General features: G+C 37.1%; 1 protein-coding gene across 3 annotated transcripts; it reads right to left on the bottom strand.

Annotated features, from left to right (window-relative positions):
- Positions 1 to 17,842: 17,842 nt before the first annotated feature.
- On the bottom strand, positions 17,843 to 63,610 carry Tsc22d2 (TSC22 domain family member 2). Of its 3 annotated transcripts, XM_032898355.1 has the most exons (4): positions 60,805 to 63,607; positions 49,900 to 49,971; positions 19,602 to 19,653; positions 17,843 to 18,972 (listed from the first exon to the last, which is right to left on the bottom strand). In XM_032898355.1, the coding sequence occupies exons 1-4, from the start codon at positions 62,724 to 62,726 to the stop codon at positions 18,712 to 18,714; spliced, it is 2,307 nt and encodes a 768-aa protein (XP_032754246.1). In that variant the 5' UTR covers positions 62,727 to 63,607; the 3' UTR covers positions 17,843 to 18,711. The 3 variants fall into 3 exon arrangements, with proteins under 3 accessions (XP_032754246.1, XP_032754248.1, XP_032754249.1); XM_032898357.1 differs by lacking the exon at positions 49,900 to 49,971; XM_032898358.1 differs by lacking the exons at positions 17,843 to 18,972; positions 19,602 to 19,653; positions 49,900 to 49,971 and adding an exon at positions 40,760 to 40,911 and having other exon boundaries at positions 60,805 to 63,610.
- Positions 63,611 to 72,089: the final 8,479 nt, after the last annotated feature.

Below are 72,089 nucleotides of genomic sequence, written 5' to 3'. Positions count from 1 at the left end.
CTGCTCAGTGGCAGTTTTAAGATAGGATACCTGAGAAAGATGTAAATTTGTTTTCTCAGGTGTGATCATTTTCTAACACAGTCCTATACAAAACAAATAAGAAACAAAAATAAAACACAACGGTTTTTTTTCTACTCAGCTCCTGCTCCCAGAATGACGTCTTGGAGCTAATAATTTATTATTAAATGTCTAGGTGTGTGGGGCAGTGAAAGACTGGTTGAGCTGAGGTTTGAAACCCCAGGTGACCCTGAAAGGGATGTAGACACTTCCCTAAGCTCCCAGGAAACCAGGATGGTCACTGGCCAGCAGCCCTCCATCAGTCACATAAGGGCAACATCCCAAGCCCCTTCGCAGGTAGAGGACAGTGACCACAGATCATGTAGGTTCAAGACAGATCTCCATTATAAAGAGGTACCTAAAGGCCTAGAGGTTTAGCCAATGATTTTCCCTTCCCAGACATTCCTCCTTGCAAAAGATACTTAATCTCAGGTGGGGTACAGTTTTACTCAACCATTTTCCGCCATTAACATAAATGTCTTGAAACCATGAGCTACCTCTTTTCATGGGATCCCCCATGGGGAGTCATAGAGAAGCTCTTCACCTACTGGGCTGCCACCTAATCTCCTGCAGAAGACCTCCATGCGCTCCAGGTGGCAGCTGCCACCAAGCTCACACACACACACACACACACACACACACACACACACACACACACACACACACACACACACACACCCCGCCCACCCAAGGACTCCGGGAACAACTACAGCACCCTCTTTTCCCCCTGGGTCCTAGGCTAGATCCAGCCCCGTGGGCCCCCACTCGGTTCCCAGCTTTTTCACAGCATCTCAGTGGTGCCTGGATGCCTGGATGCTCAAGAGCCTGAGAACCTATGTCCCCGGCCTCCTTGCAGGCCTAGGGACCACGGAGCCAGTTCCGGCTGTGTCCCGCGCTCAGACCCGGTGCTTCCCCTACCCCAGAGTGGTGTCCCGAGGCTTCCCACAGCCGGATGCCCGCCCAGTGTGGGGTAAGCAGCATGGGGTAAGCACCAAACTTCGCAGCAGAGTGGACGAGGGACCCTACTAATCCTACATAGGTGAAGAGCGTTGACTCCTTCCCTGACTAGCTGGTAACTTATTGTGTCTCCCACATGATTAGTTACCTCTCCTTCCGTCCTTTGCCTCTTCTGCACCTTGCTCCAATCTCCTTGGCATCCTTCTCCATTCTAAACCGAGTTCAGATATGTTTTACCTCCCTTTCCTTTTAAACTCTATTTCCCAGAATCCTCTCTCTTCCTGCCAGTGTCCCACCCATTTCCTGCCTCAGCTCATTGGCCAATGACTTTTTTGTTGAGAGGTGATGTTTATAAGAGATTTTTTTCTACTATCCCATGAGGAATTTGTCCCCTTCAGCTTTCTAGCATTCTTTGCAAGCTTCTGGTTCTCCAATAGTTTAATATACAATTGATATATAGGACGAGATAACGAACACTAATACAATGAGATAGATTTAACTCTCGAGCTCGCTGTTTTGATATCAAACTCAAAACTCTTAAATATTAATTTACGTATATTTTGTCTGTGAGGTCAGGCATGCATGGTCCGAGGACCATTCAGTGTTGGTCCACCTTGCAGGCTCTGGGGATCTAACTTGTGTTTGCATGCAAATGACTTTTAACTCCTACTCTTAAATCTAGGATAGACTTCCCAAAAGTTTTGCTTGTCTGCTTTTTTTTTTTTTTTTTTTTTTTTCGGGGCTGGGGACCGAACCCAGGGCCTTGCGGTTGCTAGGCAAGCGCCCTACCGCTGAGCCAAATCCCCAACCCCGCTTGTCTGCTTTTAATTCAGTGAATACTAGGGGAGTAAGAGGAGAGGAAACACTCTCCCATCATTTCAACAACTGTTCTGTGTTTATAATCTACATTTCTATATATCATTTAACTGAGCCCTTAAAAAGACCTTGTGAAGCCTATCAATGTTCTAGCATAGAGTGGTAAGAAGTTCTAGCACAGTTCCCCAACTGTGGTCTTGACTTCTGTGACTGATTTTAGTGGAATTGCTTAACATTTCTCTTCAAATAAGTTGGTGTTGGCTATGGGCTTTCTGTGAACTGTTATTATGTCCATTGTGTATCTACTCTCTCCAGGACTTTTACCATAAAGGGTCTTGGATTTGGGCAAAGAGCTTTTGAGCATCTGATGAGATGATCATGTGGCGTTTTTACTTTCACTTTGTTTATATGAAGGAGTGCATTGATTGATTTTTGTGTATTGAACCATCCCTGCATCTCTGGGATAAGTCTACTTGATCATGTTGGATGATCTTTTTCTTGTGTTCTTGGATTTGGTTTGCAAGTGTTTCATTGAGCATTTTTTTGCATCTGTATTCATGAGGGTAACTTGTCTGTAATTGTCTTCCTTCATTGGGTCTTTATGAGTTGTGGGTATCAGGGTAACTCTGGCCTCATTAAATTGGGCAATGTTCGTTCTTTCTCTGTTTTGTGGAATAATTGAACATTGGCGTTAACTCTTCTTTGAAAGCCTGGTAGAATTTGATGCTAAAACAGTCTCACCCTGGGCTTTTAAATCTTATTATTTATTTTCTATGTGTGAGTGTTTGTGTACCACGTGCGTGCTGGCTTGCTGCCCGTGGAGGGAAGAAGAACATGTCAGATCTCCTGGAACGGGAATTACAGATGCTGAGAATTGAACCCTGGTCCTCTGAAAAAGCAGTTAGAGCTCTTAATGGTGAGCCATCTCTCCAGCTCCTGGCCCTAAGCTTTTTATGGTTGGGACACTTTTAATGACTGTTCTATTTCATTTATGAGTGTACCTAACATGCTTATCTGATCTTGATGTAGGTTTAATAAGTGGTACCTCTCTAGAAGTAATCCATTTCTTTTAGACTTTCCAGTTTGGTGGAGGACAAGTTTTTAAAGAGAGTCCTTAGGATTCTCTGCATTTCCTAAATTTCTGTTATGTTCCCCTTTTCACTTGTAATTTTGTTAATTTGGATATTCTTTCTCTCTATTCTTTAGTTTATTTGGATATGGGTTTGTCAATCCTATTGACTTTTCTCAATGAACCGGCCTTTGTTTTGCTGATTATAGTTTTATCTGTTTGTTTCTATTTTATTAATTTCAGCCCTGAATTTGATTCTTTCTTGCCGTCTACTCGTTTTGAGCGTGATGTCTTCTTTCTGTTCTAGGCTTTCAGGTGTGCTGTTTGTTAAGTTGCTAGCATGAGCTCTCTCCGGTGTTTTACGTAGGCACTTAGTGCTATGGACTTAGAATCACTTTAGAATCTCTTTCATTGTTTCCAATGGGGACATATGTGTTCATTTTCATTCAATTCTAGACATTCTAATTGGTTTTTCTTAATTTCTGTCTCAGTCCACTTTCATTCTGTTGAGAGTATTTCAGTTTCCATGAGTCTGCAAGGTTTCTGTTTCTGTTGTCCTTGATGTGTCTTTATACTCTGGTGGTCCAATAGAATGCTGAGTGTTATTTTAATTTTCTTGTATCTGTTTGAGATTTGCCTTCTGTTTGACTGTGAAAGTTCTATGATATGGGGAGAAGCAGGTATATCATCTTGTGTTTGGCTGAACTTGTCTGTAAATATCTTTAGGTTCATCTGGTTTGTACTATGTATTCACTCCAGTGTTTAGTTTTTGTTGGACCATCTGTCTATTGGTGAGAGTGTGGCTATTGAAGTCTCCCACGATCAGTGTTTGATGGTCAATATGTGATTTAAGCCACAATAGTGGTTCTTTTGCAAATGTTGGTGCCATTTTGCTTAAAGAATAGGTGCTATGAATTGCAACATCTTGGTGGATTTTTCCCTTGAAGAGTGTGTTGCATCCTTTCCTATGCCTTTTGAATAGTATGAAGTCCATGTTGGTAGATACTAGAATGGACACATCAGGCTGATTTTTAGGTTCTTTCCCCAACCCCTTACCCTGAGGTGATGTCTATCCTAAATGTTTAGGTTTGTCTCCTGGATGCAGCAGAAGGGTGGATTCTATTATTTCATCCAGTGTTTTTTTATTGGGGGAATTGAGATCATTGATAGTGAGAGATACTAATGATCAATAATTGCTGGTTCCTGTTATTTTGTTATTGGTGTTGGTGTTAGGGTGTGTGTGTGTCCCTGTGTCCCTTCTTTTGACTTTGCTTGTCTGAGGTTATTTATGTCCTCTTCTTTCATGGTTGTAGTTAACTCTTTCAGGTTTTCCTTAGAGTACCTTCTGTAAGGCTGGATTTGTAGATTTTGCTTCAATTTGGTTCTATCATGGAGTGTTTTACTTTTTCCATCTATGGTGACTGAGTGTTTTTTCAGGGCATAGAAGTCAGGGGGGCATTCATTTTCCCTTACAGTCTAAAACACATCTGTCTAGGCTCTTCTGGTTTTTAGTGTCTCCACTGAGAAGTCAGATTTAATTCTGATGGGTCTGCCTTTATATGCTAGTTGGTCTTTTTCTCCTCACAGCTTTTATTATTCTTTGTTCTGTACACTCAGTGTTTTGATTATTATGTGCTGAGGGGACTTTGTTTTCTGGTCTAGTCTATTTGATGTTCTGTGTGCTTTCTGAACCTTTATAGACGTCTCTGGTAGAAGTCAGGGAAATTTTTGTCTATAATTTTGTTGAAAATATTTTCTGTGCCTTTGACATGTGTTTCTTATCCTTCCTCTAACCCTATTTCTTAGATTTGATCTTTTCATAGTGGCCCAGATTTTCTGGATGTTTTTGTACCAGAAATTTTTATCTTAACATTTTCTTTTGTTGACATATCCATCTTTTCTATTGTGTCTTCAATGCCTGAGATTCTCTCTTCCATCTTGTATTTTGTTGGTGAACCTTTTCTCCGTAGTTCCTGTTTGAATTGCGGAAATTTTCATTTCCAGAATCCCCTCAGTTTGGGTTTTCTTTATAGAGTCTATTTCCATTTTCAGATCTTTAACAGTTTTATTCACTTCTGTCCATTCTTTGTGTTTTCCTGAATTTCTTTAGCAGTTTTCTTCATTTCCTTCCACTGTTCGTGTTTTCATCAATTTCTTTATGGATTTTATTAATTTCCTCTTTAAAGACTTCATCATGTTCACAAAGCCTGTTCAAAGGTCTTTTTCTTGTGCTTTATCTATGTTGGCACATTCAATCCTACTCGGAAGGGTTTCTGGGCTCTAGTAGAGGAAGCATGCTGTCCTGTGTGTTATTGATTGTGTTTTTGTGTTTGTGTCTAGCCATCTGGGATTAGGAAGATTATATAGTCCTAGGTGCTGATAACCTGGTCTTGTCTTTGTTGGGTGAGTGTTTTCTTCCTGGGTTTCTGTTCCCTCTCTGGTTTTTCAGAAGAGTATAATAGGTATGCGCTGCCTGCTAGGAACTTCTGTGGATCCTGTGGCCTCTTGCAGTTCCAGGTAAAATGTGCTTCTGGCTATTGGGTGCTGACACCTGGGAATGGGCATAGGCTGTGGGTCTGAGGGGATTCACAGGAGGGAAGAGAGCAGCGCGTTCAACCAGAATCTGCTAACTTTGTCTCCTTGGAATTGGAGCAGAGAGTGAAGAGAGGTCACCCCAGAAGATCTGCTGTAGAGCTTGGGACAAACCTGAAGAGTCCGATAGATCTGGAGGAGCAAAGGTGAAGGTATGTAGTCAAGTTACCCACTTGCTCCCCAGCAGGGATAGCCTTCGGATGAGCAGGGGTGTTCCCTGGAGTTGTGGGCTGGGATAAGACAATGAGGAGGTGGAGGGACATTGTGAGGGGAAAGCATGTGAGAGCCACAGGAGATATCAGCAGAGGGGCTAGGAAGGGGGTAGCAGCTAGGGATGTTGCAGAGTTAGTGATGAGTCTGGAAGGAAGATAAGAGTTGGAGAGAAGTGAGCAGGGGGTGGTAAAGGTTAGCTTATCTGTTTCTCTGGCCTGCTCTCCTGGTGGATTCCCAAGGATTCCTGGTGGATTCCCTGCTGGTATTGGAGCCTGGGATCCTGGGATGAGTTGGGAGAAGGGAGATTAGAGAAGATTGTTGTGATTCCTTGGTTATGAGATCAGAGAGGAAAGGGAGACCTTAGCAGGTATCCCTCTATAGAGCTGGGAGGAGCAGGAGAGTTGAGGATCTGGAGTTAGCCTACTGCTTCCTAGGCAGGAGTCAAAATAGCTTTTAAAAATAAACTCATCTTTGGTTTTTGTGTTTTACATAAGTATATTTTCAGAGTTAATTTTATAATTGTGGTATTCAGAATGCAAGGACTTTGCAAAGGGAGCCAGGCAAGTATCCTCTTACCCAAACAGCCCTTAGGTCTTCTTGACATACATCTGTACCAGAATGCATTCTTCCTTACTCCCCATCCTGATCTTACTGTGTAGCCTTGCCCTGTGGTACAAAAATGTCTGGGGCTCCAGAACAGGGATGATTGAAAGCACCAGTTTTGGTTAACTGTGTGGGTAAGAAATCCTTTTCTTAGGCAGAACTTCTGACCTCTGTGAGCACACTGCTCCAACAGCAAGACACTCCCCGCTCCCACATCCACACAAAATAAATACAATGTAACAAGGAAATTGCATTTAAGAAGGGATTAAGTAATTTATTTGAAAGGAAGGCCTTATTAGGCAGGGCTAACAGCAGTCAGATAGTGTGTACCGGCTGCTGTGAAGCAGAGCAAGGCTCAAAGCCCTGGGTTGGACGCTTCTGGTTAGGTGGACTTAGAATTTATGGAAGTCTCTAGAAGTAACCCCTATTTATAGGTTATGGGGCATGAGTGGAAGAAGAAAAGCTTACACAAAGTGGAACACTGTGGTTATACCTGTAGTCCTAACATGTGGGGAGGCTGAGACAGGATGATTGTAGAGAATTTGAGGTCTGTCTTGGGTACATAGCAAGACTTTAACTTAAACAAGCAAACCAAAACAACATAGTACATGGAGGTAGGGGGGATGGAGGGGAGGAGAGAGTGTGAGGTAGGTAGAGAGGGAGGGAGAGAGTGAGAGGGTGGGTAGAGAGAGAGAGACAGAGAGACAGAGACAGAGAGACAGAGACAGAGAGACAGAGAGAGAGACTGACCAAGGATAAAGACCAGGAGCTTGTCACCCATGCTGGACTGTGCTACTGAGGTGTATCCCATCCCATGTGTGTTTGTTTTTGATCTTGACATAAAGTCTGGTTAAGATGTTTAGGTAGGTTTTGTAGCCCAAGCAGACCTTGAAGCTGTGACTCTCCTGTCCTAGGCTCTTCAGTAGCTAGATTTTAGCCCTATGTCACCAGGCCTGGCAAATGTGTCCTTATGAAGGGCATGAGATTCTGTATTATATGTCCCTTCCCCTTTGTTGAATAGCAACTTTTTTTTTTTCCTGCACAGACTGGGTCTTATCCAAAGATGTTATCTTTCTAAGATTTCTTAGCAATTTAATGAGTGTATTTTGTCTACTTTTCTGTCTTTTAGCCTAGCAGCGTGACCTAGTTTTCTTCCTTAGATCTAGTATAAAACTGCAAACAATTCCTTGGAGGAAAAAATATTAAGTAAAATTGTCCCTTTATACTTTTTTTAAAAGGTCACACTAAGCTGTATATGAAAAAGGAGTAAATTGTTATTTGTAACTTACACGAAGCAGCTACTGGCCTTGTGATAGGGCAATTCACAAGCACCGTGTGGATGAGTACATTTATTCTAACCTCAATCGCTGCCTGGTAGGGCTCAAGAGCCTGTCCTGTGTTGTTTGGTGTACTGATGATTCCTTTACAAGTAGTGAAACTGTCATTTAAAAAAAGGAGTATGCACAACTTATTAAAAAATATTTTTAAAATCTTTTTTTTTTTTTCTTTTTTTTTTCTTTTTTTTTTTTCTTTTTCTTTTTCTTTTTTTTTTTTTGAGACAAGGGCTCATTATGTAGCCCAGGCTGGCATAGACTTACTAGATAGACCAGCCTGGCCTCAACTTGCAATCCTGTCTGAGCATTTCAATGATGAGAATATAGGTGTGAGCTAACACACTTGGCTTGAAGATCCACATTCCTGACAAAGGAGCAATCGGCACTGATTTCAAAGAGCAGAAGAAAGCCGCTTGGGGGAGGGTGTGTTGTTATGTGTTATCCGTTTTCTGTTCATCCTGAATGGCCAGCTGTTAAATACAGACCCGAGGTTTATAGATGTCATGACCCCAACAAGCCAGGTATACATCTTCAAAATGTTTGTTCCAGAAAATATGCATTTATCCCTTTGATCCTGAGCCCATGTAAGCACAGTGGGAGAGACATGGAATACCACGTCTCATAGATTCTAGTTGTACCTCTGTTCCAATCCAAGAATTTGGGCCAATGGCAGGCTCCTAAACATGTCTCCATACTTGTCAAATGAGCAAAAATTCTTGCTGTTCCAAGGTGTGGGGTAGTTTGCTGTTCTAAAAGGGTAAAGAGGAAATTTTTTTTTTGTCAAAATGGTTGTAAATTTCCCAGTCTTTCTCCAGAGCCTCTGGTCAAAAGTGATGAAAAAGATCATGGCTTTAACCAGGTGTCGAGAAAAGTGGTAAAAAAAAAAAAAAAAAAAAAAAAAAAAAAGCAGAAGCCAGCATGAAGGGCCATGTCCTACAAGAAGCCTATGAGTAAGTTATTACTGTGATACTTAATGATCAGAAAACTTCAGAATAAAAAAAATGTACAAACTGGAGAGATGGCTCAGCGGTTAAGAGCACTGACTGCTCTTCTGGAGGTCCTGAGTTCAATTCCCAGCATGTAATGTAACAGGGATCCAGTGCCCTCTTCTGATGTCTGAATACAGCTACAGTGTACTCATATACATAAATAAATAAATCTTTAAAAAAAACAAAAAAATGTACAAGGCTCATAAGAATCTTCATTTACTCCTTCATTAATCTGAGTAATTAGTGCCAGAATAGACAACTGTAACTGTGAAAGCCGAGTCCCTGCTCTCAGACTGCAGCTCTGAGGCCAGTGGTTATGGAGGGCTATCAAAGGGCGAAGGGGCCTTTTCATTGCTCAGCTTCTGCCTTTAAGTATTGATGCTCTCCTACCCAGAGTCTAAGCTGTTCATTTTAAATATCTGGAAGTCGCAGACATGATGCCGTGTCTCTTGTTCCTGTGCCTCCCCACCCCGGGCTGTCAGTCAGGACCCAAGGGGTAGAAGCTTGTTCAAGGGTGTGATTATCTGAGAAGACAATGCTTCCAGGAAGCTGCATTTCTGGATGGATCGGCTGGCATTAGAACCATTACTGAATGCTGAACTGGGAAGGTTCCGGAAGTTGTCAGTTGTGTAAAAGCCAAGATTCGGGCTTGGAACTCCACTTCTTCACTCTCTCTAGAGAATAGGACAGGGTGGTCTAAAAGGGTCCCACTTTCATTCTATAAAGGGACTCATTTTCAAAATTTGTCAGTGACGGTTTTAGCAACTGTTGGCTATTAATAGGGGCAGAATGGGGAGTTGAAATCAATGACAAGAATGGTGGATGAGAAGAGGACTACACAAACCTAGGTTCTTGCACAATCTTGCACAAGATTAAGCTAATGCTCTAACACTAAGTCCTTGACCTGAGTCACTTTTCTTGTGTCTGGAGAAAGCCCAAAAGGATGATAAATTGGTCTTTGTGGAGGCATGCTGAACTAACACAACAGAATCCATGGGTACTGATGTTGCTGAACAAGAATTGCCCTGATTAGAAATAGTTTGTATATGTTATCTTGGCATGTATGGGTGGGCTACTTGTCTGTGTAGTGACTCCCAGGTCCTTGGGCAGCTTCACTTGTTTCCAGCTGCTGCTGTTACTCTCAAAGTAGTGTCAGTTGTGCCTGGATATGGACTTCTTCTCAGCCTCTCCTAGTTACTTCTCGGTTGCTGTGACAAAACACCAAGGCAACGCAACTCATAGAAGGAAAAATGGGTTGACTTTGGGATTAGGGTTCCAGAGAGATGAGAGCCCATCACCATGACAGCAGGAAAATTTGGCAACAGGTAGGCATAATGGCAGGAATAGTGGAGAGCTCACATCTCAGAAGCACAAGCAACAAGCTTAAGAAATCCCCGATTGAAAATAGCCTAAGACTTTTGAAATGTCAAAGTCTTCCCTTAGTGGTGTACCTCCTCCAGCAAGGCCATTATTTCCTAAACCTCCCCAAATTGTGCCACCAACTGGGGACCAAATATTCAAATGCCAGAAGTTATGGGGGACATCTCATTCAAACCACCACACATCCCCTACCTTTCTTTTTGAGATAGAGTCCCATTCTGTAATCTGGGCTAGTCTTCAACTCATGGCAATCCTCCTGTTTCAAAATGCTCTGGACTCAGAAGTCACTCTGTGACTCAGCAGTTGAGACCATTTTTCAATTGCCAACTTTTGTCTTTAGTTCTTCCCTGGCTTCTCCCTACAGAGTACCAGAGGGTTGGAATTCCAAATGAACTCCCTTTATTTTCCCATAGAGCAAAATATCAGTTCTTTACATATTTATTTTTATTCATTTGTAGAACTCAATATATTAGCTTGAAACTGGAAGTAAAAGGGATAAAGTCCCCATCTTTCTTAGATGACTAGGTAACAGGGTGACTTTCCAGTCAACAAGGACAAGTTTCTCTTCAGCAGAGTGTCCCACAAGTGTGAGAGAAAGTGCAACAGAACTTATAGGCACATGGAATAATGATCGGTGATGGCAACATCCCAAGAGTAGAGGCAATCAGAAGCATACAGCAAACATGGTGTTTGAATCAATTCTGACAAAACATAAATTTGAAGCTTTGAGATCTGATTTAGAAATAGAGAACTCTACAGAAATGCAACCAGCAAAACTCAAGCTCCAGGAATAGCCACAGGAAAATAGCACAGATTACTAGAGGATTTCAAGGGCTGGGGATAGACACATGGACCCTTTAGATGAAGAGATTTTGAGGCATGACAACCATTTAAGATGTGCCATCAGTCTTTCCTTTGGTCCAGATTCAAACAAACTATAAACATGACAGAAGGGAGATGTGACCATCAGTGAATGCTGACTAGATTTCCTGTGAGACAAACAGATTGCTCATTTTGAGGTCGTGCAATGGTATAGTTACCAATATATATATTTGTGAATGTGAAGTGTGGGACATCTCAGGTTCTTCTCAAAGTAATATAGATCATGGGAGTAGTAGATAGAAATGTTAGTAATGTAAGATTGGCCATGAGCAGATATAGTTTAAATTGGGTGTTGAGTACATGGACATTTACTACACCACTTCTTTTGTATATGATTGGGGATCGCCACAACTTAGTGATTAAAGATAATGGTAAAATAAGCACTAGGGTGAGTGGACATGGGATATATAACTTTCCAATAATGAAACGGGTAGAGAATGAGTAACAACTATTGGTTGATTAAGCCAAGAGAAGGGAGAACTAGGAAGTTCCAAGAAAGTATTTTAAAGAGAAAGCACAAAATTACTTGGTAGAAATAGTCCAGATGTGCCAGCAATGATGATACATGGGAATGGATTAATTCACTTGTTAAAAGACAGATTGATTTAAAAACATAAAAAGATCTGCTATATGCTTTAAGAGACACTCCTACAAATAGAAGAGGAAAATGAGAAGTAAGGGCAGTGAGGAAAATTGAAAGTAAAGAAATGGAAAATGGTATCTCATGTCAATTAAATGATAATCAAAAATTAGGCATAGCATTCCAGCAAGAACACTGTAGTTGATTAGCCTCATAGGAACATTGGTGGCCTTGACAAGAACAGCTCCTGTGGCTCTGTGGACCAAGGCCACTACTGTGACAGCCCAGGAGAGCAGGGAAAGCAAAAGAGAAAGCTGGGGGAAGGAGGGGGAAATAAGACTTTGTTAGGGGAGGAGAGTTACATTTTATTATTTATTATATATTTACATGAATAATCCAGAGGAGAGGGGTAATATACAAGAAGTGGGGATGGTGTGGGGGCAGGGGGAAGGATGGAAAATATGGCAGACAGTAGTCAAGTGGGGAGGCTGAGGACAAGACCTAGAATGCTGGAGGAGATATTAGCAGTAGACAAGAAGAAAACACTATTTCATTTTATTTCTAATTTATTAATGTTACTACAGAAACAGTACATGAATGCAAATTCACAAACATCAAATATTACACTTTAAGCTAACGCACACCGCCAAACTACTGTAAACAGCTTGGTTAGTATCCTTCCAAACTCTCTATTTATATTGTACACAGATAGTTATTTGCAGAAGTACACTATACAGTATTGTGTATGGCATGTTTTTTTTAAACGTCAACAGTATCATGTGTATTACATGTATTTCCCCCCAAACTTTGACAAATTTAACATTGTGTTCTAGAGATCTACTGTCAGCATACAGTCCTTCATTCTTGTTCACTGATAACTAATATTTTATAGCATCTAGCATATTCCATTATCTTGGTAGATTTTGATTTTTCCAATTTTATATTCTTAGAAGCTGCCTTGTGAATATGTGTGTTTCTTTAGGGTAGATATTAAAAATTGGATCCATTGGGTAATAGGGCATCTAAAATTTCAACTTTACTGGACATTACCCAGCTGCCTTTAAAAGTGACTGTGCAAACTTTACATCAGGTTCCTGTTTTTCCACATTTGTCAGCTCTTAATCCTTATGTGTCTAACATTCACCAACTGGATCTGAGATAGTGTTTCATGTGCACTTTGCTTTGCTGAGGCCGAGCATCTCTTTGTACTTGTAAAACTATTCATTTTCATGCATATCAAGGATTTGAATTTCAGAAAGTAGAAGTCTCACTTCTAGTGCAGCTGGAATTTCTAATTTTTGTGAGAGAGCTAAGCTTACCTTCTTTACCCTCAAAGGTTACAGTTTCAATACTGCCTGTCGACTAAGCCATTCTTTCCCTACTGATCTGAACTGCAGGGCTTACCACTTACCTAGCATATAGCCTTGTATTTATCTCAGAATTCTCAGTCCTAGTAGAGATTCTTTTTTGGCATCAGGTACCTGAGTTATTAACTTCATTCATTGAATGATAGCTGATGAGAACAGCCAAAATGCATGCTGCTTATGAGACGAGACAATATAATTCATGACATGTAAATTCTAGTCAAGTTAGGTTAAATTAGATCAATTATCTACAAACCGAGAGTATTAAAAATGTGTAAACGTCTCTCTCAGATTAGTTCTTTTTTGGGGTGACCTCCCAGGCTCAGTATAGGCATGAAAAGTCTTCTTTTGTCTGATCTCCTCTTTCTAGAAGGATTATTTGATGCTAAAGCTTTTTGGTGATTTAGTTATTTCCTGGCAATGGCAAAAGATTTCACATGACACAGCAAATTATTACTGACTTAGAGATCCTTCCACCTAACAAACAAGGTCTATAAACCGTATTCATTGTGGACAAGGAACATGGTACTTCATCTTCTACTTTCGCATTGGATGAGGAGATCTTGAGGTTGGGGTTGGGAGCATAAATCATGTCCTAAACAGCTTTCTGTCCTCAAACATTCAGTATAGGGTTAAGCACCTCAGTTAAGATAGAATTAAATTGCTTTTCAACATTTCTAGGAAATAAAATACAAATGAAGCCCAAATTACTTCCTCAAACATCAGCATATTTATCTGTGAAGACTACTACCTTATTAAGGGAATTTATATATTTTTTCAGTGAGCTAGAACTAGACACTGGCCTAGTATTATATATGCCATGTGTGGGAGATGTTTCCTTCTCTCCAGTCTTCAGGTTTATCTATCAATGTAGTAATTGCAAGATGACAGAAACTGTGATCTGGAAGACATTTTGAATCGCAGTGGGCAAGAGCACTTTACGGTTATTTTATGGAAATAATGAAAGCATGCAAACAGTTGGCACTACGAGTAACCTTAAATTTTATTATGGGAAAGCCGAAGTGCATCATTTGGCTTGTCTTAATCTCCAATCATCTTTTAAAACTTAGCAATTTCTTTTCCTTCCTTCTTTCAGAGGAACATTATGGCTTCTGTGGGCAGGTCCTAGTCTGTAAACATATGGACTCTGGATCTATGAAAGGCAGTAAGGAAACACTCCAAACTGCCTAATTTATCAGGTTCCCTGGCAAGAAAAAACAAACAAACAAAACAAAACCCACAAAGCTAACTCACTATCCAATCATGTTGAACAAATTAAGTTTCCAAGTAGACTGTGCCATCACAAAATAACAGCTTATCTTGCCATCACTAATCACCAATCCCTCAAAGACTGCTCATTTTTTAATTCCATTAAAACAGAGAGAAAAGAAAAAGTGCAAGTCTGTGAACTTTAACTTGCTTTCTATAGTACTCAGTAATTCCTCCATTTGAACAAGACTGATATAGACCACTAAGGGAACTCTTGTATAATAATCCTTCACATATATAGGAAAGACACACATGGAAAAAGATTGAAATAGAGAAATTCGTAACCTGTTATGGAACTATGAGACAGGGATGTACCCTGGAAGATCAAATGATGGGCCAATTGGTGCAAACATCAGAGATTAGTATTAGAAAATTGAAACATGAATTATTGGGAGGGGGCTTGAGGCAGGGCAGGAGAGGTTTGTTACTGCATTAGCAAAGTATTGAAGAGAAGGTTGCAGGGCTGACCTGTTAGCGAATGAAAGACAATGTTAAAGGAAAACCTATTCTTAGATGTCAGTACTTGCACTGGAGTCAGAATCCATACTGTCTCTTCAGGAAGCAAGGGACTGGAAAGGCTGTGGAATTATGGTGACCAAAGTCATCAGAGGAAGATTCAATTGTTTACCATTGGGCGGAGTCTACAGAACCATAGCGTGACCAAATTCCTGTGTGCCCCACTCTTCGGTCAAATTCTTGCAATTCCTTCAACAGGAAACAAAGACCTTAATTTTGTAGAGATGCATGGTTCCTGGGCATGAGACTGACTAAACTTACAAGTATTGGCTGAGGTGCTTTTTTTCTCAAAGAACCAAAGAACAAAGTGCTGATTCTGGAAGTGGAATATTCACTGAGAAAGGGTTGAGAATTCTCAACTGCAATAAAAATTTCAATTTGCCCCACAGAAATGCTGTCTCACCACTTTTCTGGACTTTTCTAAACAGTCTCCAGTTTCCACCCACCACTCTTCCAATGAACTGAACTCAGCTTATCCCACTAGTCATCATTCACTGAACCATTCTTGTTAATAATGCCAAACTACCAACACTAATGAGGCAGTTATTTCTAGTTTCCCTCTCACAAAATTCTGTGCTCTTTAGGAGCCCTGTTTATGCTTTCAGAACTTTGAGCAGACTTTTCTTGTGTTTGGAACACACTCTTCCTCTTGTGACCTTCAAGTATTAGATGTCACCGTTTCAGGAACCCCTTGAGAAAGCCATCCTTTACTGTATTTCTTGTCTCACCCTATTGGTTGGTTTGTGTAGCCTCAATTCAAGTGTGAAGCCTGGGGACTGGCCTTTCGCCTTTCAACAGAATCACTGAAGAGAAATGAAACACATCCACTATAAAGGACCTGACATCTGGGATAAATAGTTTCCTCCAACAGTTAAAATATCAGAATGCTTAATTCTCCAACTCCCTACACTTTTTTGTTTTGTTGGCTAGATCTTAAGATTACATTAGCACTACCTAAAAATAATTTCCTTTGGGCAAAATTAGTTTGAAACTGTACGTGCAGTACTTTTTAGAAAATTAAGCCAACATAAAGCTTATGTATTAGCACCTGGTCTATAGGCTGACACAGAAAATTAAAGGTAGATGACATTCCTAAAAGACTTACTTCACAAATTGGAATTTCAACTAGTTGATAGTCTAAGTATTCAAAGACTCTAACCCCAACAAAGACCTAATCTAAATGAAGATCATTAACAAACCAATTAGGAAATTATTCAAATTCAAATATTTCCAAATAAAAGCACAATACCTGGTTCACTTTTGCTCCTGTCTCTGGAGTTCAGTGTGCCTCACGAAAGTGGGAAACAGATTTAGATGTAAACTTCATTACACAACTTAAATAGGGGTCAGGGTAGGCAATCAATACAACTTGTGTATCCCAGGGAAGGAATGACTATATAGGACAAGCACACAACTGCAGTTTTTGAACACCGCTCCTTAAGCATCACACCACTAAGCTTGTTTATTAATATTTAAAGCTCTTAATATACACTGCCAGATTTCATTCTGGAGAATACAGAAAAGCCCACCTTATAACATTAATTCCTACTATTTAAAAGCTGTAACTGATTTAAATGATTTGCATTTTTTAGAAGTCAATCCTTTAGGATTTTTTTTTAACCATTTTCTAGGATTTTTGCTCCCTTTAAAAAGATGCGAGTAGTAGCAATTGCTGTCACCATTTTTTAACCTTAGAATATTAATGATTTTCTTGGTGGATACTATATTTTGTTTTTCTATCCCTAGAATAAAAACTCATTTCTTTTTTTCACAAAAACATTTTTTTTCTTTTAAGTGCCAGGCATCAAACAAACAGAAGATCTTGTGCATTCTTGGGCAGCCATCTACCACTTAACTGTCTCCTTTTGCAACCCTTTTCTAACATTCTTTGTATGAAGTACCACACTATTAGCAATGAAGTGGGCATGGAGAGAAATCTTCAGGTTTATATTCCAACAGCAGTTTCACATCCTATCTTGCCCACAGTGGCTCTACTAGAATCTCATTCTGAATCCTTAGGGTTATTACATACTCAAGTCAACATACTTACCTATTCTTTTATGTATTTCTAATATTAATAATTAACATGAAAATTTTGCTTACTGAACATTATTTCTCGTAGCACAACTAGAATATAAAATATTTGGTAATCTCATGTATGTTTCAATTTTATGTCTTTTGTTCAAAGCTAGAATGTTTCAAATAGATAAAGAACATTTAACCTCTTCTAACATGGAGAGCAACTACTGTTTCTCATTAGGACTTAATTAGCTAGAGGGCTACCCATACAGGACATGTTAATTAAGACTTAATTGGCTAGTGGGCTACCCATACAGGACATGTTCATTTCTACAGGCACCTTTCTGAATTCAAGTAAAAGTTTTGGTAGACAAGGATTTCCTATTTATATTGTTAACATAATATGAATATTGAGTACAAATATTGCTCACCATTCTTGTGTTCTTTAAATTACTTTACTTTGAAAATTTAAGAACTATCATTGTCATTAACATCATGGGTGTTCACTTAAGGAATATTTTGAACTGTGAAAATACAAATCTAGTCAAATTCTGAACACATATAGAGCCAAATATTTGAACAAAACTGTAGTTTAATTTCAGAAAATGTGTTAAAATATATATTTTTACATCAATTTCTGACATACACTTAATGTGTTAGTATACACAAAATGATGCTTTCTCTTGAAACTGTATTTATGAAATGTACATTTTAATTTAAATACTCAGTATACACTGCACTTAATCTGCATGTTGCATTTATTAAATACATTAAAATCTGCAATGTAACAAAACGTTTTCTGCATATGAAATTCAAAACACCATTTTAAATGAACAAAAGATGGCTCACTTCATTTTTGTTTCTGTACAACTGGTGCATTGTACACTAGCTCAGCTCCACCATACGACCTGTTCGCTCTTTTTTATTTGACATTGTTCACAGACTAGTACACAGTACAATAAGAGTGCTGGATAAAAACATGAGGTACGAAAGTGGTTCAAAGATTACAGGCCATGCAGATCATGCTAGACAGCAAAGAAAATTGTGACCAAGAAAACACTAAATAAAAATACATAAAGAATGTGCATTATAAAACAAAACAAAACTCCATTACACAGCTTTGCTTCTTTGGTTACAAAGTAGGTTGAACAATTTCACAGCTTTTTTTATTCCCACCCAAAAAAAAAGAAAAAAAGAAAAAAAGAAAAAAAAAAGAAGAAAAAAGAAAAAAAAAAAGTCATACGAAATGTTGAAAAGCAGAGGAATCGTGGCAATTTCTATTAGAAAGTAGAAACAAATGAACAACGTTTTCTTCATGAAAATAGCCCAATTATTATTATATCACAATAACTGGTGACTACCTGTACAGGTGCACTGTGTTTTTCATACTTACAACTATACAAAATTTACATTCAAGCTGGATCTTTACTATTGAAAATAAATACCAACGGTAAATTGCCATTAGTGTTAGAAATGTGCCAGGATTCTTTTGTTCAATTATTGCCTAAACGTTTTTATTTATTAAATGTAATCCTGTCGTTCAATTCCTTTACTGATACTTATAATTATTCAAGAAAATTAAAAAAGTTCTGTGACATTGTTCATGTACAATATGAAAATAGCAGCCCTGTAATAAATAAAACACAAAATAAATGAAAACTTATGTAGGCAAATGTTACTGATATTGAAAGAAAAGTGGCTCTTTAGATGAACTGTTATTTATAATGCGACAGGAAGGCTCAAGGTACATCCATGGGTGGTAAGAAACATGGGAGAGCCACCAAAACTTTTAAAGATCCCACTCATGCGCACATGTAGAATGCAGACTCTGCTTGCTTTAATAAACCCCATCTAGTATTCTCCTCGTGTACTGATGACACAGAAGTGGACATCAACAGTGCTGCATGACATCTTAGAGAGGGAAAGCTCCTGTAGAACGATTGTCTAATACTGAAAAGGCCAAGCACACAGCCGAAGCATGGCTACTTGCTTTCTATAAAGTGGAAAGAACACCAGTGGCACACAAGGAAAGATTGCTTTCAGTTTTTCCTTAGCGAGGCTTAGGAAAGCTTTATGCTGAGGAGACATTCGGCTGCTGTGGAGGTTGCGTTGGCTGAGGAGGCTGTGCTATCATTGCTTGTTGTTGAGAAGTGCTACCAGGGTTGGCCTGTTGGGCTGGGAGTTGGGACAACTGATCATTGTTTGAAAGAGATTTTAACAGTGCATTTTCTCGTTCAAGTAAAGAGTTTCTTTCCACTAATTCTTTTATCTGCTCCTTTAGAACTTCCACTTCTTCTCTTACTGCATACATCAAATGGCTTTTCACCAGATCCTGTGAAGAACAAAATTAGGAACATCAAAAAAGAGTTGAGAAGAGTTAAGAGCTACTTCGTTCTAGGCTATCTGGCCTTATAAATGCTAAATGGTTCCTATATTTTTGTTTTTTAAAAGCGGTTTTCTCCTCTTGCTTTTTAATGTTTCTGTGATATCTAAACAGGGCCTGTGGGAGATGGAGTAGAAAAAGTCTCTTTCTCAGCTAGTACAGAAAGTGCTCCCAAAGTTTAGAGTGAGCATTTTAAAGTACAGGATAAAGACAACAGAGAAGTAATTGGCATTGGGATATTCCAATGCAGAGCTGTCTGATAATAAACTAGTTACAGGAGTATTTTAGAGACTGCAGTGCCACATAGCCTTTCAGATGAAAAGCACACTGCACTGAATTATGTATGTGTTTCCCTCTTATGGTCTGGATCCATGGTGTTGCACAAAGTATGACATGATCAGATGGAAGGACAACTAGTATGTGTGGATTAGAAGCTCTCCATGTTCTAACACTTTCTAAATTTTGATATTATAATAGGCAACTTTTGGCTTAAAGAAATTAGTTTTCTGCTATCTGGACTTAGGAGATTCCATCAGTCTGACCAAGTGAAGTGAAAAGACAACCGGGAACCTACTTACCATTGCTTGTTCTATTTTGTTGTCAATGGCTACAACACCGCCCCCAGATGCACTGGAAAAAATTAGAATATTTCATTAAATTATTCTCAAAACTTTAACCGTCCTTCCAATTCTTAAAATAATGTAAAAAATATTTGCGTTTACCCAATACTAAATGTGATGACTTTAAATATGATTTATTAACTATATTTTTATAATTCAATATTAACTTTTTAACATGAGGATCTTTAGTACATGGCTGTCTTCTAAAATCCTTTATAGTCCCACTATTTATAATTTGTCTATGACATAAATATGTCACTTTAAAACTTACTCCAATTTTAATTAGGAGTTTCTTTTGGGTGGTTTTATTATACTAAAATTTAGATAATGACTTCTATCAATTTTATATTTTAACATCTGGTTTTTAAGTATGTAAGAAGGGCTTCTAAAAAGAACTTGAGGATTTTGGATAAGCTGATTAAAATGGAATTCAATATTCTAGTAGATTATAGGTTACTTGCTGGCAGATATCACCTAAGAAAAGCATGTGTTTTTCCTGAAAATAATTCAGTTGTCTGGCTACTAAGTAGATATCCCAAGTTCAAATACGACCTAAGCATTTATATCACACAGAAGATTAAATAATTGTTCTTTATGATTTATATTCTCCCATTGTTTAAGTAATAAATGTAGCAAGAATCTATGCATACTTTTGTTGGCATTTTTGTAGATTTTTGAAAGACATAATTAAACTTTTTGTATTAAAATAGTCTTGTAAAAAAAACCTGATACTTCTTTGAGTTAACATGAGGTCTTTAAATATAATTTTGGAGTAAGACATTACTAAATATTACTTACAAAGTATATTTACTTGTCAAGAATTTGGGATTTAAAACTTTCTGAAACTATTTTACTTTGAATGGTATGAGCTATTAGTATTTTGTCAGGTTGAGGTTCAGAACCAGTCTTTCCATGTACCTTTTAGATACAATGCAAGTAGGCCTGGCTATCATGCCAGTTTCTGCTACTCATTCATTTACTTAATGTCCCTGGACCTCAGTTTCCCTATCTGTAAAATGAATGGGGTCAGTTCCTAAGCTTCAGTGGACTTGCCTCTTTGGTACTTTCAGCCAACACACAGAAAATGCTGTGTGTCTTTTTGAACACTAACAGTGTACCAGTTAACTTTTTTTTTTTTTTTTTTTCGGAGCTGGGGACCAAACCCAGGGCCTTGTGCTTGCTAGGCAAGCACTCTACCACTGAGCTAAATCCCCAACCCCACCAGTTAACTTCTTGCTGCTGCTAAGAAAGGTTACTGCATACTTTAACCAACACTGAGCTTTCAGTTACTGGAGAAATATGCGCAAAGTAAAAGAAGATTACATGTGACTAAATTACTGACCAACCGTATAATCTGTAAGGCTTTAGTATAAAAAAAAAAAATCACCACAAATAAAGATGGTGACAGGCATTTAAACTAGCACTTGCTTGAGAATCCTAGTTTATATTGTCTACTAATTAAGACTGTTAACTTTAAGTCATTTCATAGTGTGAAAACATCCTATTCCTTTGGTAGATGTGGCTTAATAAAGTATTTTAAAATGTTAACTATAATACCAGTTTTATACATTAACAGCTTAAAAATTTAAAAAGGAGTTTATTATTTCTCTTTCTTAACAATTAAAACAAGTCAATAATGTTTCCAAGCTACACTTTGAATGCTGACCTAACAAATTCTTGTCCTGACTTTGATCTCATTGCAGCAAAAAAGAAATGGATTTACAAGCTATAGAAAGATCATGTTAAAGAAAAGTAGTTTATTGGGTCTCAACATTTCAATTTTGTTGAGCACTGTATTCTAAATAAAATTAAATCACAAATACAATTACTATTTTAATAATAGTCAACAATTTATACTAAGTATAGTTTCTCAAACTAGTATGCACCAGTCATCTAGGGTGGGGTCTAGCATAAAAAGACTGCTGAGCTCTAAACCACACTTCTAACAAGTTCCCAGAAAATGCTGAGCCTGTTACCTGATTGTTTTGAGAACCACTAGCTTATAGTGAATGAAAAGTTACAGAAGAAAGGATAAACAAAACTAAACAAAACTCCAATCCTATTGGGAGGGGGCGGTTTACAGGGTCTTACTATGTAGCCCTTGCTGACCTGAAACTAGGTGAACCAGGCTGGCCTCAAACTCAAGATCTATCTGCCGCTGGCTTCCCAGTGTTGTTGTCAAAGGTATATACCATCACACATAGCAACCAATCCTACTTTTAAAATGGCTTAGTATATGAAATTCTTCATGACTTTGACCTTTGTGTAGATGGCCTCTAATCCTTTTTAAGAATTTCGGTCTTAGGTAATATTTCCAATCTGATACACATGTGTTCTCATGTTTCCTTCACTTTGCAGAAACTGCTTCTGGACCGAGATACCTGTAGTTCCAATTTATGTGGCTTTCACTTGTTCTTTAAGGTGCACAGGGCCATCTCTTTTTGTGCTACCCTTTGTTGTCCTATAGTATAGTCAAGTATTCTATCCCTCTCCTAGCCCAGCAATATGTATACTTTTAATTTTAAATAGTGTAGGAAGATACCATAGCACCATACTAAATTCCTGATCCTTAACAAACTCACTGTGAATTCTGGGAAATCAGTTTATACATCTTTTTTTTTTCCTACCTCCAATAGGCATTTAAGCCTCTGAGGATTAAATGAGTTTAAATGCTATTTTGCATAGTTCCTGGCACAATGAGTGGTCAACACAAGGTAGTAATTGTTTTTACTATACTAAGAGAACTATGGTTGATTTTATTAGATTGAGGTTCTTGCGGGAAGTTCCATTATCTTTAGAGAAGAAGTAAATAGTGCCTTGACACATAAGAGCTCAAATACAATTCTGACAGGAATTAGAGATAATCTGATTTCAAACACCAATTGCTTGTATTAGGAAGCCATGAAAATTCTCTGAATTCAGATAAATTAGTTTTCAAAGTGAAGTTCCTTTTAACCAGTATTAACTGGTTAACACTGCATCAACACTACCTGGGAACTTGCTAGAAGTGGCTATATCTGGATCTGCCCTAGAACTACTGAGTCAGACTCTCCTAGAATGAGAACAGCTAATGTATTTTAATAACCCCTCTGGGTGATTCTGTTAAAAACTTAGGTTTTGGGAATCACCATTTAAATGGCCAGATTTATAATCAAGATACTAACACTGTTGTCTTAAGTGTGGTTTCAAATGAGGTAAATGTTCTCTGTGGTGCTCAGGCCAGAGATTGTTTTCTTTAAAATGATGAATGAAGAAAAATATTTTTCCCTTCAGTTTTTCTTGATTTATACCTTGATTCCTTTTTACTACTACAGCCAGTAATAAACAGTTTCAAATTCTAAGCTCCTCAAGGGAATATTTTGTCTTTTTTGCAATCTGTTCATATGGTTTATCTACCCCTAAAATGTAGTGTTGGAATAAATACGGTGTAAGAATAAACCACGTGCTTTAGATTATGAGGTGGTAGACACACAGACACACACACACACACACACTCACTCAAACTGAAGTCCATTTTAAATCAAGTGCTATAATTACTATCAGAAATACTGAGAAAAAGGAAACGCTCAGAGTCTTCTTGCTTTAAGCTATTCTTGTAAACTAGAAGTGCAAAATGAAGCCAAAAGTTAATTTTCAATTATGGGCAACATCTTTTAGGGGAAAAAAATTCTTGATTAGCATTCATTAACAAGTTAAAAGTTTTAACAAAGACAATGAACAAAAATACAGGATGTTGAAAGATAAGAACTACTGAGCTAGATGCTTAGCCCTGAATTTAATGTTTAAATAAAGTTAATTATAGTTCTAGTCACAGAAAGAGCAGAAGTCAAAGTAACCATGCCACATTAGGTAGTGTGCCTTTTCATGATGATCTACTTCATCCCAGCTAGCTCCTACCAGCTGCTTTTCTTCCCAGGTTTTTCTTATTCTTTAGCAACTGGTCATGATCAAGTATGTGTAGCTTTATCAAGAAGGTAAGAAGGCAGAAAGAAACCTGGACTTTACAAGTGAAATGAGTGAAGACAATGTCATCTAATCTGATTTCACTCTTTAAATGACATGAGAAGTACCTTTGCTTAATCTATAATAAAGTAGACTGCCATGGAGTAGTTACCTGTCTAAAATAAGAACAGAACCAAAAAAGAACAATGCAAACATATTTCTCCAAGTGAACATAGTTCTTTGACACACAAAAGCTCAAATGCATTCTGACAGTAATTAGAGATGACAGTAATTTGATTTCAAGCACTAATGGTTTGTATTGAGAAGCCATGAAAATTCTCTGAATTCTGATAAACTAGTTTTCAAAGTGAAGTTCCTCTTAACTAGATGCAGCAACACTACCTGGGAACTTGCTAGAAGTGGGTATATCTGGATCTGCCCTAGAACTACTGAGTCAGACACCCCTGGAACAAGACAGCTAATGTATGTTAAAACCCCTTCCAGTTTCAGGTCTTTTCAATGTCTAAATGCTAATGAACAAAATGATAAAGCAAAGGAAGTTTATGACAATTCATTTTATGGCAGGCCTATAACTATCAATAAGCCTGGGCAATATTCACATTGTATTAAGTAAGGAAACTAACATGCTATGGTAGAATTCAAACCTAGACCTAATTTTAACATCTACAGCTTTTCTTCCTGAGAAAGACTGAAAGAAAGCACCTGTCTATAGTGACCTAAATAAATCTTGAACTGTATGTTAAAGAATGCTTTAAATAAGCACTAAGTGTTAGCTGTGAAACTGAGCATGGATCCAAAGATTAAGCAGTGTTTATAACATGTTATTTATCTTATCTAGCACATTCCCAGAAGTAGTTCCACTCTCAGAATAAGGGAGGCAACTTCTTAGAAAAGGCATTTATTTGCTCAATGATCTTTGGACAGTCAGTAGTCTGCCTATTTGCTAGGAACTAAAAAGTTCTTGTCTGTCATAGTTAATATATTAAAATTCTATGTGTCTGTAAATCGAAAACTATACAAAAGTTTCCCTGTTTTTACTCAAAGATCCTTCAAATTTTTTGTTAAGTCACACTCACAGTGACACAAATACAGTAAAGGAACTTCTTAAATTACAGAATTAAATCTTCTGTAATATGAGTCAATTACTTTGAGTAGTCAATTCTAATTCTTTATTCCTAAGCTCCCTTCTGCAAACCAGGTAAAAGTGACTCTTCCATCAATCATGATAGGAGCTAAATCCTAAACCCCTCAGAAATCATATGCTGCTTACAGTAAATTATTTATCAGCTTTATTTCTACCATTTCTCAATAGAAGAGATATAACAATAGCATTATTACTAAAACATTAATTGAAACCCAGGTAGCAGTTTGCCTGTCTTTTAAGAAATGCAGTTATTTAAGAGAGATAATAACAACTGTAAGTTGCTGATTCAAACTAAGTCTAATCAACATAAAGTTCTACAAAACTGAAGGTTAAATATACTTAAATACTTAAAAATTATTTCTTAAGATTATAATTACACCATTTCCTCCCTCCTTTTCCCCCTTCTTAAGCCCGCCCCACCCCCTGCTCTCTTCCAAATTCATGGCCTCTTTTTTATTTATTTTTGTTGTTGTTGCTGTTGTTTTTCAAGACAGGGTTTCTCTGTTTAGTCCTGGGTGTCCTCCACCTGACTCTTGCCTCTTGAGTGCTGGAATTAAAGGCATGAGCCACATGCCCAGCTTAATCATGGCCTTTAAAAAAATTAATGTTGTTACATACAAAGATACATACACACAAACATAATTCTAAGTACAACCTTTGTAGTCCATATAGTTTTGCTTGGATGCATGTTTTCAAGGCTTTCTGGTATTGGGTAATCGTGTGCTCTTCCCATGGAAGATTATTTCTCCAAATTCACAAGGGCCTAAAATACTTACAGTTTAACAGTTAAGGGCAATTAATTCTCCCCTCCCCTGAAAGGAGTCCAAAGAAATAAAATTCACATAGAACTAATCTCTAGGCAAATGCAAATCTTAATTTCCTGTCTTAAGAAGAAAATCTTATGGCTAAGTGATTACAGTGCTTATCTAACCTATGTCAAGTCCTTGGTTTATCCCTAGAAAAACAAAACAGAGTGAACATGCACATGCACATACACACCCACACAAAAACACACAGATTGAGGGGTAAATTAAGCTAAGCATTCATAAATTCTACTAATATAAAACAAATAATGTGTTTAATTTAATGATTAAAAGCTCCCAGAAAAATGTTCAACTGAGATTTTCATTAGTAGTGACCTAAAGTAAGAAATGGGGCGGGTTGGGGCTTTAGCTCAGGTAGAAGTGGCCTAGCAAGCACAAGGCCTAGTTCAGTCCCCAGCTCGAAAAAAAAAAGAAAAAAAAAAAAAAAAAATGGGCAGGTTTTAATATGTGATCTCACTCTGCATCCCAAACTGACTTCAAACTTATGATCCTCTTCCTTCAGTCTTATAAATACTGCGATTACAAACATGTGCTCCCATCCCTGGATCACAGTTAAGTGATTCTTTTTTATAGCTATTATTTATCTTGAGCAAGCAGATATGAAGGCTATTATAAGTTTTAGGTGTTATTATTTTCTCAAGTAACCAGAGTTAACAAAGATGTAAATGCTTTTCACAAGGAACCTTTGAGGTAAATATTTATGCAAAGACTGATATTCACTGTTAGCATTTTCTATAAAAATTTTGTTCACTAATCCTTCACTTTCTTTTTTAGAAAATTCATCAGCTAATTTTAGGTCAAATTCCTGGCCAGCCCTTGGTCCTGCTAATCCCCCAGTGGAGGGGATTGTTGGGGCAAGCAACGGAAAGGTAGTAGCTGGGTGGGAACACCCTCATACAAGGGAGGCATGGGGATGGGATAGGTGTTTATAGACAGGAAACACGGGAAAGGGGATAAGATTTGAAAATGTAAATAAAAAAAACCAAAAAAAAAAAAAAATTCCTGACCAGAAAAGCAAATGTTTAAAAGGAGAAAAGGAGACATATACCTATGTTAGGTTCCTAGTGTAGATATTAATATAGTCACAGAAGATTATTCATGGAAGACACTGGTGAGTTCACAAATCTCCTCTGTGAAATTTCTTATAGTAAAAATATTAAAGACATTCATATGGTAAAAAATAAATTGTATATATACATATATGTGTATATATACATATATATATATACATATATATATATATATCAATTCAATGTTCCTTCCTTAATTTAGCCCCCTTTTGTCTAAAGTCAACTATGTAATTTATATTAAGGGGTTCATAAAAAACTTTTAACAGTCTAATTATGTCTGAAACATAAAGAAAAGCGAAAATATGTCTTTTATAAGTTTCCTATATATAAAGTACTTAGAGCTATCTGAAAGATTCTGAGCCTAACAGAAAGAAGAATTCACATAGACAGCTTACAAAAATATTTGAAAGGCAAGACTGGTCTACATGAGACTGTTTCCCAAAACAAAACAAAACAAAGAATGTGGACAGGCAGGCAGGCAGGCACAGGCACACGCACGCACACACCAACACAAAGAACAAAAACCAGAAGACATGAAAAAAATCATAACATAATGTTTTTCAATTCAGACACTCAACCCAATTTTCCCTCTCCTTTATTTATTCACTGTTTGAACCAGTATTCCTATATCTAAAAATTTATCTCTCAGGTACAAATACAGCACATCTAACTTACAAGGCCACTCATTACAGCACTTTTATTCACTTATTTGAGATTTTATGTTTACTTTATGTGTATGAGTATGTACACAGTGCCTGTGGAAGCTCAAAGAGGGTGTCAGATCCCTGGGACTGGAGTAACAGATGTTGTGAGCTACCATGTAGGTTCTGGGAATCAAGACAGGGTCCTCTGAAAGAGCAGCCAGTGCTTCTCCAGGCACTATAGTACTATTTTAACAGTAAGAGTTCTATCAGTGGAAAAATGGTTAAATAACAGCTGAATGGTATTCATCTCTAAAAAAGCAAACACGGAGAAATGTTTTTCTCACAGCATAGCAATATATTTAACTGAACAGTACATATCTCTGGGTCAGGGGGTGTTTTTTTTATTTACTTAGGAGGGGACAATGTACAGAAGAACATCTTTAAAATTATTGTGTGTAAAATATATTATCACATACACAAAGAAGTGATATATCTTGTATATGCTGTGCAAATGTACAAAGAACCCAAATAAACATACCCACACAAACTAAGAAGGTGCATGTCTGGAAAGGTGGACAAATGGAGAACAGAGATAGATGACTAGTTTCAGTATATGTTGAAGAATATAGGAAAAACATTCAAAAATGACTTAATTTACCTTGTGTAGCATAAATGTAAGACATGAGTCGATGGCTACAGAAAAAACTAGCGGGAAATGGGGAAATGATGGAAGGAAAGGAGGAGCTATTGAGTCTATTGTCTCTAGGGATTACTTCATCCTGCAAAATAGGGCTTTTCCTTTTCCACTTAAAAAATGTGTGTATATGTGTCTGTATGCCAGTCAGAGGACAACGTGAGAGAGGACACTCCCTCCTTCTACCGTGTGATCAAACTCCTAGAGATCAAACTCAGTTTTTAAGTTTGGTAGCAGCACCTATATCCACTGAGTCACTGCCATCAGACATTTAACATTTTATTATTGTTGTATGTGTGAGGGCAGGCACACATGTGGAGACAAGACAACTGAGAATCTCCTCCTCCTGAGTAGGTTATAGGGATGGAACTGAAGTTTTAGGTTTACAAGGCAAATACTTGTACCATTGAGCCATCTCACTAGTCCAGAATAAGTCACTTTATTAAATATATGAAATAGACTTACTGTGACATCTATGATTGGCAAGACTTAGGTCCTTAGTTGAGGAGAGTTGAACATACTTAAGAAGATAGCTCATTACTGTTAGCATTGTCTGTCCAGTCTATTTACACAACAAAAATAGCTTAGTTGTAAGAAGATAAAACCAGGATTAATAGTATTTTTTTCGGAATCTTTCTATCAATTCAATATTTGGGATTAGTGGAGTCATCCTTTTATCTGTCAGTAAAATTCTGATAAAGTTTTTTTGTGGCGTTGCTTTGTCCCAGTGAGTGGAAAGGCAGAACCAACTACAAGTTCTCTGACCTCCACAGCTGTACCCATGGCACATGTGTATTCACACACAAAATAAATAAATGTAAACAAACTAGTGGAACTAAATATTTTTTAAATTAAGAGTATGTGTGAATTTTGTCTAGAAAACTGAAAATGATATAAAGTGATACTTGAGGAAATGTATCCAAATGATTCAAATAAAAGGGTTAATATTACTTGAAGTTAAATAATTTAATGTTATAAGAACATGGGATATCTATTCTCAAGATGAATGATGTTATTCACTACCATACCCCCCCAACCCCTTCCATCCTTTCCACGTGTAGTTGAGATGGCACTGAATTCCCAGTCCTCCTGCTTCCACCTCCCAGAACTAGGGCTACATGGCATGCATTATGATATGGCATACACCATGATGCCAGTTTTATGTTGCACCAGGGATAAGCTCAGAACTCTGGCAATCACCCTACCAACTGAACCCTCTACTTGCCTCTTATCCCACTAACATCTGGCAAGATTTGAGAAGACTTAAAGATTATTTCTTCCTTCTGAGTCAGACTAAAACAAGGAAGTGTGAGAAAGGGGTGGGAGGAGAGTGACATTTTCACTAAAGCTGGGGTGCTTACATTCAAAAAGGCTTTCTTGATTTCATTTTACTGTTTGCACAGCCGTAATTAGGTGTTTTGATGATATACTACTAAGAAGTGAATGCTACACACCAAGGGGCTTAAATTTTAATTAAAAAACTTGACACCATAGTGAGTACTTCTATATTTTAACACCATCCTTTAGGTTTACTGGGTGGAAGTTGGTAAGAATATTGGTAAACCTTAAAAGCAAAAACCGAGCATAACCTACATAGTTCAATACTTACTTTCTATTTCCTCAAAGGTATTAATTTTAATTAAAAAATGGCGTAAGCCCAACAGTAAAAATTCTTATATATCATAAATACCTAAGGAGTTAAAAGATTTCACTTAGGAAAGGAAACATTAAGAGCCAGGCATTTGATAGTAGAGATCAATCCTCTTCCCTTCCTAAGAGGAAATGATAGTATTTTTTCATTACCTAACCTTCACAGGCAGTTTTCATGGTATGCATCTGTGGAAGCAAATACAATCGAGAAAAACCATGGTGGAAAAGAGTGTAGAAGTAAGTACATACAAATGTAAAAGTTCATTTAGATTCCTGTTTCATTTTAGAAACCATGAACAGAATAAAACTTCAAACAGTACTAGGACCTAAAAATAACCTGCAAATAGCCATGTCCAAATAGCTTGGGGATTCTCAGCAGTGACAACAAGATGGCTCCTCTCCCTGCAAAAGGAACTAGGCTATCAATGAAAACCCCTTACATTTATTTCAAAAGGTAACTTTAAAAAATTTTTTTTTTCATTTTTTTAGGTAGTAGCTCATTAGCCTAGGCTAACTTTTAGCCTTTTATGTTCATGCTGAGGACAAAGGACAACTTGCAGGTGCTGATTCTCTCCTACTGTGTAATTGCAGAATATAGAACTCAGGCTTGGCCTTTACCTGGTGAGCTGTCTCATCATCCCAACTTTACACTTTGTATATTTTATATGTATGGGTGTTTTGCCTATATGTATGTTTGTTTATGCATCACATGCATGGCCAAAAAGGCCAGAAGAGGGTGCCAGATTCCCATGGAGCCAGAGTTAGGAGAATGGTTTTGAGTTACCATGTAGGGGCAGGCAATTGAAGCCTCATCTTCTGAAAGGGCAACCACTGCTCTTCAGCAGTGTGCTCACTGCCCAGCCCCAGGCCTTGATTCCTCTTGATCCTCTGCTTCCACATCCAGGGCATCAGGATCACAGGACTGAATTACCATATGTAGTCCTTAGTTCTTTCAGATCTCAAACACCTCATCAAATTTTAAATTGGAAATTCTTCATTTCATTAAACTCTCCTAAGTTCCTTTACTCCTATTTTTTTTCCTGGTGCCAAGGCTGGGGCCCAGTGTCTTCTGCATGCCTGGCAAGTGCTCTATTACAGAGCTTTCTCCAGAACTCCTACTCTTTGCTTATCTCTTTCTCCCCAAGTACTTGTGGGCTAATTTTTTTTTCTCTCTCAGCTCAGGTTCTCTCTTCTATAAAGGTTTAATTTTAAAAAATGTATACTTGAATCCTGTGTCACTTGCTGTGCTCTAATTCTGAGGCTTCTTTCTCTAAGTATACAATTTAATATCACTTCCCAAACTGTTTGCTGCATTTACTGTGTAACTTTCTTTATGATAATTCTTCCTAGATAGTAGACATCGACAACGCTATCATTTTACATTCAGACTAAATGAATATGGAAATAGCTCTGAATCTCTATCATTTTTAAGAGTATTTTGAAGCTAAATACTTGCCATTTTAAAATCTTACATTGATTTCATAAAAGCATGCACACAAACACTCATACATACAAAATAAAAATAAGTAAAAGGGGGGACTGGAGAGATGGCTTAGTGGTTAAGAGTACTTCTTGCTCTTGCAGAGGACCCAGGTTTAATACCCAGCACCCACATGGTGCTGTCTATAACTCCAGTTCTAGGGATTTGATATCTTCTGACCTCCATGGTCATCAGGCATACATATGATACACATATAGACATGAATGTAAAAACATCCATACATATAACAAGTGAAAATATTTAAAAGAAAAATCTTTAATTACATTGATTTGTTTATTTTCTGCCTATGAGAACACAATGGTTTATGGTCAAGGTGAGAAGACAACTTTTGGGATAATACATACTCTGCCTTTTCTATACCAAGAATGCCAACCAAAGAGCACTGATTATAAAAAAAAGTTTGGCAGCATCCAGGGTTAGTAGGATCACTAGATATGGAATTAATAAATACACCGTGTAGCTTGGTTTTACCTCAAGTCATTTGTCCTTTAGCAAATTACTCTTATTAGATATATATTGGTTTTAGAGTTTTATGAAGTAGTATCACCATGCAAATATTGTTTCTTTCCCTCTGTGTAGGAATTGGTAATAAGATGAATGGTAGAAAAAAAGTTAAAGAGAGTAGAAGCAGATATTCATAGGTATAAAACAGTACTGTGTACTTTAAGATTAAAGAGAATTTTATAACTGAAACACAGAGACCATGAAAGATCAAGCAGATGAAGAGGGAAATGGACTCTATTGTAAAGAAATGCAAAGAGGCAGGGGACAGAGACTAGGAGTATCTGGAATTCAATACTAGTAGTGTGTCATAATAAAGGTAGCAAGATTTGTAGATAAAGTAGAAAAGGGATTAAATGAGTTTAGGTCTCACCTGAATGTGAACCCTGGCAGAGAAATACAGAAAGAAGACATACAGTAGGTACCTAGAACTTCAGAGGACTTTCAGGCCAGAGCTCTAGATCTGAGAGTTCTAAGAATGTGGTAGCTAACTCGGCCTGTGGAGGAAAATGACCACGCTCAGAGTTAAGATAAAATGGGAAGTACACTGCAAAGACAAAATGTTATGGAGTAAGATAGGCTTGAGAAAGCATATATAGTTTTTAGAAATACTATTTATTCAATAGCCTCAAACTATCTCCTTTCTCAAGAACCTAAAATACTGTTTCTTTCAGCTTAAAAGCCATTTTTGAACAGATCCTCTCAATTCCATTTCTATATGAAGCTTGACCAAAATGGAAATCAAACTACTTCTTTGTAAAATAAAGTGAAATTCAAGTAATAGTAACATATAATAGTACATAGTTCTTACCCATTTTATAGCTATTATTTTTAGTTATGTTCACTTCTTGACAGAAAAGTTATTTAAATCTGTGTTCTAGAAAAAAACTCTTAACTCTATGGACAATACAAATGAGAAAAAAAAAAAAGGCACTAAGATCCCACAGCTAAATCACATTCAAAGGTTACTAATCTTTTTCTTTGCTACTTTATGTTCCTTCATTCATTACCTATCCCCATCTGAAGTACAGGGTAGTAATTTGTCAAGGGATTGTTTCAAAACTGGATTAAACCCAGAAGCATAAGAGAATATCTTAAAGAGTTCTGAATATGTAATTGCTTGCTTCTTGTTTGGGTTAAAATAATATCACCAAACAGGCATTATTCCTTAAGGAAATGAACAGTATTTTTTATCGGGGGGAATATCCGTTCACTTTATTTTACTTAGGATTTCTTCATGTAGCACAGGCTGGTCTAAAACTTGCAATCCTCCCCCTTCTTCCTCTGGAGTGCTGTGATTTCTAGTGTGTACCAATACATTGTGCTTCTTTGGGTTTTAATAAACCAATTTAGTTTTTAATAAACGAATCAATGTTTTACAGTTGAGATGTGTAAAAATTACAGTCTTAACTCTGAATAAACAAACACTTTCAACAAATAAAAGAGCACAGGTTAAGCATAATGCTGTTTAGGCCACCATTTCAGTACTACTAAAGTCCCCTTTCTCTGTTTCATGGTGGGGTAGCCATTCTAGGAGGTAAAACATCTTCTCTCATCTATTGTCTGAGTCAAAAACTGAATTTTCAAAGAATATTGCACTTTTAAGAGCATAGGCTTTTGAATTAAGAAAAGTTTCTTTCTTTTGTTCAAGATAGGACCTTGCTACATAACCCAGGTTAGCTTCAAACATGGAATTTTCCTCTTTCGGTTTCCAGTTTTTACATCTAAATTCTATCCATTTACTAAAGGGGTGTGTTCTAGAGAGTTAACACACTATGACCATCTCTATCTGTAAAGTGGGGATCACAGTTGAATTATGTTAATGGAAGCCTGTCAAGGGGGTCTTATGAAAATACATGATTCAATTAGTTCATTCTACTGTTTGATACAGTTACCTTGTCTTCTGACTCTGGTAAGACCAGCTTTTTAAAATTATCTTAAACTACAAAGTAAGAATTAAGGTCCTGAGGCCATGAAATATTAAGAAATTAATTATGATTAGTTATTAAAAACATGTTTACTGTTATTCCAAAGAATTTTAAACAATCTTAATTATCGCCTACTAGATTTTTTTTATATTGTTAGACAAATTTTAAGACTTCATACAATCCCCAAATAGATACAATAAAATTAACCTGATATTGAAATTTATATTAAGGCTTATAAGCATTTATATAAACTATACAGTAATAAATCTATCTAATCCTTAGATTATCAGAGTTTAACAGTATGAAATAAAATATAGTTACTGTGGAAAAAAAACACCAATGGTTACTGGAATGTAGCAGAATCAATTTAACATAAACTTTGCAAAAAGTATAACTCAAAATACCCCAGGCATTTTTTTAGTGTTATGTGAAATTCCAACAATAAATATTACAAAATGACAACAATAACAAACAATCCAGCAACATTGGGATACAGTGCTGCTTTGCTTAAATCATTTATTATCCTAGTCTTTTACTGCTCTAAACTTTCATAGTTAGGTGTCTAGTGCGGAACAATAAAGGCACTAGAAAAACTGCACTAGGAAAATATACAAGGGTTTCAAATTTTGTTTTCCCATTAAAGAAAAATGATACAAAAATGGTCAGCTTTTAACTACTAACAACTTTCTTGTTTAAAGCTCGATCATATTTCTGAAATGATAGTGAGGTATACTGGAGGTAACAGTAAAATTTAGATAAGTCACATGGCAGAATGTCATAATAGCTGTTCACATCAGCTTAATTAATTAATGTATTATATGGGGTGTGTCTGTAAGAAGTCAGATGACGACTTGTGAGATCTGGATTTGATTAGTTCTCTTTCTACCATGTGGGGTCCAGGAATTGAACGAGTTGTCAGGTATGGCAGCAGATACCTTTATTCACTGAATCATCCTATGGGCCTCTGCTTTATATAAAGTCTTTATGATGAATCCTAAATCTCTATCATGATCTGATATTTGTTATACTAATTTAGATAAAAAGATAAGTCTTCTGCGATGGGACCTTTCTTTTCAGGCCTACATTAGCTACCTCTGTCTTATCAATAGTCTTCCGATTCTTCACCATTCGATTTTGTTTGTTCTCTTTATCAAATGTTGCCTCTTAACTTAAACCGTGACAGTAGGAACTATCCAGCTCAGGGATCTTCTTATTATACACTCTGTATATAACTAATATTTAATGAATTTCCAAAGGAAACTATGAAACACAGCTTATAATATTTAATGTGTTACCTAATTAACACTTGTAAAGATCAGTTTGAACTGGTGCTATGTTGAGCTTGCCAGGACAAAGATATAAGAAACTTATCAGGTATTTAAATGATTAGAAATGACTAGAAGGGTCTCATAAAAACAGTAGTTCTATCCTGAGCATGGCGATAAAGGAATGAACGGTTGTACAGAAAATTCCTAATCTTTCAGATAATGAAGACTTTTCACATTATAATTATAGGTTCAGAGGTCAATATAGTGAAGATATGAATTTCATAATCGTATTTCATAAATACCTATCCATGAATTCCTCTCAACTGACCAATCAAAGGATTGATCAGAAATGTGTCTAAGAGGAAGTAAAAGAAATCAAGTTATTCTGAAGGTGAGCAGAGCAGGACAAAGATTTGGTTAGATGAGATAAAGATGATTCATAATGCTTTTAAAATGCCTCATAACAAATGGGAGTTCTTAGTAAAGAGATTTTGGAGCATGAAGAAATTCCAAGATACTTTACTCTCTACATTAGTAGATCTGAGCACAAATAACCCTATGAAGTCCCTGTACAATCAACAACTACATACAAAGAGAGGACATTCTTGTGATTTCTAAAATTAAAATTGTGATTTCTTTTAAGCAATACCTCCTTACCATTTTGAACTATGGTTATATTAGCACTATAACTTATATGACAACAAATGGAAGCTTACATTTATAATTAGGACAGCTATAAGAACAGCTAACTAGACCATGTACCTTCTTCAGTATTTTCACAGAATTTGAAGTGCAGTTACCATTCTTTTATATGTGCTTTGTGGTAGTAATCATCTTTTTGTTATCATCTAAATGATGCTGACTTTGTTTTTTTTTTCCTCAGGGCTGGGGATCGAACCCAGGACCTTGCGCTTCCTAGGCAAGCGCTCTACCACTGAGCCAAATCCCCAACCCCATGATGCTGACTTTGTAGTCATGCAGATCTCAAACATTGAGGGGCCACAAAAATGTCCACTGATATCCAAAGGAAGTCTTGAAAGCCAGGAAATATGTAGTAAGATTAGAATCTCAAAGCCCCCTGGAAAGGGCAATTATGTGAAGCTGTGCAAAAGTTATCCGGAGCTGACATGAAGGTTCCAGAAAGTCAGAGATGACAAGAACATAAATTAGCCAAGGAAAGCTATAGGCAAACGAACAGAGCCAGACCAGAGAGAGGCTGGGTGTGGCAAGCAACCAGCAAGGCCAGAGGGGTGGGGGCTAAGTGCATGAGTGTGTACATCATACCACTGTATGTGACAGATGCCACACAAGGAGCTAGAGGATTTAATGTCCACTGTGGGGGCTTTCTTGTTTTGTTCAGTTCTTCATGTCTATGTGTCCTTCACCATTGGAATGGCAATGTTTATACTGTGGGCAAACTGGAAGTATATTAACTTGTTTTGTTTTTAATGCAGTCTAATAGGGTATGAATTTGCCTGGAATCTTAGAGGAACTCTGCCTGTGGGATAATGGTGGAACTTTGATGTTTACTGAATTAATTTTGCATTAGAGACAGCCACAAGTTTTTAGAGACTGAGGCAGAGCAATTCGGTTTGGATATAAAGGGTCTCCCAAAGGCTTAGACCCTGCTGAGAGGTGACTACATCATGAGGGTGCTCTAATGGGCTCTTAGGAGGCAGAACCTAGTTGGAAGAGACAGATTATAGGGATATGATATTGATGAGTTTGTTTTATGTGCAAGACCCTTCCTTTCACACTTTTCTTACAGGCTCACTGCTTCCTTGATGGTACAAGATAAGCTAGTTTCCTCCTCTATGCACTTTCCACTATGATGTTCTATCTCTCTCTCTATCCAAAACCACAACTTGGATTGAGATCTATGAAGCTGTGAGCCAAAATAAGCCTTCCCTTAAATTACCTTCTCAAGTATTTTGTCACAACAGCAAACGAAATTTACTATCACATACGAGTTTTACTTTGTATTAGCTTAAAAAGTACTGAAAAGTTACACAGCTACCACTATTAGTACATACACTCATTATGTGTTTACGTGAGTATATGTGCATGCACATGCATGTATGCATGTGTGTGTATGTATTTATACATATAACTCTAAAGGGGAATATGTAAGGACTGGGACAGTAATTGTGCTAGAAAGTTAGATTAGGTGCAATTTTTTTCTTTTCTTTTTTTTTGTCTAAAATTTCCATAGTTTTATTTTTGAAAACATAAAAATATTACTAATAAAGATAAAGCATAAATGTATTCTCAAAAATACTTTAAAGATTTTCATATTCTGATTAGATATAAAGTTGAAAGTTGTTTGTATACCTTTAAGTGTAGCACTGAATAGTTTATCTGCAAGCAATGTCAAAGTAACTGCAATGTCTTTTGATTTTTAACTTGACTTGTTTTAACCAGCATCACTTTGGATTAAACTTTACCTTCCCTCCCTCTCTCTTCCAATTATGCAGTGATGCAGACTGAACCCAAAACTTTGGACCTTTAAGGCAATCAATATATCATAAAGCTATATTAACAGTTCTACTGTTTTGAGACAGGGTCTCATCAAATTTAACTATCCTCAAACTCTTCAATTCTCCTGCCTCTGGTTTGTAAGTGCTAGGATTAGAGATGTATCTCACTATGACTGGCTTTAAGTCACATTCAGCACACAGAACTTTAAAATGTTTAATAGTTCTCTATATTTAAGATATAAATAAAAAGTTATAAAGCTTGACGCTCCATGAGATGTAAAAATTAAAACCAAAAAGATATATGTAAATCATATATAACGATTAAATGCTTATATATCTCAAAGAAACTTTGCTTAATAAATGTTTCAGAAGTACAAATAAATTTCTCTATGGAATTATTTATAACAAAGTAAAAATTCACAAAGTAAGAAGTTCTCACCCATGTATTTCCCACTATCCTAGGAAATATATGCAATTAGAGCTTTTAAAACAGCCTCCTTGGGGGCTGGAGAGATAACTCAAAGGTTAAGAGCACTGACTGCTTTTCTAGAGGTCCTGAGTTCAAATCCCAGCAACCACATAGTGGCTCACAACCATCTGTAATGGGATCTGAAAATCAATCTTAAAAAACAAACAAACAAACAAACAAACAAAAAACCCAAAACAAAACAAAAAACCAGCATCCTTATTGTTTGCTATTTATAAAACTTGATTATTAAAGAGTAAATTTCTTAATAATTTCATTTAATACTATTCTAATAAGATTTTAATTTAATGTTTCACATTATTTAATTTAGTGTGTGTGTATGTGCACATATGAACATACCACAATGTGCATGTGGAGATCAGAGGACAACCTGTGGGAGTTGGTTTTCTCCTTTCCACCCTTATATGGATCATGGGGATTGAACTATGGTCATTGGGTTTGGTGTCAAACACCTTCACCCTCTCTATCTTGTGGGCTGAAGACTTTTTTGGTAAAAAGTATTACAATAGACATTTATTTGCTTAATAATAAGCATTAAACTTGAACAGAAGGTTTCCTAATGCGAAAATTTTGTGACACTATACAATTCTTGACATATATTTTGGAAAATACCTTACGGTTTAAATGGTAATTTTCTACTCAAGTTCAATGTGGATTAAAATTATGTATTCATAATTTTGTTTAATATAAACTTATCTACCAAGTTATCTAGGGTACTCTCCATGCTGGCATACTGAGAACCTATATATATTCCAATGAAAATTAAATGTGACTCCTAGTGCCACCATTTAATGACTATATAATAAATCATTTAATCATTCCATGCTTCAATTTCCTTCTCTGCAAACCAAGAAAATTTGATAGGAATGATGGTACACACTTTTTTTCTTTTGGAGCTGGGGACCGAACCCAGGGCCTTGCAAGCGCTCTACCGCTGAGCTAAATCCCCAACCCGATGGTACACACTTTTAATAATGGCCTTCTATAGGTGGAAAGAAGGAGCCTTACCCATCAGGGAAACTGATAGATGTCTATATAATTATGATTTTAAAAAAACTAAGTTAGCTATATATCTAACTAATAGTAGCAAAAACACAACTAGTCTGTAGAGAAACCGAATCAAAACTTAAACAAGGGCAGTATAAGAATTCCTACCCCAACAAAATGATAGGATTTCTCTGTGTCATCCTGGCATTCCTGGAGCTTGATCCTTGGAGCAGGCTGGGCTTGAACTCAGAGACCTGCCTGACTCTGCTTCTTTTTAAAACAGCCTCCCTGGGGCTGGAGAGATGACTCAAAGGTTAAGAGCACTGACTGCTTTTCCAGAGGTCCTGACTTCAAATCCCCAAGTGCTGGGATTAAAGGCATGTGCCACCACACCTAGCAGTATGAGCTCTGATTTGTTCTATCACTCTTCTGTCAAGATCAGTTATCAGTGAAAATCAGTAGGATCAATGCACTTGTTAAAAATTCCTCTTGTAAATCATGCACTTAGGTGACTAACAAGGCTTGCCTTTTAAAACAAAACTCACTCATTTTGTTAGCTTGTTATTTTTTGGAGAAGGTCTCACTATGTAGTTGCAGCTGTCCTGGAACTTGCTATATAGACAAGGATAAACTCAAGAGATCTGCCTACCTCTTACTCTCGAGTGCTAGGATTAAAGGCACATGCCACCAAGCAGAGCCAAACATTTAGTATTGATAGTAACTATTTTTGAAGATCTGATGAATGCTCTAAACTTTTATATAAGATGGGTGTAATTCACCCAAATTCTAAAATTTCATACAATTTTCAGTTTTTAATTATTAAAACATACTGTAGAGAAATTGATATTTCTGATTGAGTTAGGTAGATTTTTATAGAAAAATGAAAAAAGAAGCATATGAATAATAAAGAATGTACTTTGTTTTATTTCTTCCCACTCTCATGATTACTACTTGAAGAAATTTCAGTTTACAGAGTAGGTATAAAAACCACACTAGAAACAACTTGAGGATATTACTGAGAAGAAGTTTAGGCATGAGTGTGGCTAAGGGGATAGAGGACAAAGACCTATGTCTGCTTGAATACAAAGCTGAAACAGCTACAGTGGCTTGCTTAGTATCAATCCACACCTTTTAGCTTTCTTAGAAAATAATTCCAAATACTTCATGATAGCTTTGTAGTGTTTGTATACCATACCTCAATAAGAACATTTGTTCTTTAACTATTTAATTATGGACATCAAATTTAGCCCATACTTTTTTCCCTTCATTTTCAAAATATGAACTTCCGATTTAAAAAAAAAAAAAATCTTATTTACCCTAACCTAACTCCTACTAAAAACCCACTTCATTAAAACACAGCTTTAGAAAACAAACCAAGGAAGGTACATAAAACAAGTTGTTTTCTAAGCAGAAAACTCTGAAAGAAATTAATTTTCAGGATATAAAAAAGTATACTGACATCTAATATATTGTTTTCATATGACACTGGCATTATAAGTATTTTCAACATTAAAATGGGAAAAAACTGGCTGTGTTTAGAAACAAAGATGGCCTTTATCAAGAAAGTAAAATCCTCCAAAGAAATAAAATGTATACAGTATTTTATGAAGAAAATGGATATATTCCTTTAAAAAATTACTTCTAAAATATTTCCTGGAAAAATAGCTGCAAAGTATTTTGGGCTTTTACTATACTGTAAGTATCTGTGACAGATGCAACAAAAATATTTAGTGTCACTATTATACAGGATTTCACTTTCTTTTTTAAACTGCTTTATTTATTAAATACTACAGAGACAGGGCCTTGTACTTTGTGAGACTTTGAAATTATTACATAATCCAAGTATTTAAAATTCTAAGTTTAACTTATATTTTATACTATTAATTACACAACGTGCTCATTTTGTTCATATAGTCATCTCAATACAATAACATCAGGTATAATACATAAAATCTAATCCATTAAGTCTTACCAATTTATGACCTGATGAGACACTCTTGTGGACAACATTCAGTCCTTAGAAGCTAGAATAACCCTCCACCATGTGAGGGCATCACAACTTTTAAACTTTCGGCTTTCGATCATTATTATGTCACATTCCTCCTCCGATGCTGAATTCTAAAAAAAATTCTAGCAAAGAGTTTAAGTAAATAAGTGCTGTAATCAAATAGCCTTTAAAATCGTTTATAGCAAAGGTTCATGTTTTACCATGATTACACAAATGATATTTTTAGATGTAAAATAATTTGAAATACTTGATTTGACTAAAACTTAAAATTCCAACATGGAGTTTCGGGCCACCAGAATACTTGTCAGTGAAGAGTCAAATAGAAATGGAACCAATTAAAAGTTTAAGATCATGATCCAGAAATTCTGATTTAACACCATACAAACTGATATAGACAGTTTTTATTTAACACTATAGAATGCACTGGAGCACTACTCTCTGGCCCAAATCCATGGATGTTTCTAATCCAGCAAAATTGGCAAAATCATAAAAATCTGCATGGATCACTTCAACACTTGAGACAGCATTCCATGTTTATTCTGACATCTCTGTCTATACTCCCAATTTTTAAAGTAGACATGTTGGTAAGAACAAATTTCATCACATGCTTTATGTACAAAAAATAGTATATCCTGAATTAATCAACAGTGGTCCTGGAAATATCTGGGTAAAGGAGGAAAAAAAAAATTAAAGAAAAGAAAGAAAAAAAGAAAAAACAAAACAAAAAACCTGGAGAAATATTTTAAAATGGCCAAAACTACTTCGTTAAGAGTATCTTAAATTTCTTTTTGCCAGAAAGTTTCCTAATGGACATCTATTTCAATCCCTAAAGAATGACATCATTAAAAATCGGTGATCCACAGCAAAGGCAAAAGTTGTGGATAGAATTTTAGCTAAATTATACTCTAAATTTAATTAATGAATGGGTGGATTGGTGGGGAGCAAAGAGGAGGGAGAAAGAAAGAGACCCATTATTGAGGAAGATCAGTATGTTTAAAACTCCAGACAGTCTTGGAAAGGAAACTCTGCAACTATCTAAGGTATCTTACCTAAGTGTATGAGGTGTATTACCATACATAGATTTTACCTTTGAATGCAACTTTTCTATCATACATGACTATTTACAAATACAATCTTTCCAAATGTAATCTCACAACACATTGACTTCATTAAAATTATGTGAATTGGATTTTTTCCCCTGAATGCATAAACTTATAATGAAATCACCTGGTGAAGGCAAAAATCCATATTTATCCAAAGCTGTGACTGCTTTATCAACTATCACCAAATGTCTCTGAAAATTCTTAGTTATAATCCTAGCAATCAAAATCAGTATTTTTAAAGTGTCTAATTTTGATGATTTACTCTTGTCATGGGAAAAATCTCTCAAGAAGATAAAACATGTAGTCCTATTTAATAAACTAAATGCTTCTTGAAATGTGTATTGATAGCACTGGTAATTTGTTTGTCTAGAAGGCTTAATGTCATTTAATGAGCAATCTGCTTGACTCTTTGTTAAAGGGACTGCTAACTAACACACATTATTACAGTAAGTGCCTAGGAGGCTTTAGAACACAGAATTAAACTAGCCATACATAAAGCAAATTGTTATTTTTATTGATAAGCTTATAGTAGAAGAATAAATAAACATACAAATATAATCCCAGAGTCTAAAAACTATGTTTAAGAAATACAATTCCATTTCAATTTTTTCCTTTAAGCACACATTTTAAAGAATTAGTTATCATATAGAACAGGGTTGTATTTGAAAAGTTACTTCAAATCATTTAGTTCCAAATGGTAGAAAAGTCTTATTCTAAAATAAATTAGCTGAAGTACTTATTGATGAATAAAGATTAATCGGAGGGTTTTTGAAAATTTAATATTAGAATTCCTTTTATGGGTGCTTACATAGAAGTCTTTATCAACCATGATCTCACAATATTTCTGTTGTCAGGAAGAGAAATCCCACTTAACTGACAACATACTTTTCAAAGTTTCAAGTCAATAACCAAGTTTATATTTATCATCACTTAGCTCACTTTCCTTTATGAAAAACAAACAAAACGGGGGGAAAAAAATCAGAACAAAACAATGAGTAGGAAGGTACAGGTGAATGGCTTAAAATTTCCAAGTATTAATTTGAAAAGTGATAGACACTGAATAATAAGCTTGTTAAGAATTCCTCAAGTAACTTTTTGTGAAAATCGCTTGACATACTAGGTGTTAAAGCCAGGACTTTGAGTAGGTGAATGCTCTACCACTAACAGCCACATCCCTAACCTTTTGTTTGCCACTTGAAAAAATATCTTCAGAGTCATATACAAATCCATCTTCAAGTATAAACCATTAAAGTATTCCAAACATTCTATACGACTACCCATAAATAATAAATAATGTAGATAAAATTCATTGCTGTTCAGTTACCTATATTTTTACACATAGTTTTTCCATAGATTATGTACTAGGAATATGAACTTAAATATCTAAGATAAGCAATTAATCTAAATAGTCCTGATAGAATAAAAGCAGAAGACCACATGTTCCCAGAAATGAACATAGAAATTACAATAAATGTTAGAGTTGATCTAATATGACACAGTGAAAAAAAGCTTCTACATGCTGATAGACATTTTTTATTTTTGTGTCAACATGTATGTATATGTCATATGTGTTGAGGAATCAAGTGTCTTCCTCAATCAGTTCTCCACCTTAGATTTTGAACTAGGGCTTCTCATTGGCTGACCTTCAAGCTCTATGGATCCTCTCCAGTGCTGGAATTGAACAGGTGTGTGTTGCTGTTCCTGTTTTTTCCCCCACCCCCTTCAAAGTGTGAATGAGGAGAATCAAACTAAGATCCTCAAGCTTATGTGGTAAACATTACCCACTGAGTCATTTCCCTTGCCCATCCCCCCCTCCTTTTATTTCTTTTCCAGTGATAAAGATTGTGTTCAGAGCCTCACATATATTAGACACAAAATCATCCTTAACACTAAGTCACATCCCCCAGTCCTATACACATTTATAAAGGATGTAATAACAAAATAAAAAAATTGAAATTGGATAAAATTGAATAACAAAGTAAACAGAGGGCATATACTACTCAAGAATAAGTAAAGAAACTACATACTTTCTTAATGGGAAACTATATATTTAACTCTGAGTTGTTGATTTCCTTTGCGAACAGGGTTCTTGTGTAGCTCTGGTGGTCCTGGAAGTTGCTGGCCACAAACTGAGAGAGAACCACCAGTCTCAGCCTCCTGAATGTTGTTATTAAAGGCCTGCGCCTCCATGTCTGATGCAATATACACTTGAGTATATTACATACTTAAGTATGTATAAATAAGTAACTATGGACAGTGACAGTCATACTATCTGCACACACACTTTTAATATAGAAGATACCATTATTTTTGACTCAAATACTATAGAATTAAAAAGCTAAAAAAAAAACAAAAACCCAAAAGCAAAACAAACAAAAAACCCCAGTAGCATCCTACAAAGCTCTTCATATTTATAATAATGAATCTTCAAATTCTGAAGAGAAAAACTGTCATAACAAACATATTATTTTTAAGGATATCAGGTAAAGGATAATAAACTGCAATTCTTTTCTTCTATTAAAATGTATTTCTTCTAAAAACAATTATTTTAGAAATACCAAACTAAAAATCCAAACATAGAAACTAATTTTTGGTAATCCACAGCATTTATTTAAAAGTTCTCTTTATTGATCACCAAAACCAAAATATTCAACGACTTATTTGCGATATTAGTATGAGCATGTGTGTGCAGACACATAAAGAACACACCAGCTACAGTTTAAATCTCTTCCACTGCTCCAAATCTTAAAAAGAATTACAATTTCATGTGATATTTCTTTCTTCTCAAAAGGCTTACAAACTGTACCTGAGTTTAAATATATTAAAGTATGAACCTAAATCTTAAACTGTTGATGAATACAATGGAAAAACAGAACAACAAAAGAAAGGCACCCTTTCTTTTTACTTTAGTAAAAATTTTAGGGTGCATTTAAATTTTCTCTTATTCTGAGTCAACACTAAGAGGGTTCTCCTAACAAATCTCTGCTGTAAAGTTCTAGATTTTGTAGGTTAGTGAATTTACAGTTTTCCAGTCTTTAAAGTTCTTGTTCTCTTAAAATTTGGTGAGAAACATATGAATAATAAATACCTCCTTAATTTACCTAAAACTTCACTCTGAACATAATTACCATGATCTCTTGTAAGTAGGATGGATGATTTGTTTAGTAATTTAAACAAAGACAGGTGGTAAAGGAAGAAACAAAACCATTTAGCCTGGTAAGTTGCTAAACAGTTTCTGATTGTCATTTCTGAAGTCTACTGATGTGCAGAAAACAGGTATCAGTATACCAAGTGCTCTAAATGAACTACAGTAAAACTGAAAGTAAGCTTATAGTTAAAACTCCAGCAAGCAGACACTCTACCTACGAGCAGATGCAAACATTTTTTCTTTTTTTGTTAGGAAGCAATATTCCCAGAAAGTTCCCATTTCTAAATCCTTTTTCATACTATTTCTGTTCTGATCTCAAAATGCTAGGTGGTACTGCTTATAGTTCTGGCTCAGCCCTTTCTTTTCCTACTCTGTTCCTTGGAATCCTGGCCTCTTTTAAAGTTTGGACTTTAAATACAGAAGAAAAATACATCTTATTTCTCCATGCAGTTGTATACCTGGATCTAATGGTCTGATGACTAATCCATAAAACAGTTAAAACCATAAACCTCATCTATATATGTACTTTCTAAATTAATTATTTTGCTAATGCAACCTATAATATAAGCATTTCCTCAGTCAACTGGGTTTTTCAAGTCCTTTGGGTGCTTATAATCCATGAACTGTAAGATCTTACTGATTGATTCCTAATCCCAGACAATCATATTTTTTCTCTGTTCAATCAACCTCCTCTTCTATGTTGCTTTTATATTGGTAAGTCCAATTTAACCACTCTTACTATATTAACCCACACATATTAAGTAAGCTCTGTATCTTTACAATGATCCACAGTACTGTTTCTCTAACTGGAATGCTCCTTTTCCTCAGTTCTCTAACTCTAATACCAAACTATATCTACTTTTCGACCAAGAAAACTACCTTCTGGAGTAGCTTTGACCAATGACTCCAACTCTCCTTGTGAAGTGGAAACTGCTTGCATATTATAAAGGAGCCATCGTTTTCAATTATGTGGGTTATGTATCTTGTTATCTTTTCCCAGAGTTTTAACCCATTTCTTCATGAAGACAAAACACTTCAAGTGCTTATCCCTAAGGCAAATTTTTATAAGCAGTCTGGCTTCCTCCCTTTAGTCTAAATGTTCTTTTTCTAGCACTCCTTTATCTTCCTGATATGCTATTAAGAGATGGTAAAACTGCTATAATTCTTACACTAAACTTTTATAGATAAAACCTCTTGATGTTTGATTCCCAATGATTATTGAGACAGGTTTCTAAATTCTGAAAACAAAACAAAACAAAAAAACCAGATAGATTTAACAAGTCTAAGAATGAGCACAATTTTTAAAAGGTAGTCAAAATTTAGCATCACTAAAATGCCAGTATGTGAGGGTATTACAGAAAATTGACTTCACAAGGATATAACCTCCTAGAAAGCTAATTATATAAGCTATACTATTTACTTTAATGAACAGAGGTTAAGAAAGGACTGGATTATTTTTGGACTCTTCACATTTGTAAATACTTTCACCAACTGGCTCCGAGGACTCTGCAAAACTGACAAATATGGAATACAAACTATGATGGTACCTACGAAATGATGAAAAGGAAGGCTTCAATTTCAGTAGATAAGCAAATACTAGACACCTCAGAAAAGATGATCTGAATATAGACAAAGGCAATCTATTTTAAAGTCTCTCAAATTGTTAATTCTAACTTAAATGCAGGAAGAAACAAAGGAGAACTCTTAAGTTAATATGTAATAGCGTATCAGTTATTCCTATTTTGATTGTAAAAGACTTGATAAATTGAAAGTATCCTAGCAGGAGAAAAAGGTTTCAGTTCTTAAAATTGGGTGTAATCCTGGACCTTCAGATATTCTGGGATGTTTGAAAGTTGGTTTGAAAGTTGGCTTTAAAAGCTATCCCCAGAACTAGAGAGATGGCTCAATAGTTAGGAGCGCTTCCAGCTATTCCAGAGGACCCAAGTTTGTTTACTAGCATCCACCATAGCTCCCAAATACCTTTACTCCAGACCCAAATTTGATGTCCTTTTTCTGGCCTCCCGGTACCTACACACAAGTAGCATACCTCTCCCCAATAAAAATAAATCTTAAAAATGTTACCTCTACTGGATATCATTCCAAGATTTCAGAAACAGAAGCCTGAAATGTGGTATCAGGCAACACTGATATGAAAATTTATGCTTCAAAAAAATATGTAAATAGTATAGATAGATCATATAAAGGACTTATGGCCTCTTAAATCAGTGGTTCTCAATCTGTAGATATGATCTCTTGGGGGTGGCGGTTGTTACATATCAGATATCCTGCATATCTGAAATTTATATTGATTCATAACAGTAGTATAAATTAGTTATGAGTAAGCAACAACATAGTTTTATTTTGGGGGGGGTCTCCACAACAGGAGGAATTGTATTAAAGGGTCACACCATTAGGAAGGCTGAGAACCACTGTCCTAACTCTTTGTATGGTTCTACTTAACAACAGAATTAATTACCTTTGTAAAATATTTACCTGGCAAATTGTAAAAAAGAAAAAAAAAATACAAAGTCCCTAATTTACAGTAGTCCAAAATTAGGCTTTTTGGTGAGACCCAAAACAAAGTCAAAAGTTATAATTACCATTTTAAGTATTAAAAAATCTTTAACCCATCTGCTATGAATAAATAGAACCACAATGCTTTCTCAGTGTCTCTTAACAAGACTGCAGAGATGTGCCAAATAAAATGTATAAACTGTTCTCTGGTTTTGTTCAGAACTAATAAAGCTAGTCATTTTCCACTTTGGTTTCTGTGTGTTTGTGTGCATGCATGTGTATAATTACTCTATTACTGAGCCATATCTCCAGCCCACATTTTTTTTTTCATGTAAAGAGTTAAAAGGAAACTATTCTCAGTTTCCATTGTGTTCAGTTTGTTACCTTGGTACCAAACAGGCCAGCTTACAGAGAAGAATACCTACAATATTAAGCTCTGATTATATTGGCAACAGTACAAATATCCACTAAACTTTAGTTCTAGATAACAGGTTCCAAAAAGAAAAAAAAATACATACTCTGTGTGTGTGTGTGTGTGTGTGTGTGTGTGTGTGTGTGTGTGTAGCAGAGGTCAGCATCAGGTGTCTTACTCTATCCCATCTTATAATTCAAGGCAAGGTCTCTCACTGAATCTGCACCTTACTAACTGGCTATATTGGGTAGACCAGCAGGCCAGTAAGATCCCCGAGTGTTCTAGTGTCTGGATTGCTACACCTTTATCTTTCTTTTTTTTTTTTAAAACATTGGTGATAATTCAGGTCCACTGCCTTTTACCCAGCTCAAAAATAATTTTTTAGCCAATAAGAAACAATGTAGATACAGCAACTTGCCTCATTTCTGATATGTTAAACGGATTTGGTATCTATTAAAGAGAACAAATAAGTACTTCATTGTAACAACAAATTATGAGCAAGTAATTTTTATGGTTGTCTTATAATGAAACCTAAAGGACTATTTTGGTATTAGATCCAAATTATAGAAAGTAAAGATCAAACCTCTCTCGAAAATAATATAGCATTCATACTGACATGACAGCTTATGAGAGCTAGATATTTCAAATAATTAAACTGCATTAAAAGCTACCTTTATTATATTCAATTAGAGCACTACATTTCCTTTCTGGAAAAGTATAAGGTTCACCTCAAGTACTACTTGGGTGACTAAAACTTCAAGTATTTCACACTATAATCTACTTATGTATTTATTTATAATACTGTATACTGTTAGAGCAAAACTAAAAAAAACGACTTATACATGAACACAGTACTACAAATTTTAAAACTTCCTCTTCAAAATTATTTAAAACGATTTTTGGTTAAGTAAGGAACAAACCATCTACAAGATACTTTGCTTAGAAAATAGCCTTAGAGTTATACGCACAAATAAATCAAGCTTAAAAATTACAAGAAAGGTTTACCATTTTCCATTAAGCCAATGTAGACCATGTCTTAATATGACATGTACATGCACTTAGCAACTCTCTTTTCTAATGAAAGAGATGGAGTTGAGTCCATGAGTGTTATCCAAAAATATGCCAGAAGACACAAATGCGTTGCCAGGCAGAGTTAAAAGAATCTAACAAGCTTTGTGGGAATTAAAACCAAAAAACCAAAAAACACTGTGCTCAACTCCTATTAATTAAACACTGAATGATGGATTGCTAATAAATATTCAGCCAAATAACTGAACAAAGCATAAACTATTTAAAAATGTGTGTTAAGCAGAAAGATAAACCAAAGTATCTTTTGCCAAAAGTGAAATCAAGTTTTTTTTGTTTTGTTTTGTTAAGTGAAAAATAAGACCTAAACAGTATCTCTGTGGGGGGAACAAAAAACAAAAAACCGTTTTGAGGGCTTACAAATTGTACAGATCTATGAAATTCTAATAAGCAAACTTGGTGACAATTTCTTGTCAAAATTAGTGGCAATTTTGTTATTCAGGTCTTGTCCCTTCTCCAGTTTTTTTAGTTTGAAGTAGTAGTAGTAGTAGTAGTAGTAGTAGTAGTAGTAGTAGTAGTATGATGTGTGTGTTATAAATTCTATAAAACAGCACAAAAATTAAGACTGACTTAACAGAAAAAATGTTTTGTATTAAGATATATGAAGTGAGTATTTCAAGAGAAATATGTAAATGTTTAAAAAAGAAAGATATAATATGGACACAATGTAGTAAAATAAAAAGCACATTTACATTCTATAGAAAATATTATTTTGGTTTATTTTGCTGCTTTGTCCCATGCTAGCTAGATAATGCATTCCCTCTTTAAAAAAGCAAAGATCAGTTTTATGCAAAGCAATTCATGCATACACTTTTGCATGTATGCATTCCATATCAAGTAATCATACCTATCCCAGAGGCTCTTTGATTCCTGAAACGTGTTCAAATGGAACGCTTGGTAGAAAGCGGTTGAAGGATTCCTGTGAGACCCAAGAATCAAATGGAAATGAAGTTGAGAATGTACAGAATAATCAGAACTTACAAAAAATGGAAGATTTTAGATTCCTACAGTGTAACCACTTAAACTTGAAAAAGGAAAAAGAAAATGATATTGTTTAAAACAATTATTTTAGAGATACATACACACTCCAGAACCCACAGTAATTCAGGATCAAAGTTATAAATGAAAGAATAACAGATAATGTTAAATACTAATATTTAATTGTGTGCATATATACATTGATGTGACCAGTTCAGAGCCTATCAACACCAAGTTGTATCAGATGCCTTAACTAACAGTCCAATGGTTTTAGCTGTTAAGTTGTTTTCCATGGAATATACATGTACAATATGTATAGCTTCCTAGGATTTGTTAAAAGTAAGAACGGTTAATGATAAATAATGTAAAATCCTTCCTGGTTTGCTCATGATACATTTCCATCTTAAGTTTACTTGTGTGCAGTTTCTCTGGGCTAGTATGTGTATGGGGCAATTGTAGGGGAGGATTCTAATTTCTAGATTAGTTTACTGTCCCTTTAAAGGGTAAAAACCTATTAACTACATCACTTATTCCTACTATCCTTAGGGCCAACATCACAGAACTGTAAATAACTGATGAGCTAATGTAGGCAAACTCCAGTATGTACAACTGACTATGTTAGGAATAATTTCTCAAGGAGATAATAAACTTTTGAGAAACCTGGTTCCTAACAGTTTACAGTCATGAAGCATAATTCTGTCTTCTTCACCACTTACCTATACTTTATGGGAGTTAATAAGTACCTGTTACATCACTTTAAAAATCCCTGACTTGGAGCTAAAGATAGCCAATCTGGTTGAGAGCACATTAAGTGCTGTTGCTGAGGGCCCAAGTTTGGTTACCAGGATCCTCTCATAACTGCATGGGACTCCAACTCCATGGAATCTATGTCAAATCAATCACCCAACCACCCAACCACCCAACCACCCAACCACCCAACCACCCAACCACCCAACCACCCAACCACCCACTCACTCACTCACTCACTCACTCACTCACTCACTCACTCACTCACTCACTCAATCTTTCTTCTCTGAGTCCACAAGGAAAAACAAAAACCAAACCTTTGATCCATGCGTTAGTATAAGAATAGCAGCTAAGGGCATGCTTGCTATACCAGACGCCACTCACACTACTTTACACTAATTGACTCGATCTCCACAACAACCTTACCTAACAGGACTAAGATTTACTATTTCTATCTCACTGATCAGAACCAGATCACACAAAAGTAGCTTCCTAAAAATAAAAGTAGGTGGCAATTGATCTGGCTCTCAGCTCCTATCACAGATATCAGTTGGGTCACAACAATTCACTGTAACTCCAGTTCTAGGAGATCCAACACCCTCTTGTGGCCTACATGGGCACTGGCAGGCACATGGCATACATTCACACACACATTCGCATATACATAGATGAAAATTTAAAACAAAACAAAAAACCCTTAAAACTACATAGTTGTCTGCAATAGCAATCAAATATCAATGATCATTAAACTATAAAATAACAGAATCATGACTTCAAAATCAGAACTGAGTCAAACTGTATGCTGTATACAAAACCATTTGTTAGAAAACATTTTAGATTTAACCAACAGGTACCCCTCTAGGTAAACTAGAAAAGGCACAATGACACTGGATAACAGAAAATAACCAAAGTAGTTGTTGGATTAATTAGGACTCTTAAACAATGTAGTTATTACTGCTTTCCCTACTCTATTATTTCCTTTCTATTCTTTGAACCCTTTACTCAGAAACACGGATTAGATCTGCCAAAAACAAAATTTAAGAGGATTCCAATATTTTCTAACTTTTGTTAAGCTACTTTTTTCCCCACTGTGCTTCAAAAAACCAAATCAGCTAAGTAAGACAGGAAGCAAACGATCTGAAAACAATAATTTGGCTCCTCTTACCACCAACTAAATCAGGTCTGCCCAGTACCATATGAGAACTGGTTTGGTATTCCTTAGGTTTTGTTTAGAAACTTCAACTTTAATGAAGTAACTCTAAGAAGATGGCAGAGGGAGAGAATAGCTGAGTAAACTTTGAAATTGAGTGTCCAGTTTAGAATTAAAACTTCATTATAAAGAGTATTTAAAATTAAGTCTACTCAGAGAGATGACATTTAAGAAAAAAAGAACTTCAGATATTTTGACTTCAGAAATATGTACATTTAATTTGAAGCAAATTCACCACCTAAGCAAATAGGCTTCAAATAAAGTCACATGACTTATGTTATAAAATGCCACCATTTTTAAATGTAATGATATGTTTCTAATAAATCAAATATAAAATTAAAAATTATCTACAGTTAATAGTAAACATTAGGGTATCAAAAGGTTCTATGAAATAAAGTATAATACAGGGAGGAAAGGATAAATTTTATCAGTGGTTTGGAAAAATGTTTACAAGAAAACAGCATTTTTATTTAAAGACTGCAATAAATTCAATATAAACTACATCTCATTTTTCTAAGAATTGCATACCACCCCTTCAGAGTAGTAGTTTGTATTCACGTCAAGCAAGTTGTTAGAAAACTGGTTTCCAATGTAATTTCTTGAGGAAGAGAATATATAGTCAAAAATGCACAATATTTAATATCATTTCAGTTACAGTAATCTTTGTGCTATTACATTTCATTTAGCATTGAAATAATCTTATTAATAGAGTTTTCCTAGGCCTTTAGTCCCCTCAATTTTTATATCATTTCAAAGTAATTGTTTAATTGTGTCCATTGGTATTTACAATGGCCTTTTCTTTCTCTAGTCCCTGGCATCATACACTAATCTGTCACTTTGCTTTCCCAGTTTATAAAAACAGTATATCAGAAAGTGACAAACACATATAACATATATCCACTTGCTTTAGCAAGATATTCTATTTGTAGGTTAACTGTAGTAGGGAAGAGAAACATACATATGCATATCTCAAAGCCATAAAGTTGGTGAAGCTTAAAGTATATCAAAGCAACCAAGCAAAGGAATACTGGCTTCTGAATGTCAGACCTAAGTGTTTGTTTTCTTAATCCATAAAAGAGAATAGAACACTTGTTTACAGGTTGCTGAAGAGATCAAATGGAGCTAAGTTTATATAGGGCCTGACACAATTAAGCTTAATTTTATGTTGTACAAAATACAACTTTTAGTAGAGAATCTTAATATGCATCAAGCATTTCTTCATCATCAAGGTAATGCTGAAGCAAAGAGAATAATTTAGAGTTAGTTATACAAAAACTATTTAGCATAATTGCCAAGTTAACAGCTCTTGACTTTTGGGCTTCAGTGTTGGGGGCTCCCCACAACCCCCACAAGTTTATCACATTTTAATATATAATAATACAATAACTAAAACAAATGCTGAAGTAAGCTGTAAGACAAATACTAATTTAGCAATAAAAAGCTTCAAAAAGGGGTTGGGGATTTAGCTCAGTGGTTAGAGCGCTTGCCTAGAAGCATAAGGCCCTGGGTTCGGTCCCCAGCTCCGAAAAAAGAACAAAAAAAAAAAAAAAAAAAAAAAGCTTCAAAAAATACTTATAAATAGCAACTGGAAAGGAAGAATCTAAATTAACTATGGTATTAAGCTCTTCACTCTTCTTCCTGTCAAATTAATCAAATAATTTCCCAAGTATGACAGTCTCACCCTTCAATGTCATTTCACAAGCTACTACTTCTCTGAACTTAGCAAATCACCTCTTATCAGTGATCTAATGTGAATGGACTTTTAAGTTAAAACTCAGTTTAAGATTTGCCTCAGAAAATGTACAGATACTGGACTACTTCTGAAGACAGAAAACTGGTTGGCTGGAGAACAGAGGTAGCAAGTTTTCGATTTGTCCTGGTTTAGATAGATATGTTCTCAGCTACAAACGTACATACATACATACGCAAAGGCAATGTCTAAACAGAAGTCAGTTAATATTAAGAAATCACATTTCTTAAGCTGATCCCCACTAATACTTCCTATTTACTCCATCAACACCTAAGACATGTATCATAGATAATCTAATCATATAGGATGCCATCTACAAAGACTGAATGACTGGAATACTATTCCTTTAGCTATTTATTTTGCATTCAATTACTTCTGGAGTGCTTAGGTAGAGAAGTTTCATTTTCTTCCAATCAATCAATCAATCAATCAATCAACCAATCAATCAATCATACAATGGTAATAGCAAAAAAAGTGGTGGAGGATTTTGACAAATGGTTCTTCCCAATATCTTTTATGGGCTTAATCAGACTAGATAGAACTTTAAAATATGATTAAGACCCAAATTTAACTTTACAAATGGAGGGGGATAAAAGTTGAGGGGGAATTAAACGACTCGGTCAATTAAATCAGCAAAGTAGTTGAAGAATCAAGATTAGAACACAATTTGCTATAACTCTGACTACACCATGGCTAAAGCAGTATTCTCCTTTCCCATGGGCACCAGCAGGCACGCACACAGGCAGGTAAAACATCTTTCCTTACCAGTCTTACACTTGTATATCAAAACTGAAGACTCTTTGAAAAATTTATACCATTTCAAGGGATTATCTGTAGTAGAGATGGGAGTATTTACTCCAATTTCCTAGATTATAGATTATTCACATAAAATTTAGTATGTTAGACCAGCAATTCTCAACCTGTGGGCTGCCAAATGACCCGCTCACTGGGTCACATATCGACATCCCGCATATCAGATATTTATTATTACCATTTGTAACAGTAGATAAATTACAGCTATGAAGTAGCAAAGAAAATAATTTCATGGTCACCATAACAGGAGGAACTGTATATTAAAGAGTCCCAGCATTAAGACTGAGATCTCCAAGGTGAGTATACTCATTTTTCATATAAGGAAGCAGAAATTTCGCAGGGCTTAGTGACTGGCTTAAAGTCCAATATCCCAAATATACAGCAACAGATTTTAATTCAATTGTCTGGTGTCATGGTCATTCATATGTTAATACACATACTATTCATTGTATTTAATCAAAAGAACACCCTTTTCCATTTTTGCCTGTTCCCATGGCAGAGGTAAACTATACAAAAGATTTGTTTGGTGTAATACACACAACCTCCTAAATGGTAAAACTATAACTCTATGTTAGAAACTACTGGGCCTTAAAATTTGCTTTTAAAATCCTTTATTACATATTAAACCTTTTATCTGTTGTATAGGCTGTTAATAAAAAATAACAGTCTAAAACAATAAAAATAGATTTAAAATATTCCAATGTTCTTTATAATTGATATATTTGTCAGAAAAAGCTTTTCTTCTATAGAGTAAAACTCCAGTCAAATTTTAGTGAATACTTAATGGAAAAAGAGACTCAGCTAAGTTAAACTAGCAATCAGATTTCACTTGCTTACCTTGCCTAATCTAACAAATAGTAAATATCCTAAGTGGATAGCAATAAAATTAGTAACTTAAATTATCTGTAAAATTTTCACTTTACCAATACGTATGTATTCATACACACACATACACACACACATACACACACACATACACACACACACACACACACACACACACACACACACACACACACACAGTTTGTCTGATTTGGAGTTTTGATTATGAAATTTGAATTTAAAAGGGAGGGGGACTGGAGAAATGGATCAGTGGTTTAGAGCAAATGTTGCTCTTAAAGAGGAGTGGGTTTGACTCCCAGCACCCTCATAGCAGCTCACACCATCTGTTACTCTAGTTCCAGGGGACTTGATATCTTCTTCTGGTCTCTACTGGTATCAGCAAACACACATGTGGTACACATACATACATTCAGTCAAAACACTCATATATAAAATAAAATGAAGCTAATTTTTTTAATTAGAAAAGTTCAGGGCAACATACATGAAGCCAATTCATGTAACTTCAATATTATCATTCAAGTTTGAACTATACACAATAAAGTGTATTTTATTAATGCCATGGTATGATAACGGCAGGCTGGTGAATCTTTATGAGGGGCATATAATTTTCTGAGATGGTGTTTCATCATATAGCCCTGGCTAGCCTGAACTATGTTAAACCAGGCTGGCCTTAAATTACAGAGTTTGCCTCTGTCTCCTAAAAAGGCAACTATTTTCTTTTTTTAAAGCAATGCTAGGCTAAAAACATACAGATATTGAATAATTAGTATGTCTTTGTTTGCTATAGGAAAGATAAATGATGTATGTACATCAGTATTATTATTTAGTGCTATCTAAAATAATAATTTAAACCAGTAGTTGAGTATAAAAAAAAAAAAAAAAAAAACCTACAAGCTTTAAGGTTTTTCCAAGACATGAGTTTTGCTGCCTAACACTCCACAAACAAAAATAACTAAAATTTCTTATTTAAAAAAACTGGTCTTCTTTTGCATACGCATCTACTAAGGAGTCAACATTTAGGCTACATTTAACAAGACAGACTGGCTTTTATAAAGCCCCTTCTTTTTATATTAAAGAGTAATTAGTAAATAGTATCTAAGTGGTTTAAAACAATTATCCAAAAGTAAAAAGCTATAAAAACCAGACTATTAGTCCATCCTCATTATTGATTGACAAGTTCACTTCTAAGAACAAACTGGATGTTATATTTTCTTTCATCTTAATTATTTGCCATCACTCAATATAATACTTTCCTATCCCTAAGTTCAGGCCATCATGGGAAAAGAAAAATCAAAATCTCTTTTCTACTTTCCTCACATCCATTTCCTCTATTAAGACGACTGAGGGTGAGAGCATTTGTTTAATGGAACAACAGAAGACATCTGCATCTAACCTCTCCTTGTGCAAAAAAAGATAAATTCCACTCCAAAGTACCACATACCAAATGCATAACCCCAGTGTCATACCAATTCCAAATGAATGCTGTCAGATCCTTAAAGAATGATGGTGCATTTATTCTCAGGGGTACATATTATCTTTGTTTCTAATACTATGTAAAGTGACTTCTCACAAAGGTGATTTAGTATATTTATGATTCCATACCCTTCTTTCACCTACCTGAAAAAAAAAACAAAACCACACTAAAATAGTTACTTGGAATGTATTTCATCCATATACACGTAGCATGTATTTTCTTTAAAATAATAAACATTTGGCCCATATAACTATTTCTCAATTTAAAAAAGATATGTTCCTGTGAATATAAAAAGCCAAGATTCTACTACTGAAAAAGCTGTAGGAATTTCAGCTTCTTTAAAAAATCTGTAGATTCAGTTTATTTACATCCATGTTTACAACTAATATATATTTTAGCAATTAGATATTTCTAATGACCATACCATTATCAGTTTTTATACTAAATATAAAGTTATGAATACATCTAATTTTATACTTTGACTACCAACCAACTCCTGGGTAGGAGGAATACATTCCCAAAGTCTTAGCTTGGCATAAGACAGTATTTTACTGATGTTTTACTCTTTAATTGTGAAGTCAGAGAAGCAAAATTACCTCCATGATGCAATAAATTTAAAAAAAAAAGTTAAGGTGCAAAGAAACAGATTCAAATAAGGAGTGTTCATTTTAAATTTATGTGCAGGAAGATCACAGAGACCTTTCTGTAACACAGCTCTTAAAAGGGGGTCAATACAGTTTATACCAAGACAAGAGGACAATGTTGTTCCTGGTATATATTTAAATAAATTCTCACTTAAACTTCAAGTTAAAAAGAGAGAAGTCCATTAAAGGTATGTGAACTCCATTAAATAAATATACATGGATAAATTTATTATAGCCCATACCAACACATGCCAGTTAACATTACTAGACATTAGCAAACTATTCAAATTAAACTAACAAGACTAAGTAACATGACACTAAGGGATCCTTACAATAATCAGATGTTCAACTATCAGACAGTCAACAGTTCACAATTATATCCATTCATGAGTTCCAGGAATGCTACCTTTTGAGTTCACACTGGTCAGTTATTTATGGGAAACAATCTGTACTGTGCTCCATTTAGGGCCAGTGATAGTTTACATGTCCTCTCATTTATAGTAAAAAAGTCTGTTAAATAAATGTATAGGCAGTTTAAGCAAAGTTTGTTAATGTTCACTGTAAAAGTGGCTACATAATTCTTTATCAATCATCGTTACAACCACCGGTGTATACAAATTCAACGTGAGAAGTCTTAATATAAAACCATAAATCTTCCTAATCAAAATGACTGGAAAAAATCCCACAACTTGTTACTTAATAATGTAGGGTCAGCAGACAATGATAAGGACTCTTTGCATCAGTAGCTGTTTAATAATCTCCAAACAGATTCAATATAGGCTTTAAATGGAATCAAACCATGACAGACTTCTAATGTAGGAACCTAAAACCCACCTTTAGTTAACCTCTCATCTTCCTTCCTTTCATTTAAAAACAAAAGAACTAAAACCTGTTCACTAAATTTGGAATTTAAACATAAAATGAATATTTACAAGTATTTCCTTAGGAAATGTGTTAACCTATTCAGGAAGTTTAAGACATTAATTCCTCAAGAACTCTCCAATTTATACTGTATTTGAAGTATTATAAATGATACTGCAGATTTTAAGTAACCTCAATTTATATTAAAAGTAATGTTTCTAGTTAGTATTGTTTCTTAAGTTATTCATCTGGGTAATTTAAACATGTGCCTGGGAAACTGTTATCCCCATGTGTAAACTTTAGACTGCCCTCTTTTAAACAAACAAACAAACCAAACCCTATTTCTAATTAATGGATTCATTCCTTCACCAGGTGTATTGGTCTAGTGATAAAACATCAAGTGTGTAAGATTACATCTTGGAAACTAGCTTGTTAACAATGGAAAAACTGGTAATATGCAATGCAGAATTTAAGACTGGGGTAAAGTGGCACATTTAAAATGGGACTACACACAATCAAACTCTTGAAAAGGATCAACTGATGCAAGAACAATGACATAGCACTATCTGTAGTCAAAACATTCATTATAAATGGAAATAAGATTTCTGAGATTACTAACTTTTCCTATAGTGAGGTAAAATATATGCATCTGTAGAAACACTCAACAGGAATATATTTCAGAGTTTCCATTTGTCAATAGATTTCTATTTCAATAATATATTATCCTTTTAAGTTCTGAACATCTAACTGTAGATGTTTTACATTACAACATCTAACTGTAGATGTTGTAAACTGTAAAGTGCAAGAAGAGGAAAGATGTACCTTTCATTCATAGGTTTTATGTGTAAAAAGAGATTGGGAAAAAGTCATTAATTGAAGAGATTCAGACAGGACAGTGTATAAATCAGAGAGGGCAAGTAAAAGATAATTTACTGAGAAAACATAGGTTACTGGTAGTTAGAAAAGATAAGGTACTATTCACCACCGTCAAAGGTGAAAGGTAAACTTCACCTGCCTGTCATATGTGGCCCTACCCTTAAAAACAGGAGCAACTAGAGAACAGAGGGGGTTTTTTTGTTGTTGTTGTTTTGAGTTGCTTATGAAGTCAGTTTTCTTTGTTTTTAACTTCGTAATCCCACCTACATTAAATGTTTCAGTGACTGGCTAGTTGACTAGCACACTTATGAACACTTGAGTTTTCAAGTGCAACAGATTTCCTACAACTTGACTACAAAAGTCATGAATTCTGAATCACAAGAAAAAAAAACAGTGATGATGAATTCCAGTAAGCATTTTTAACTAGCATAATATATATGTACATATATACATACATACATACACATATACATATATTAAAACGGGAATAACTGGAAGTCAAAGGCTGTGAGACTAAAATATAGAAGAGAAGCTTTATTATTTCATGATAGTCTATATAACTAATTCTAGACCATACCAAATTTTGATCCTTTTAGCACCTAAAATTAACCTCTTGAAAACCTACAATGTAAGAAGATACCCAACTCTTCCTGTAATGTTTAATGTAGTGTTAATATTGTAGTTAAGTTTTTAACAAGGTTGGAATTATGTCATGTCAAAGGTCTATGTGATAGCTCCTAAAAAAAAAAAAAAAGAACCCTACAATTCCTAAGTAGCCACAACCAAACGTAGCTGCTATTGAACAGTGTAGCAATGCACTAATTTCTACCTATTTAAAAAGCATTCCCTACACTCTGGGTAGAGGGCGTTGGTTACAGACATTTTAAAACTATAGCCTACTGTTTAGGCATTTCACACCTCCCTTCACTAAAGACTGATAGAACATCCATCTTCCAGTACTTTTTCTTTTTTCCTATTTTGCTTAAACAAAAATAATATGTTTGAAAAGTTACTGGGAACTCTCACGACTCCCTTCTATTAAAGACTGACTTAGGGGTAGTCAAAGCTAGACTTCACCACATTTTATCGTTCTTTCCAGTCTGCCCAATTCACTGATGGAGACTGCTTCTATTCCATCCCTTCCCTGCCCCCAGGAAAAGGCTCTCTGGTTTTCCGTCTTAAAGAGTTTCAAAACTAACTCAGGCAAAACTGCAATAAGCACTCAAAAGTAATTACTACCTTAGAAAGGGACTCTCTTACTAAGGGTGGGGGCAATACCAGCTCTCATCTTTAAACTGTTAAGCTGAAATAAATATACCAACGGCGTTGAACCACTATCCATTTAATTTCTTAAAAAGAAAACAAAAACAAAACAACAACAACAAAAATCCCGTGACTTTTGTCTCCTTACTCCCAAACTTTGAATTGATTTTTACCAAACTTAAGTTTTAAAAATAAAGACCTTAAGTGGAAACAAACAAACTCACTCCCAAAACTGCATCTAAGCTATTTGGGCAAGCAACTCTACCAGATGTTCAAAATAAAAATTTACATACCTGTCTTCATCACCATCAACAGGAATAGCTATGCTGAATACAGAGGTGGCCAGACTGTTCATAGGTGTTAATTGAAGAGGGTTTGCCAGGGCATCTGCAACTGGAGGCTTCACAACAGGCTTATTTTCAGCAATGAGAGAAAGTGGTGCTTGAGGTAGGGGTTCTGATTTTCTTCTAGTATCGTCAATTTGCCCGACTAAAGATTGGGTCTGAGTCTGAAACTGGCTTAGATCAGACTGTGGTAGACTTGTTGGTGCACTGTGTGTGCCTTGCGCTAAGGGTGGACCAACTTGCTGGATGACGCTGCTGCTCCGGCTGACTGGCGTATGGCCGCTCAGCTGCTGAGACTGGCCCAGAGGCGCGGGTACATTTGGCATAGTAACAGAAGTGGTGGGCACAACAGGCACGCTTGGAACGGGTACCGCTGCAGGCACGTTTGGAACTCCGGGCACCACGGTGTGAGGACCACCAGGCACGGCTGACAGCTGAACACTGCCACCCATATGTGGCGGAGGCTGCACGGACTGGGGCTGCCCAACCCCGGTCAGCCCAGAGCCAGGCTGCACCACGCCTCCTATAGCAGCTGGGGCCACTCCGGCCGGCTGACAAGGAGCGGCCTGGCCCACGGGAACCGGACCCGGGGCCACGACTTCACTGGGCTGGGCAGAGGCGCCCATCATCTGGGCACCCAAGGAAGAAACGCTCTGGCCAGATCCCAGAGGAAAGCTGGCCGCAGAAGCAGAGGTCGCGCTAGCGCTGGTAGACAAGGGCTGCGCAGGGCTTGGTGGCTGCAGGGCCACGTGCGGCGGCAGGTACTCACTCTGGCCCGATGGCTGGACCGGCAACAAATGCCCGGGTGGTATCTGAGGCTGGGGATAGGCGAACTGCTGTGACAACGAGGAGCCGACCGCCGGGCCAGGCTGAGCTGTCAGGGCCACAGGCTGTGCCAGGTTGACATTCGGCGGCGGCGGCAGCCCCTGGCCAACAGGCCCGGGGAGGGCGCCGCCGGCCACGGCTCCCTGGAGCTGAGTTGGCTGAGCGGCTGCCGTCATTGGCTGCGACCCGGTCGCTGCTCCGGGGAACGGCGGCAGCGACACCGAACTTGGAGCCACAGCCCCACCTACGGGCGGTGGAGGCTGTGGCTGCCCAACGCTGAAACTCTGCGGCTGGGCGAGAGTGGGCTGGCTCATTTTCTCCGACGGGGGTAGCTGTAACACAGCAGTCAAGGAGCTGTCAGTTCCCGAGTCCAGCCCGTGCGCCCCCTGCATGGAGGCCACCACCACCACCACCGACCCTCCGGTGGCGCCCAAGCCGCTGTCCCGCTCCGCAGTCTGCTCCAAAGTATTGCTGTGTCTAATGCAATCCCCGGACCTAGTGAGGACGCTACTATCTGAATCCCGCTCGTAGTATTCCATACACGTCCATCGGCCGCGCCGATACGGCTCTCCGCTCCCGTGGTCTAGTTTGATCACGCGGAAACGGGAACTACAAGTGGCAGGGGGCTGAGATGGAGTTGCACTACTTGGCCCAGGAGCAGACACTGAAGTGGCAACCGCCGCCAGGGTCTGGGAGAGTGCCCCTGCCACGCTCCGGGCCGGCACGCCGCCGCCTCCGTTGGCGGGCACAGCTGAAGCGGCTGCCAGCTGCCCATCTAGGATGAGGTTCGGGGACACAGTCCCGGGAGTTTCCGCATCCCCGACATTGTTGAGCGTCTCTTCCGAGGAGCTGCGCTCGCACACCTCCTCTGGGCCGTAATCCGTGGCCCGAGAAACGTCGAAGATCTCGGAGGACACGTCCTCCGTGCGCGACTCGTCCGGGTCGTCCAGGCTCTCGGTGTCCTCGGTGATGCTAGTGGCCACCTGGGCCGTGGTGACACTGGTGATCTGGAAGCAGCTCTTCTTCTTGGCCGGCATCTTGGACATGGTGGAAAAGGCTGGAGGACAGAGGCTCCTCTGGGAACCCACCGGAAACCGAGAAGGGCCGAGCACGGGCCCCCAAAGACAAAGTCCGAGTTCGCGCCTGGGTCTACGGCCCACGCCGCAAGTCACGGGCTGCTCTGGGCGCCGGCGTCTAGGCGCGACATCCTCCTCCTTCCTTCTCACCTTCCGCGGCAGTGGTGCCTCAATTCAACCCGTCAGTGACGGTCCGAGCGTGGTTCAGGGGCGGGCCGGCTGCTCGCACAGCTCAGCCGCCGCGGTCAGTCCAGCCCGGCGCTCGGCGCGGTCAGCAGGCCCGGCTGGGGGTGGAGCGCAGGGCGCAGGAGGCGGCGGCGGCGGCGTGAGGGGCGGTTCTGCCCCGCTCGGGCTCTTCTGGCCGGGTCCCGCGGCTGCTCCCGCGCGGCGACGCGGAGGAAGAAGGCGGAGCGGCGAGGCCGGGACCGGCGCTTCCTGACGGGGCTGGAGGTCCGCGGCGGGAGGCAGCCCTCCGTCCCGGGCTCTAGCCCGAGCGCAGTCCCGGGGCCATGCCGGCGGTGGCGGCGGAAGCCCGCTCGGGGGCGGGGAAGGCCGGCAGTCTGGCCTCCCTCAGGGAGCCACCCGCTGCGGCGGGCCCGGCCTCCTCGCGGCTCTGAGGCGCGTGAGGGGCGGCGGCGGCTGAAGGAACGGCAAGCGTGCGGAGGCGCTCGGCGGCGTGAGGGGGACCGGTGGCGGCGTCTTCCGCTTCTCCTCGGCGCGGCCGGTTCGTAGACTCCGGAAAAACTGAAATTCAAACTGCTGAAGCAGCGGCTGCAGCTCCCTCCACTCGGCCAAGATGGGGCTGAAATGGCCGCGCCAGGGATGCTGGGAGGAGCAGCAGCCCCGCAGCCGCTGCCGCCGCAGACTAAAATGCCGCCGCTGCCGCAGCCACCGCCAGCGCCGCAGCCGCCGCCGTTCCGTGACGCGCCGGCGTCGTGACGTCACCGCCCCGCCCCCTCCGGTTTCCTGCAGCTTCTCGTGGAGGCTTGAGGGGGGTTCGTGGGCGGGGCCAAGGGGCAGAGAAAAGGGAGCGGGTTCTTTATTTAAAATTTTTTCAAATTTAAATTTTACGCTGCAGGTTCATTAGGAGTTGAGACGCCAGAGGACGGTTTTTATTTGCAATCCTGGAACGTCGCACGGTTTAGTGCCGGCGTGTGGAAATCCTGGATGACCGGAGGTCATGTGCTGGGTCTAACGTTTAACATAGTCTTAGTGGAACCCGGGTGATAGGGGAGAAAAGTAGGGCGATCCAGCTGCAGAAGAAATGTATGTCTGGAGAAAGCGAGTCGCGTTAAAAAGCCCTGAAAATATGATAGTCGGAGAAGTGAGATTTAAGAGAAACGAGGGTGACAAACACAGAACAGCAAGCCAGACTGAATTAGAAAGATGATCTTTCGGACAGAAATTCTGTTTCAACAACAGCGTTAGGGATGATTACTTGCCCAGAGTAAAGTCGGGTTTCGAAAAAGATTAGGAGTTAGTAACATATTCCAAATTTTCCAGGATTTGCTGTGGTTCAAGCCTGCAAGAGTTCATTTAACTTTTGAGACGTTGAACGTGAAATCTGCTTATAGGTTCCAAAGTTGAAGAGCCTACGGTGTTAAATAAGTGGAGCTCTTTTGATTGTGCTAAGGCTCTTATTAGAGCCTTGTTACTTGGTTTGCATTGGATCATGCACATTAAAATACCTCTTTCTTCCAGGACTAAGTCAGACAGCAGCTCTGAAAGTGCCACTGGGTTTTCCATCTGGTAACTACTTCCTAATCAAAACCACGAGTCCATTTAAAAAAAAAAAATGAGACCTGTTGTAGCCTAGGCTACTTACTTAAACCAAAGTGGCCTTGAACTTAGAGTGAGCTTCCTGCCTCTGCCTCCCAAGTGCTGGCAATCAGCTCCACATTGGGAGGGTGAGGATGTTATTTTAAACACTGGCCACTCTTGAACTCTTGATAGATGAGAACAGCTCCCATTTAGCTAAAGTCTGAGAAGTTTTGCTGGAACTCAAGATGTCAGATTTATTGCAGCTTTTAGAGATCATATCAGGCTGACTCATTTAAAGTAGTTTACTCAGTTCTTCAATCGTAAAAGAACTCTTTTATCCAACAACAGATTGAGAATTAAAATTTACACAGTTTTTTAAGGTACTTAGCTGTAATTTACAGAGATAAATATTTTAAACTCAATAGAAACTGTGCTTCAAACCCAAATGACAGAAGTCAGTATATAAACCAATACCTCCCTGTTTCTTGAGGGGGCACAAGAAAAAAAGAAACTGTTACACGCTGGTATTATTATGCCTGAGATAGCTGATGGAATACTTCATTTCTAAATCTGTAATTTTAGTAATTTCTCAAGACAATATGGTAGAAATAATTGGCTTGTTAAATCCAATGTGAATTATAATAGATTATTTTAATTTTGATGTTAAAATTGGTTATCAGTTTCTGAAATTATGTTAGTTTCAGAAAAATAAATACCATATGCCTAATCATGATATTGCATTATCTTATTATATAAATTTCCCTTGGGGCTGGAGAGATGGCTCAGTAGTTAAGAGCACTGACTGCTCTTCTGAAGGTCCTGAGTTCAAACCCCAGCAACCACATGGTGGCTCACAACCATCTGTAATAAGATCTGATGCCCTCTGGTGTGTCTGAAGACAGCTACAGTGTACTTATATGTAATAAATAAATTAATCTTTAGGAAAAAAAATAAATTTCCCTTTCTGATTATTAGTGTGATATTCCTCAGTCACACAATTAAAGGGGGAAGAGTAATCTGTAAGCATTCATTCTTAAACAACAGGTGAGCTCTACTATGACAGGAATGTAAACATAAAACTAATTTGAAGATACAAGAACAACATTTCTGCTACAAGGGGAGTAGAAAGTGTTAAAAGAGACATTTTAGGATTAAGTTAAAATATTTAGATGTTTCATGAAGTAAGTGTGTGTGTGTGTTTAACTGTTTTCTTGAGAATAGCATTTTCCAAACAGTTAAAGACCCCACTTTTGTATATTTTTCCCTTAAAAAAAATGCAGAACTCATGAAGCTGAGACAGATGGATCACTTGAGCCCAGGAGTTTTAGGCCAGTCACCTTCCTACCTCATTAATATCCTGTTTCTTAACAAACAAGCAAATCCTAGGTTAAAAAAAAAGAGAGAAAAAAATGAGAATTTTTTTACTTTAGACTGTTGGGGAGAAATGAAAAGAATTCTTAGATGTAGGAATTTTGAAATCTATGTATAAAGGAAAACGAAACTATTCCCAAACTACAAAAAGAATATAATTCATAGTTGTCCACAAGGAATTAAAAATCTACAAATAGGGGTTGGGGATTTAGCTCAGTGGTAGAGCGCTTGCCTAGCAAGCGCAAGGCCCTGGGTTCGGTCTCCAGCTCTGAAAAACAACAACAACAACAACAACAAAGTCTACAAATAACAAAATGACAAAAAAATAAATAAATAATAAAATCAATAAAAAGTAAATCAATCAATAGACTGCAGCCTTGATGTAAGTACCTTTGCTAGTGTGTAGAGAGCTGTTAATAAGTAACATGGCAGCCTCATTGGAATTGGAGAGGTCCCTGGAGAGCCAGACTTAAAGGCGTTAATGCAGTTATCCTGGCTCCATGCCTGTACCCACAAACCATGCACTGGAGGCAGTGGGAGTCCTGATTGCTGCTCTCTTAGCCCCCAACTTGACCATTTGACTTACATCTGGTACTTCCCCAAAGACTTCAGTTTTCAGCAGCATACGGGAAGTACAGAAGAAAGAACAACGTAGGGGGAAAAACAACCCTAAAAACTAAGGCCTCGCTGCACTGATGAAAAAACAATGCTGCGGCAACGTGAGCTTTGCATTATTTGTAAAGAGCACACTTCTGCTAGGCCACTGTCTTCCGGATTCTTGCACTTCTAGTCATCAGATGGTAGACAAGAGCCATGGGTTCTCAAGAAAGCCTAACATCTCCATCTACCAGTGAATGAAGGCCCATGAAAGACTCAGAAGAAATGCATGATGTTTTCAGTAGAAGTTAAGGAAAACATTACATTAAGGAAAATAACTTCAGAAGTGATACTAAACCCAGTGATATTTATTGTACATTGGACAGCCTACGTCCCAGCCATCATGTTGATTCTGGGATTTAGAAGAAGTTCATGTTTGTTTGTTTTCTTCCTTTCTTTCTCTTTCTTTCTTTCTTTCTTTCTTTCTTTCTTTCTTTCTTTCTTCCTTCCTTCCTTCCTTTCTTCCTTCCTTCCCTCCTCCTTCTTCTCCTTCTCTTCCTTCTTCTTCTTTTGCCTCCATGGGAGACCAGAAGTTTTCCAAATTACTTGAAAAAACACAAAATGAAGGAGTGTTTTTCAGCTTTTAAAAGGAATCAATTGGGGCTAGAGAGATGGCTCAGTGGCTAAGAGCACTGACTGCTCTTCCAGAGATCCTGAGTTCAATTCCCAGCCATCACATGGTGGCTCACAACCATCTGTGATGGGATCCGATGCCCTCTTCTGGTATGTTTGAAGACAGCTACAGTGTACTCATATATATAAAGTAAATCTTTAAAAATAAAAAAGGAATCAATAAAAAATACACAGTTGTGTAAGCAAGCACTCTTTAGATTTTTACTAAGGTTTTCCTGGCACTCCATTTCTGAAGCAGTATCACATTAACAGATCCTCAGAGTGAGACTATTGTACGATATTATCCAAACAGGAAGGGAAAAAGTACAGCGCAGAGGGACTAAGCTAATGGAAGTCCCTGACTAGTTTAGTAACAGATAACTCAATCTTACCAAAGTATAGAAAATCTTACTTGAAAATGGATGCTTAAAATCTTCATTTTTAAGAAAGTTATTATTAGACATGCCTAGCATTTGATACAATGTGAAACAATAATGATCTCTCCTCATTTCCTAATGGTGAAAATTTCCTTGAGTCCCAAATACCTTTGAAGTTAAGATATATAATGAAGGCATTTGCATTTTGAAGTAATGAATGTGGTATCCTATTTGGAGCATGCTTCATTTCATCATTGAATTTACAGTGTCATCTCAGTGAACTGAGATGGAATCCCTGTGGCTCTACCATTTAGCTTCAATGCTCCAGTGTACCAGTAGCACAATGAGAAAGCTATTAATGACTATATGTATTTTTCTGTGTTATACGTGGCCACTGGCACTAACGTGAATAACATGTACATTATCTGATTGGAGAGACCAAGAATGAGTTTGGATTTGCTATAAAATTGCTTTATAACTGCCGACAAACCTCTTAATCCTTTGGCATCCCTATTCTGAGAAGAAATGTGTAGCAGCAAGCTGTTATACTACAGAAAGCAATGAAAGAGCATGCAGAATAAGATCCCAGAGCAGTGCTTTGACACTTTGGAGAAATGACAGCACCTCAGGGGGCTGCTATTGGCAGTAGCACTTCCAATACCATTAATTAAAAGGTAATAAAAAGAAAGGAAGTAGTGGGGCTGGGGAGGCGGCTCAGTGGTTAAGAGTATTTACTGTTCTTCCAGATGACTCAGGTTTGATTCCCAGCACCCATACGGTGACTCACCACCTTTCATAACTCCAGTCCCACGGTATCTGAACCCCACTTCTGGACTCCATAGGCACTGCATGTCCATGGTGTGCAAACTTATGTACATTTATGCACATAAAAAAGAGAGAGAAAGGAAGTAATTGCTAGATGTACACGAATTTTCAAAGCAGTCACACTCTGTCATAGATGAGCTAGCTTATTTGGCAACATTTAATAGCTATTTTTTAATAAGTTGAAGCATCATTGAATCTTTCATATATATATATATGCGAACCAGGTGTATGTATAATTATGTGTTGCTTAAAATAATAATTTTAAGTTGTAACTTCAATACTCATAAAACATTGGAAGATATTGCTAGTTTCTAGGCTTCTAGCTTATCTTAATTACTAGTACTATTATTATACTATTTTTATTAGTATTATTAATAGTAATTAATATTATTAATGACAACTGTCAGCTTACAATGTTTTCTCTTTTTAAAAGCATGTTTGAGTGTAGAGACCTATATAAGTTGGATTTTAAGATAAAAGATGTTTCAGCTGTTATTCTTTTAAAAAAGTCCTTTCATACAGTGCTGAGATGGAGCTCAAGCCTTGCACATGGTAGGCAAGCGCTCTATCCCTAGACCAGCCCCCAGCCCCAGATTTATTCTTGAGTGATATTCTGAAGCTGTTCCAGCTTGACTGTGCTACCTTTAGTAGGTACAAGTCAGAAGCTGAGAAGCATAGGACAGATCCTGAGAACTGTGTACTCCCAGTTGTGATTTAATTAAAAATACTTTTATCTTTAGTCCCCAGAAACAAAGCATTTTTAATATTTAGCATTATAATGCTTAAATTCCTACTTTGAAAATATTACTTATTGAAATTATAATTCATGATCCATGATCACATAAAACTTGATTGTTTCTTAAAATGGCCATATAATGGTCTGCTTGTTGGCAAATTAACATTCGCTCCCTTACCTGCCTCTAACTTGGGATCTTTAGAAGACAGAGAAGTACAAAATGGAAGATATTAGAGGCAAATACAAAATAAATATTAAAACTGACTAGAAGATTGGTCCAATTTGAGCCATTAAGTCCCTGGATACAAATAATAAATATATTTTCTTTAAATGATGAGAACTTTTTACCTTTCCTCTAGATTTCATTAGTAATCTTTTTTGGATCTTCTATATTTACTCAACAACTTATCTATGTCTAGATTTTAAATTAAAAACATTATTTTTATTGGAACTTCATCAATACAATGATTCTGCTTTCTGTGATTGTTAATGTTGTCAACTTGACAGAATCCAGAATCACCTAGGAGACAAACCCCCATGTATATCTGAGAAGGAGTTTCTAGATTAGGTTGGTGGGACAGTAAGCGCCACACAGAATGGGAGTCGCACTGGTCCATGGATTGGGGTTCCAGGCTGAATGAAAGGAGAAAGGAAACAGAGCATAATTAACGCTTCCTGACTGCAGATACACCGGCCGTCTCCCCTATGATGGACGAGGCCTTCAGACTAGCTTCTCCTCTTCAGTTGTTTTTGTCAGATAATCTCTCACAGCAAAAAGGAAATTAAAAAATATGCCCTCTGTAAGAAAAATATCAACGTCTCCCAGAAAACATGTTTCAAAAAAGAAAAATTATGTGGTAATGATTTATTTATATTATTAAAGTATTTACCACTGAATTTTGAAAATTTTTAGTTAACTACTATGTTTAAAATAATATCATATTAGTATTTCTCTTTTTCTTTCTTTCTTTCTTTTTTTTTTTTTTTTTTGAGACAGGGTCTCACTACATAGACCAGGCTAGCCTTGAACTCACAGACATCTGCCTGCCTCTGCTTCCTGAGTGCTGGGGTTAAAGGTTTGTGCCACCAAAGATATAAAGAAATATAGTAATTCAAATATTAATGTCACCTTCAGGCTCTGATAGAGCCAGCTGATCCAGGTATTTCCTTCACTTTTTATCTTCTTCCAGTTTCAGTCTTAGTGAATGAATAAAGGTTAAATCTCTCTCACACTTTCCCTCCTCTGCTGCCCTGTGGAAATTTCTCTCACTCTTTGCCTCCCCCACCGGCATATGTTGTTTCCTCTGGTCATGACCTTGCAATGTTCCTGCCTTAGCCACTTTACATTTGTTTTTATGGAGGAAAAAAACCAAAGAAGAGGTACGATGATTGGGTAGAGATGATTCACAGACTGTGGTACTTCCCCTGGAACACATAGGTGATCCTTTCCTCAAGTAGAATATAAGAGAAAAAACGTTTGTTTTGTTACAGTGTGCAATATAAATGTGAAAAGATTGGTATATATTCCAAACAAAAATGAGAAGTTTATTAAATCTCTTCAATACTTTTGAAATTATGATAACTTTGATAAATCTGGTGTTTCACAGATACTATTATAAAGGATTGAGGTTTAAAAAATGAAAAAGGTAAACCACACCTTTAATCCCAGCACTAATTAGGCACAAGCAGATCTCTGAGTTCTGGACCAGCCTGGTCTATAGAGCAAGTTCCAGGACACCCAGGGCTAATACAGAGAAGCCCTGTCTTGAAACAACAACAACACAACAAACCAAAACCAACCAAACAAGCAACGCCCCCCAACTTTATAAAATGGACAACGCACACTGAAATGGATGACCCCAGGATGGCAAGGGCTATTGTTTGTCTGGTTTACCCTGTGTCACTAGTGTCTGTCACTGAGGCTGACACGTTAGACTCTAGGGAAGTATTTTTGGAATACATTGGCCTTCCATTTACAACAGTGTAATATTTTCAAATATTATGAAAGTGAGAAACAAGAGTAGTCAAAACCATAGAACATCAGGACGCTGGCGAATGCCGACAAAGATGGGATGATGTCTACAAAAATGGAATGGTGCCTGCAAAGATGGACCCCCCCCCCTTTTTTTGGAAAAAAAAAAGAAACCAATCTCTTACTAGACAAGAGAAGTTATCTTTATCTTTTAATTGAAGTATTCATTCTTTTGAAAATTAAAAAAAATACAGGTGTATATTAGGGTCTGTTGAAATCTGAGAATATAGCATCTTTAGTATTATACAGGAAACACAAGATAAAATTTTGATCAGGAAAATACTCTGACAGCCATTTATTTTATTTTTTAATTGAATATAGATTTTTTCATATAATGTATTTTGATTATGATTTTCTCTCCCCTGATTCCTCCCAGATTCTCTCTACTTTCTCACCCACTCAAATCCACACCCTTTTTCTCATTAGAACACAGGCTACTAAGTAATAATAATAATGATAATGATAATGTTAAAATAAAAACAAACCAGAGCAGGACAAAACAAACAAGTAGAAAGCAAAAGAGCCAAAGAAAAAGACCAAGACACACATAAGAACCCTGAGATATACAGAAAACTTAAAAGAACAAAATCAGAAACCATAATATAGAAAGGAAAGATAGAGGGAGGAGGAGGAAGAGGAGGAAGCAGTGACCCAGACAAAGATTATGAGTCCCAAACCTCCCTCAGTACCATTTAGTTCATTTTTGTGTTGGCCATCTAATCTTGGGCATGGGGCCTACTCTTAGGTTTGAGACTGCATAGGAGAAAATGAAGTTTTTCTCTGTGAGTGGTTATCAATTGGAGATAACCTCAGGGTTAGAGATGGGGTTTGTGTCTGCTTCTGCACTCGGCACTGGGAGTCCTTTTGGCTTAGCCCCATGTAAGCTCAAGCTGTGCATGCTGCCACGGTCTTATGAGCTCTTACGTTGTCCACAGTCTGTATGAGTTCTTACGTTGTCCACA

The sequence above is a fragment of the Rattus rattus genome, chromosome 3, assembly GCF_011064425.1.
Source record: "Rattus rattus isolate New Zealand chromosome 3, Rrattus_CSIRO_v1, whole genome shotgun sequence".
NCBI classification, from domain to species: domain Eukaryota; kingdom Metazoa; phylum Chordata; class Mammalia; order Rodentia; family Muridae; genus Rattus; species Rattus rattus.
This window is presented reverse-complemented; position numbering and strand designations above follow the sequence as displayed.

What these genes read in the sequence shown, in the direction of transcription:
- Tsc22d2 (XM_032898355.1), bottom strand. Translation starts at nt 62,726, where the DNA reads ATGTCCAAGATGCCGGCCAAGAAGAAGAGCTGCTTCCAGATCACCAGT. An exon ending in TCAAAGAGCCTCTGGGATAG is followed by an intron (nt 19,654 to 49,899) that starts GTATGATTACTT and finishes AATTTTTTCCAG; the next exon opens with TGCATCTGGGGGCGGTGTTG. An exon ending in ACAAAATAGAACAAGCAATG is followed by an intron (nt 18,973 to 19,601) that starts GTAAGTAGGTTC and finishes TGTTCTTCACAG; the next exon opens with GATCTGGTGAAAAGCCATTT.